The sequence below is a fragment of the Rutidosis leptorrhynchoides genome, chromosome 8, assembly GCF_046630445.1.
Source record: "Rutidosis leptorrhynchoides isolate AG116_Rl617_1_P2 chromosome 8, CSIRO_AGI_Rlap_v1, whole genome shotgun sequence".
In the NCBI taxonomy this organism is placed as follows: Eukaryota; Viridiplantae; Streptophyta; class Magnoliopsida; order Asterales; family Asteraceae; genus Rutidosis; species Rutidosis leptorrhynchoides.
Window position 1 is genome coordinate 164,973,147 of NC_092340.1, and position 72,089 is coordinate 165,045,235.

General features: G+C 34.3%; 2 protein-coding genes across 2 annotated transcripts; one reads left to right on the forward strand and one right to left on the reverse strand.

Annotated features, from left to right (window-relative positions):
• The first annotated feature begins 19,691 nt into the window (after nt 1–19,691).
• Nucleotides 19,692–20,963, forward strand: LOC139864826 (protein ALTERED XYLOGLUCAN 9-like). Its single transcript, XM_071853396.1, has one exon. It carries the CDS (start codon nt 19,777–19,779, stop codon nt 20,836–20,838), a length of 1,062 nt encoding a protein of 353 aa, XP_071709497.1. The 5' UTR covers nt 19,692–19,776; the 3' UTR covers nt 20,839–20,963.
• Nucleotides 20,964–22,734: 1,771 nt separating this feature from the next.
• LOC139863922 (expansin-A13-like) lies at nt 22,735–24,899 on the reverse strand. The gene is made up of 2 exons (XM_071852523.1): nt 24,418–24,899; nt 22,735–23,278 (listed from the first exon to the last, which is right to left on the reverse strand). Exons 1-2 carry the CDS (start codon nt 24,897–24,899, stop codon nt 22,969–22,971), a joined length of 792 nt encoding a protein of 263 aa, XP_071708624.1. The 3' UTR covers nt 22,735–22,968.
• Nucleotides 24,900–72,089: the final 47,190 nt, after the last annotated feature.

A 72,089-nucleotide genomic window follows, 5' to 3' on the forward strand; every position in this document is an offset into this window, starting at 1 on the left:
TTGTTCTTAGCATATGCTGCTAGGATGAACTTTAGAGTATTTCAGATGGATGTTAAATCTGCATTTCTGAATGGGAAGCTGCAAGAAGAAGTTTATGTCAAACAGCCTCCTGGTTTTGTAAGCAGTAAATATCCAGACCATGTCTACAAGTTAGACAAAGCTCTTTATGGCCTTAAACAGGCTCCAAGAGCATGGTATGAGACACTTCATGTGTATCTCACTGGTATAGGTTTTAAAGTTGGAACAATTGATACCACTCTATTCTCAAAAGAGATAGATGGTGATCTCTTGTTGGTACAGATATATGTGGATGATATTATTTATGGTTCTAAAAATGAAAAACATTGTCAAGATTTTTCAAAACGTATGTCAAAGGCATATGAAATGAGTTTACAAAGAGATCTGCAATACTTTTTAGGATTGCAGATCAAACAACTTGATGATGGGATATTTATAAGTCAAGATAAATATATCAAAGATATGTTAAAGAAATTTGGTCTGACCTGTTTAAAAGACATAGGGACTCCAATGGCAGCATCCATTAAAATAGATGCTGATCCAAATGGTGAACCAGTAAATATCACTGAATATAGAGGTATGATTGGATCCCTACTTTATCTTACAGCCAGCAGACCAGATATTATGTTCGCCACATGTCTCTGTGCCAGATATCAAGCTGATCCGAAAGAGTCACACTTGTTGGCAGTAAAAAGAATATTCAGATACCTAAAAGGTACTGCTAAACGTGGTCTTTGGTATCCCAAAGACCAGGATTTTGAACTAATTAGGTATTCAGATGCTGACTTTGCAGGGTGTAAAATAGACAGGAAAAGTACTACTGGTGGTTGCCAGTTACTGGGTAGTAGGCTAGTCAGCTGGACAAGCAAAAAGCAAAATACTGTGTCTACATCTACTGCTGAGGCAGAATATGTCTCTGCTGGTAGTTGTATAGCTCAAGTACTGTGGATGCAAAGCCAGCTAAAGGACTATGGTGTTCATGTTACAAAAACTCCAATCTACTGTGACAACACCAGTGCAATTGCTATCACCAACAATCCTGTGATGCACTCAAGGACTAAGCACATCGATGTTCGGTATCATTTCATAAGGGATCATGTTCAAAAGGGTGATGTTGAGTTACATTTTATTTCTACAGACCAGCAATTAGCAGACCTATTTACAAAGCCATTAGATGAGAAACGTTTTAACTATCTCATCTCTGAGCTGGGTATGCTTGAACTTTAAATAAAAGACAACTTTTGTTGGTGTGCTGGCTCTACAACGTGTAGGGCAAACCAGTAAGTCACATTTATTTACTTACTGCCTACATGTCAAACAACCAGCACAGCAAGGTCTTTTATATTTTGGTTACTTAAATGTTTTCAATGAAATAATAAATAGCTCTCCAAATTTAATGATTCCTTAAAACTGGAAACTCATTTACTTCCAATGATTTAAATTAAATTCATGACATATTAAATGTAACAAAAGTATCTTGTATTTAATACAAAAATTATTTTTGAGGTTTTAAATCAATTTGTTTGAAATGAAATCTGATGCATTTAATGCTGAATGGGAGGAATGAGTGTTTAAGCCGTATAAATGTCATGTCAACAGTCTGTGTCCCCTTGAAAACGTGCCAGTCTGTCACATCTGCCCACGCGCCTGCAGATGACAGTAATTTTCTCTCTCCTGCACTTTTTCACCCAATCACAACGGATAAAAGTGTGTTTCATCTTACATAATAACCTTCGGTTATTCATTATTCAAAACACACACACTTTTACTCTCAAAATCTTTTCAATCTTCAATCTTCAAATCTTCATCCTACATTCATCAATGGCAGAACAACAACAACAATCACCACGTGCTGCAAGCCAGCAAGAGGAACAACAGCAACAACAACCTCAAACAGTCGAACCACAACAGCAACCACAACCTGCCCCACAACCGCAACCGGCACCGGCACCGGAGGAACCGGTGGTTCAAGAACAAGTCGTTCAAGGACCACTGTTCAATCTCCACCCCAACCTGATTAGGGCTCCCAATGCACCTGATCACTCACTTATTCGCCTATCTAGAGGCAATGCTGCACATGCCCTCTCTATCCCCAAATCGAAGGTTAACAAAGGGTATGAGGCCCTCATCGAATATATCCGTCAATCACCTCTGGCAAGAGCCATCACCGGTGTACCTTCCCGATTCTATGCTGCCTGTTTGGCACGATTTTGGTATACTGCCACTGTTGCCACCACTCCCGGCAACGTTCCATGTATTCGTGGCATGGTGACTGAAACCCTAAATTGCTCTGTCACCGTCGAAGCTATTAGACGTGCTCTTCAATTGCCCGGTGGACCATTTGTTGATTCACCTACTAGTGACGAATTCAGAAGGGAGGTGTTGGAGACCATTGGGTTTTCTGGACCAGTGGCACATACACCGTTGAGAAAGCATATGCCACCACTGTGGTACTACTTCTTTGGGTTGATGACTCAGTGCATGAGTCAAAAGTCAGGAAGCTTTGACCAATGCTCAGATTTTGAGCTCAAGCTTGGTCATGGGTTATTGTTCAACAGGAACATCGATTACGCCCTTGAAATTTATTTGAGGCTAAGGGAAATGGTGACTGCTAGAGTAAGAACCAACTTGATTCCATTTCCACGATTCTTAAGCCTGGTATTTGAAAGTGAACTGGGTGAAGCTTATCAGCAAATTGCTGATCAATCATTTGAGGTCCCAGTAAAACAAGGGGGCATGCCAAAGGATGTACCTGCTGCTCCATATGCTGAGTTGACACCAGCAATGAACGAGTATCTTGCTGCTCGTCGTGGAGCCACCCAATCGACTGCCTCTGGTTCTGCACCAGCTGAGGGGGAGGGTCCTCATCGAAAGCCAGCAACGCGAAGGAAGCAGCCAGCTACCTCAACTAGTACAGCCACCGTCTCATAAACTGGTAAAGCAGTAGTTGTATTAGAATCTAGTGCTCTCTGATCATAAAGAACAGCCCTAGTCTTATATACTGACTACCCAATTCTAGTGTTAGAATCCGTTGCTCATCTATTTCTTGGTAACAGGCAAACCTAAGCGTGCTAAAGCTGGCTCCAAGTGAACCACAGGGGAGATTGCACCAGTCTCAGCTGCTGCTCCTGCAAAGGATGTAGCTATGGAACCTGGTGCGTTTCTAGACCAAACAGCAGAACAATCTAACTTAATTGAAAATTTTTTAACTGCTGACTTGAAAAATGTTGAGGGAGTTAAAGGTATAACCCTGGCTCCCAAGCTGACTGGTTTTAAAACAGGTGTCAAGAAGAGTAGCAACCCATACTCTTCTAACCAGGCACTTCCATATTTTTCTGAAATGAACTTAATGCAATACTCTCTGCTGACAGTACAACCAGCAGAGAACATAACTGACCCCCAAAGTAGGCTTGAGCTGGGTCTTCATCATGTTGAACCAGCTCAGGTGACTGCACAGCCAGTATGTTACTCGGATACTGATAAGAGTCACACTCCTACATCATTACCAGCCAGATCTCTTACACTATCTGGGTCAACATGTGTTGCCAATGAGTCAGCAGAGTCACCGCTGTACTTACAGACACCTTCTTCTGTCTCATTTGAAGGGCTGACCAAATCACAAGTCTGTCCTCAGAGACCAAAAACAGATGCAATTGTTGAGTCAAATTTATTTGGTTCTACAGTTGCTAACATAACTTGTTCTATTGTTTCAGTTCTTAGCAGGGTAGATGAACAGGCAGAGGGGGAGCAAAATAAAGATGTTGTTATTCCTACTGGTGATATTGCTGCCTCTGCTACTGGTGTTGGTGCCACTGATTCTGTTACTGGTGGTGCTGATGCTGGTACTGTTGATTCTGCTGCTGCTGGTGTTACTGAGGAGTTGGCCACTACTACTGTTCCTCCTCAAACTCTCAGTACCACTACTTCCACTACTGAGCATGATGTGGAAGATGTTATCATAGAAGAACCTCCTGTTCTTGAGAAGGTTATTGACAATATTGTCAAGGATGTTCTTCTTGATGAACCTGTCACCCAGCCAAGAGTGGACTCTGCATTAATGTCTGATGAGCCTGCTGATTCTTCTGATTCTTCTACTATGGAATGTCAAGTTCTTATAGAATCTGCAGTTCGTCATCCTATTGGTCCAATTTTGGTTGCTACTGAACCAACTGTTGAGATGGAGTTTGAAACCATTCAGCCGAATGCAGCTAATGTTATTGTCATTCCTGGTTCTGATTCTGGTATTGTTACAGCTGATGCTAGTGCTAGTGCTACGTTTCCATCTGATTCTGCTATGGATGCTGGTACTAGTGCTACTTTTCCTTCTGATACTGGTGTACAGGTTGCTGATGTTAAGGATGCTGGTACCTCTGCTGACACAACTACAGATTCGACTAAGGCTCCTGTTACTGAGAAAAAAAAGCCATATGTTGTGCAGGTACCAGATCCAGATGAAGTTGTTCCTAACTTCATTTTCAAGGGAGCTTCAATCTCTCCCAAGATTGCTATGCTGGTCGATCAGCTGACCATTGATCCCGGATCTACAATAGTCTCAGCCAGCAGATTACCTCGTGAAGAGATGGTTGAGCTATTATCTCAGCTTGATAGACCAGCTAGAGAAGAAATTTATGAGAGGATAGCCCTGCTGGAGCAAATCAATGAACAGCCTTACTATCATGTTTTTGGTATGGCTCCAGCTGCTTCGCCATTTCCTGGTACATGGAGGCCTCTCAAGTTCGTCATCGATCCTACTACTGGTAAGTGTGTTATGCAAAATGTCCCTGATTCGCCAGTACCTTCTTCTTCCTCAGCTTCTTCCTCATCATCTTCTTCTGATGGGGATGCTGATGAAGGTACTGGTAAGGGCGAACCAGTCATTCTTGATAACGTGACTGGTTCCAAAGACAAACCAGTGGATCATATTGATGACAATGCTGATAATAATGCTGACAAGGATATCAGTGGTTCTAAGCCTTCGGGCGAAGGTAAAAACGATGGTGATCATGGTGATGTGTCAGCTCCTGAACTTCCACCTCCACCACCCCACGGTGATACTCCTCTGTTAGCTGGTGCTGACCAACCTTCAACCTCTGCATACTTAAAGTTCAATGCAGATGAGGTTGCTGATATTTCCACCTTTGCTGTCTATAAGACACTGCAAGGGATCACACCAAATTTGGAGGAAACTATTCGCAGAGCTATTGTTGATAGTGTCTCTGCTGCTGTCAGATCTGCTGGAGAGGCTGTTACAACTCCTATTGATCTTAAACTCCAGCAGGTGTGTGCTTTTGCTGATGTGGCAGTCGAAGCAATCACAAAGCATCACGAAGATGAAGAGGAGCTTGAAAGGCGAATTATCTCTCACAATGAGTACTGTGAAAATATCACCCGACTCCAAGCTGATTTGGATGCTGCTAACCGCAGAAATACTTTCTTAAATGAGGAGAACAGGGTGTTACATGAGAGACTGGAATCGCAGGAAGCTCAAATGGCTAACATGATTCCTGCTGCTGCCTATGTTCAGATGGTTGAAAACATGCAATGAATGGCTGCTTTGCAAGGTGATGTTCGAGCCATCGTTGAACAAATGGCTATGGGTGTAGCCAGGAATGAAGTTAGATCCTCTAATCTTCTGCTAAGATAATTTGGTGTGGATCCTGGTGCCCATCTTACTCCAGAGGTTGCTGAGTGGAACAATTTTGCCTTCTCTGCTCCTCAGTCAGACAGTGATCTTGATGCTACTGTCTCCCCTACTATTCACCCTACTGCCCGTGCTGATGACAAAAAGGGGGAGAAAAAGTCCAAAAAGAAATCTAAAAAGAGAAAACAGTCTGAGGGGGAGCATGAACATGAAAAGGCTCCTAAACATCCCAGGAGAGATGGAGATGGTGATGGTGATGGTCAAGACACTGGCCCTAAGCCCAGCAACGCTCATACTGAAGCTGGTGGTGCACAGGCAACTAGTGGTACTCAACCCAGTGTGTCTGCCACACCAGTGGATGATATTGGTTCTGGCAGTAAGCCCAGTGATGTTTCTGGTATGGCTGTAGCTGAAGCTTTTGTGCTGTCTCAATCTATTGAACGTAAAATGAAGAGGAAGTTAGAGAGACATCAAAAGCGACAGCAGGAACTAGATGATGCCTTCAATGCCAAGTTTGAGGCCTTTGCTGAACTTAAACGTCGTAAGATTATGCACAGAAGATGGCTGAGTCCAAAAGCAATGGCAATCGATGATGACCTGACTGCCTTTGATAAACACAGAAAAGAGGCAAGAAAAAGAAATGCCAAGTTCATGGTCAAATACGACAAACAGAGGGCAAAGCTGTATGCACAGAGAGCAGAAAGAATCAGGAACATGACTCCTGCTGAGATGAAGGATTACCTTGATTCTACTGAGTCAACTGGTGGAGTTAGAGCTGATATTTTCATGAAATGGTTTGATGCTATGTTAGAAGCCAGCTCTACTCCTCAACCAGCATCTGCTGCTCAGCCAGCTACACAACAAACACAGCCAACAGAAACAATCATCCTTGATGATGATGATGTTATTAGTCAGGGGGAGCATCTTGCTATTGTTCCTTACCTGCCTCCTATTCAACCAGTATCGACACAAGAACCATCAGCTGAACCCAGGCCTATTGACAAACACAGGGTGAAATCTGCTCCTAGGGACAATCAGCCCCTGAGGAAAGGACCCCTATTCGAGGCAGCTGATGAAGGTACTGAAGTGGTTGAGCCAGCTGATACTAATCAGTCAGCTGGCGTTGAAGACACAGCAAGGAGTGCTGTGATAGAAGACCCAGCCAGAAGTGTGCTGCTGGGTAGTACAAGTGTTGAAGACCCAGCAAAGTCGGTTGAGCTGGGTGCTAAACAAGTAGATGATGAAACGGTTGATCCTGCTAACTTCACAGTCTGGGGAAGAGACGGCCAAACATTTGTTCTATCTCCTCCTCCTCCCCAGATTCAAGCTTACTTTGACAGAACACGGGATAACCGGGTCAATCAGCATCCAGTTAGTTCATCTGGCAGCTATGAATCATCTATGTATCCTCCATCTTCCCCAAGGGTTCATGACAAACATATCACTTGGGAAGATGACTCAGTAACCCATGGTGAGCCGAACATCAGAAAAATGAACCCAGATGAAAGAGAAGCCTACAGACTTCAGATCACTGTTCCAGAGCTGCTTGAACAAAGACAAATTGAGCTTAATGAAAGAATTCGTCAAGTCAGGCTGCTGCATCATCCTCTTGATCAGCCACACTATATTGCTGCACTAACCCATGGCATTGAAATTAGGGTGTACTTGAATAACAGTGGTCTCAGGCTCTCCACTACTGATGAAAGAATTCATTTTGAAGATGCTCTCCAGCTGGGTATGGATATAAGGGAGTATTGTGCTGCCCTTAGTACTGAAGAGGGTAGAAAGATGGTTGAAGCAGTAAGATCCCTGAACATTTCTTATGATGATTATCTGTTGGGTTTAGCTGCTGAAAGGGAAGCCAGAGAAGCTGCTGATGCTGAACTTGCTGAACGATCAAGGCTTCAGGATATTGAAGACAGATTGGCTGCTGACAGAAAGCAACAGGCTGAGTCCCTTAAACTAGCCAAAGCCATTGTCAAAGAACAGGATAAGGTTTTTGATAAGATAGAAGCTGCTGAGAAAGTACCTACCACTGCTCCTATAGTACCTGATCACAATATTGAGTTTCCTGATACTTATTATAAGAGCAGGTATGGTAATGTGATGAATAGAAGATCTAATCCCTGCAGAATTATCAAGGTAAACAGAGGGACAAAAAGGGCTTTCAATGTTGTCAGGGATAACAATGTTCAAGAAAGGATTAGTTTTGATGACTTAAGAACTCTTGGATTCAGTGAATGGATAGAAATCTTGGAGTATTTCATTGGTAAAGGTGAGAGTGCTATCAAGAGTGCTCTTAAGACTGAACTCCAACAGCTGTTCAAGAAGGCAACTAAGTTTGGGAATGCACCAGTAGTTGATGTTGATGAATTTCTTGCTCAAAAGCCTAAAGGGAAGCAACCTACTGGTGAAGGACCAACTGGGAGAAGCCGAATTGTTCTACCTCCTTTCATCCCTGTTTATGACCCTGCTGAATTACCTCTCCTGTTCCCTGAAGCCTGGAAGATTAAACAAGAGGAGCTATCTGATGAAGAAAGAGAAAGAGAAAGGGATAAAGATAGATAGTCTCCTATGTGCTTAACTTGTATCTTTTGTAATTTACTTTTCATTACGAATTATCTTGTAATTATTGTATATATCTGATGTAATGAAAGTAAAGTGAGTTTATCATATCAAATTATAAGATATAGATAACTTAGCAAAAGATCCCAAAACAAACTTAAAGGGACGAATTTACTGTCTACTCTCACTAGGTCCCTAAGTGCTGGCTTTAGTGTTTTCTCTTCAAGTCATAGGTTTTGTCATCATCAAATAGGGGGAGATTGTTGAGTCCCCAAAATAATTAAGGATTTAATTATGACAAAACAATATTTATTTGCACTAAAGTGTTATGTGCAGCCAGCACAAGTTTGTTTATGTATAGTCAGCTAATATAGCTGTGTCGAGTGTTTACTATGCTGCCTAGTCTATCAGCACAAGGTAGAAATGTATTCTTCGAATCAGCACAGGATGTGCACCCAGCAAATCAAGAATATCAAGTGACTCATCATATGAAGGACCAGTAAGTCTGGATATCAGCATACAACACAAGACAGCCATGCTCCATTACAAGCATGATAAGTTTCCCTGAGTGGTCTACAACAAATATACTATTCAACAGAAGTCGAAGACAAAGTTGAACAGAGAAGGACAAGCGTCGGCGGCTGACAAGTGACCTTACAAGACCGCATGGGAATGCAGAAGTTTAACTTATGTGCAGACATAAGTTATCCGTTGTCAACACCTAGGGAACACAATATTCTATTTGTTTAATCAAATAGTGGTGCCAAACCGAATTGGGGTGTTCCTGCAAATAGCTACTAAAGAGGAAAGAAAGGGAGCACGCCTCCTTACACAATTGTCCCCTCAAGTACAGACATCCTATGTACTAGTGGACAATAGATCAATTACACGGTTAATAGAACTACTATATATATTGTTGTATCCACTATTGTAAAAACTAGTGGTGTGGGTTTATCTGTTAGAGTCCAAACCGTGTAATAGCTTTAGTTTATCTCTTAGCTATAATCTAGGTAATCTGTATCAACCAACTATCATTTCTGCCAAGGATAGTTGTGATTCTTTCTGATTTAATCAATAAAGAATAACCGTTGAAAATTACCTGTGACTCTATCTTATTTACTACAGAATACTAAACGTGTTTAACTGACTAGTTAATTAAGAAAAGAATTGTATTCACCCCCCCTCTACAATACTCCTGTTGTTATTAAGGGACCAACACTAAGTTTTCAAAGTGTGCATTTTGGTTGGAAGAAGTTCAATTCCTCGGTCACATAGTGAACAAAGAAGGTATCCAGGTGGACCCGGCAAAGATCGAAACCGTTGAAAAGTGGGAAACCCCAAAAACTCCGAAGCATATACGTCAATTTTTAGGATTGGCTGGTTACTACAGAAGATTCATCCAAGATTTCTCCAAAATAGCAAAACCCTTAACTGCATTAACGCATAAAGGGAAGAAATTTGAATGGAAGGATGAACAAGAGAAGGCGTTTCAGTTATTGAAGAAAAAGCTAACTACGGCACCTATATTGTCATTGCCTGATGAGAATGATGATTTTGTGATTTATTGTGACGCATCAAAACAAGGTCTCAGTTGTGTATTAATGCAATGAACGAAGGTGATTGCTTATGCGTCTAGACAATTGAAGATTCACGAGCAAAATTATTCAACTCACGATTTGGAATTGGGTGCTATTGTTTTTGCATTAAAGACTTGGAGGCATTATTTATATGGGGTCAAAAGTATTATATATACCGACTACAAAAGTCTCCAACATATATTTAATCAGAAGCAACTGAATATGAGACAACGCATGTGGATTGAACTATTGAATGACTATGATTTTGAGATTCGATACCACCCTGGGAAGGCGAATGTGGTAGCCGACGCTTTGAGTAGAAAGGACGGAGAACCTATACGGGTAAAAGCTATGAATATAATTATTCATACTAACCTTACTACTCAAATAAAGGAGGCGCAACAGGGGGTTGTAAAAGAAGGAAAGTTGAAGAATGAGATACCTAAAGGATCAGAGAAACATCTTAATATTCGGGAAGACGGAACCCGATATAGGGCTGATAGAATTTGGGTACCAAGGTTTAGAGATGTGAGAGAAATGGTACTTAAAGAAGCACATAAAACCAGATATTCAATACATCCCAGAGCGGGGAAGATGTATAAAGATCTCAAGAAACACTTTTGGTGGCCGGGTATGAAAACCGATATTGCTAAATATGTAGGAGAATGTTTGATGTGTTCTAAGGTCAAAGCTGAACATCAGAAACCATCAGGTCTACTACAACAACCTGAAATCCCGGAATGGAAATGGGAAAATATTACCATGGATTTCATTACTAAATTGCCAAGGACTGCAAGTGGTTATGATACTATTTGGGTAACAGTTAATCGTCTCACCAAGTCAGCACACTTCTTGCCAATGATAGAAGATGACAAAATGGAGAAGTTGGCGTGATTGTATTTGAAGGAGGTTGTCTCCAGACATTGAATACCTGTCTCTATTATCTCAGATAGGGATGGTAGATTTGTTTCAAGGTTATGGCAGACGTTGCAACAAGCATTGGGGACTCGTCTAGACATGAGTACTGCCTATCATCCACAAACTGATGGGCAGAGTAAAAGGACGATACAAACGCTTGAAGACATGCTACGAGCATGTGTTATTAATTTCGGAAACAGTTGGGATCGACACCTACCGTTAGCAGAATTTTCCTACAACAACAGTTATCATTCTAGTATTGAGATGGCGCCGTTTGAGGCACTTTATGGTAGAAAGTGCAGGTCTCCGATTTGTTGGAATGAAGTGGGGGATAGACAGATTACGGGTCCGGAGATAATACAAGAAACTACCGAGAAAATCATCCAAATTCAACAACGATTGAAAACAGCCCAGAGTCGACAAAAGAGCTACGCGGACAATAAAAGAAAAGATATAGAGTTTGAAATTGGAGAAATGGTCATGCTTAAGGTTTCACCTTGGAAAGGCGTTGTTCGATTTGGTAAACGGGGGAAACTAAATCCAAGGTACATTGGACCATTCAAGATTATAGATCGTGTTGGACCAGTTGCTTACCAACTGGAGCTACCTCAACAACTCGTAGCTGTACATAACACTTTCTACGTCTCGAATTTGAAGAAATGTTTTGCTAAAGAAGATCTCACTATTCTGTTAGACGAAATCCAAATCAATGAAAAACTTCAATTCATTGAAGAACATGTCGAAATAATGGATCGTGAGGTTAAGTGACTTAAGCAAAACAAGATACCGATTGTTAAGGTTCGATGGAATGCTCGTAGAGGACCCGAGTTCACCTGGGAACAAGAAGATCAGATGAAGAAGAAACACCCGCATTTATTTCCAGAAGATACGTCAACACCTCCAACTGCTTAAAATTTCGGGACGAAATTTATTTAACGGGTAGGTACTGTAGTGACCCGAACTTTTCCATGTTTATATATATTAAATGAAATTGATATTTATATGATTAAGTGTTTCCAACATGTTAAGCAATCAAACTTGTTAAGACTTGATTAATTGAAATAGGTTTTATATAGACAATTGACCACCCAAGTTGACCGGTGATTCACGAACGTTAAAATTTGTAAAAACTATATGATGTCATATATATGGATATATATATAGTTAACATGGTATTATGATAAGTAAACATATCATTAAGTATATTAACAATGAACTACATATGTAAAAATAAGACTACTAACTTAATGATTTCGAAACGAGACATATATGTAACAATTATCGTTGTAACGACATTTAACTGTATATATATCATACTAAGATATATTATATATCATAATATCATGATAATGTAACAATTTAAAATCTCATTTGATATAATAAACAATGGGTTAACAACATTTAACAAGATCGTTAACCTAAAGGTTTCAAAACAACATTTACATGTAACGACTAACGATGACTTAACGACTCAGTTAAAATGTATATACATGTAGTGTTTTAATATGTATTCATACACTTTTGAAAGACTTCAAGACACTTATCAAAATACTTCTACTTAACAAAAATACTTACAATTACATCCTCGTTCAGTTTCATCAACAATTCTACTCGTATGCACCCGTATTCGTACTCGAACAATACACAGCTTTTAGATGTATGTACTATTGGTATATACACTCTAATTATTAGCTCTTAGCAGCCTATGTGAGTCACCTAACACATGTGGGAACCATCATTTGGCAACTAGCATGAAATATCTCATAAAATTACAAAAATATGAGTAATCATTCATGACTTATTTACATGAAAACAAAATTACATATCCTTTATATCTAATCCATATACCAACGACCAAAAACACCTACAAACACTTTCATTCTTTAATTTTCTTCATCTAATTGATCTCTCTCAAGTTCCATCTTCAAGTTCTAAGTGTTCTTCATAAATTCCATAAGTATTTCATAAAAATCAAGAATACTTCCAAGTTTGCAAGTCTACTTCCAAGCTTTCTAATCCATTCCAAGTAATCATCTAAGATCAAGGAATCTTTGTTATTTATAGTAGTTTATCTTTCTAATTCAAGGTAATATTCATATTCAAACTTTGATTCAGTTTCTACAACTATAACAATCTTATTTCGAGTGAAAATCTTACTTGAACTGTTTTCGTGTCATGATTCTGCTTCAAGAACTTTCAAGCCATCCAAGGATCCTTTGAAGCTAGATCTATTTTTTTCATTTCCAGTAGTTTTATCCAGAAAACTTGAGGTAGTAATGATGCTCATAACATCATTCGATTCATACATATAAAGCTATCTTATTCGAAGGTTTAAACTTGTAATCACTAGAACATAGTTTAGTTAATTCTAAACTTGTTTGAAAACAAAAGTTAATCCTTCTAACTTGACTTTTAAAATCAACTAAATGCATGTTCTATATCTATATGATATGCTAACTTAATGATTTAAAACCTAAAAACACGATGAACACCATAAAATCGGATATACGCCATCGTAGTGAAACCGGGGGCTGTTTTGGTTTGGATAATTAAAAACTATGATAAACTTTGATTTAAAAGTTGATCTTTTGGGAAAATGATTTTTCATATGAACATGAAACTATATCCAAAAATCAAGGTTAAACTCAAAGTGGAAGTATGTTTTCTAAAATGGTCATCTAGACGTCGTTCTTTCGACCGAAATGACTACCTTTACAAAAACGACTTGTAACTTATATTTCCGACTATAAACCTATACTTTTTCTGTTTAGATTCATAAAATAGAGTTCAATATGAAACCATAGCAATTTTATTCACTCAAAACGGATTTAAAATGAAGAAGTTATGGGTAAAACAAGATTGGATATTTTTAATCTTTTTAGCTACGGGAAATGTTTAACAAATCTATACAAATCATATCCTAGCTAACTTATATTGTTTTATACATGTATTCTAATATATTATGTAATCTTGGGATACCATAGACACGTATGCAAATATTTTGACATATCATATCGACCCATGTATATATATTATTCGGAACAATCATAGACACTCTATATGCAGTAATGTTGGAGTTAGCTATACAGGGTTGAGGTTGATTCCAAAAATATATATACTTTGAGTTGTGATCTAGCCTGAGACGTGTATACACTGGGTCATGGATTGATTCAAGATAATATATATATCGATTTATTTCTGTACATCTAACTGTGGACAACTAGTTGTAGGTTACTAACGAGGACAGCTGACTTAATACACTCAAATCTTTAAAACATAATAAAAATGGTTGTAATTATATTTTGATCATACTTTGATATATATGTACATATTTGTATAGGTTCGTGAATCGATCCGTGGCCAAGTCTTATTTCCGAGGAAGGAAATATCTGCGAAAGTGAGTTATAGTCCCACTTTTAAAATCTAATATTTTTGGGATGAGAATACATGCAGGTTTTATAAATGATTTACAAAATAGACACAAGTACGTGAAACTACATTCTGTGGTTGAATTATCGAAATCGAATATGCCCCTTTTTATTAAGTCTGGTAATCTAAGAATTAGGGAACAGACACCCTAATTGACGCGAATCCTAAAGATAGATCTATTGGGCCTAACATGAAATGCCCCGTCCTAACCCATCTGGACGAAGTCTTCAACAGTTGGTCCCATTGCGAGGTTCTGACCTCTATATGCCATGAACGACTCCATGTAATATGAGCAAACGCACAGCGAAAGATTTCTTTCATACCTGAGAATAAACATGCTTTCAAGTGTCAACCAAAAGGTTGGTGAGTTCATAGGTTTATCTTAAAACAATAAAATTCATCATTTTGATAGACCACAAAATTTAAAAGCTGCATGGTACAAATGGGCCCGAATCCTATACCCACCTGTAATGTACATGCTATATCTTTTAAATACAGTACATCTTTCTCGTGTACGAAACCATTTTCATAAATCATAGTAACCGTACACATATTTTGTGCACAAAAATAACATACACATAACCTGTGTATAAAATCATTCTCTCGATATATAACATTCATATCAATTGGTGGCAATTATCATGTCCACATAATTCAATGGTGGCAATTATCTTGTCCACATAATTCAATGGTGGCAATTATCATGTCCACATAATTCAATGGTGGCAATTATCATGTCCACATAATTCAATAATAATTCACAGAACTTCTGTCTGCATAATAATTCATTCGAGGAATGTTTTGCTTGTGTCTATCTCGTCAAACATTTATAAAAGCATTTCATGTATTCGTAGTTCAAAATATATTTCAAAATCATTTAATAAAGCAGTTGTAAAAACAGCGCATGTATTCTCAGTCCCAAAAATGTAAAGAGTAAAAGGGAGCAAATGAAACTCACCATTCTGTATTTTGTAGTAAAAATACATATAACGATATTGAACAAAAGTAGGATTGACCTCGGATTCACGAACCTATATCATGTATATATATTAACACATTATAATTCAACTAAGTTTATATATATTCTGTTATGTATTAAGATTAATTTTCTTATATATGATTTCATTAATACTTATATTATTTTGTAATATTTATTTGATATAAAATTTAGTTAACGTGATAATATTATATAAGTTAAAACATAATATTATGTGATATTAGTATACTTAGGTAATAAATATATTTTTTATATATTTTCTCCTGTTTGCGATATGTTAATTATAATCATACTAAAATAAGGCTAATAATAGTTATAACATTAATGATAACAATAATGATAGTAATAATAATAATTTTAATAAAAATGATAAGTTTTCTAATAATGATAATAATAGTAAAAAAATACTTTTAATAAAATGGTACTAATAATAATATTAATAATAATTATGATAATAATAATAATGATAATAATTAACAATAATAATAATAATGATAATGAACAAGTAACTACCTCAAAGAATTAGGCTCCTAAAAAGTAATGCCTCAGTCAAGACTCGAACCCGCGACCTCTAGCTTAAACCACAACACTCCTAACCATTCTTCCGTCTGTTTTCTTTCTGATTAATATCTTAAACTAAATCTTCATAACTCGTTTCAGTTTCTACTTCTTCATAACGTTTGGCCCAACAGAAAACAATTAAGGCCCAACATGGAAAACGTAATATAAGCCCACAGTCAAATCACAAGAACTCAGAAAAAAAATATAAATTCAGTTGCCTATGTCCAGTTTCGAACTTGGGACCTCTTGAATAACACAAACATCCCAAACCACCTCTCTACTCTATCATATCTGTTTTATATTCACTGAAATAAAAATATAACTTATGTATTAAACTGCATCTTCGTCAACCATCATCATAAATCATGTAATTCTTGATCGTGATTGATTATCTATTTATATCACCGAGTAATCATCATCAATACCATATCAAATTATAATCATCTTCATACGTTCGTATACATACTGTAATTCATCATCATCATTCTCACATAAAATCATAAACGAAACCTTCTTCTTTATAATGTGTCATGATACCATCATCATCCAATATCATCTCGTTCGGCCAGGAGTAGGAAACAGAAAAGTATAGCTGCAACAGCAGTGGTTCGACAGGTAGCAAAGGCTAGTGCTATTTTAAAAAAAAATCTTGAATTGAGTGTTAAATGGGCTTCGAGCAACAATAGACTATCCGGTATAGCAGCAGCCCAATTAACAGGAAATCGGATCACAACCTAGTTAAATATCACGGCCCAACCTAATTATGAATTTAGTATCGTAAATTAATTAGGGTGGATATAAGTCTATGGTTTTCAAAAGAACAGACACGTAGCAGGAAACAAAACAAATCGCGATTTAATCAAGCAGCTGGAGGGTTTCTTTAATCACAAGTGGGATTGCTTGTGGGGTATTTGTCGGCTGTAATGGAAAAAGAAGATATGAGAAAAGAATACGCCAACGAATCCTCTTCCTGCTTTATCATATTTTATTATACACCTCACCCTCATCATTCATATCACTTTAATACTGAACGCCACTTTCTTAAAGATTAAATTTGTCGGCCATCATATAAGAAAAGGAATTTAAATACGCCAGCTAGTGTTCCCATTATGAGTATTGTTATCAAAATTTGGTGAGTAAATTCCATATCTCCTTCACGGCATTGTTGTCATAAGAAACAGAAATAAAATTTACAGTAATTCGTTTTGTGTTTGAGGAGAGAGAGATAAGGTGGACGATGGCGGTTGTGCTGCAAAAATATGATTTGTTAAGGTGGTTCGTGGTGGTTCTTCTCAACGGTTGTGATGGTGTAGTTTGAGGTGTGATTTTAGAGTGAAGCAAGAAACAAGAGTTATATATACATCACTGTAAGAAAAATATTGGAAGAGAGAAAGAAGAAAGAGTATGTGGCGGTTTGATCAAATAACAATGGATGATAGATGGATGGGTGTTTGGAACGAATCGTGTATATGTAATGAATCATGTACATGTGGGTTAATGGTTGGGTTTTGTTTTGAGGTACGCAATGGTAACAGCAAACATGAAATATCGAATGAGGTGGTGTTCGATTGTACAAAGTAATGAAGAAAAGAAATATTAAGAAAGGTATGTACGAAAATTTGGTTGGTGGGTTTGGGTTGTTTTAAGTTTGTTTTTCTTTATATCTATAAGTGTATATGTAATTGTATAGATAGATTGCAAGAGTAATAATCACTTTAAGTGAGATGCGATGTCAACAGAGATATTCGAGTCAAGGAGAAACAAACAAGAAATGAAATAATGCAGATAGTGAAGTGTATCCGATTCGTACGATTGCTATTGATATCGAACGACTTAATTTGATCGAGTTTGTATTGTTGTTTAGTGATGGACAGGATAGTTGCAGTAGTTTTTGGTCTTCTTTCATGAGTTGCAGTCGAAGATATATATAAAGTGAATGAAGAATTGATGTAATAATGTATTTGATCACAATTGATTGTGTTTGGTAATTGAAATCGACCTGTAATCTATTGGCGACATATATAATCAAAATCAGAAGAAAGAACCAAAAATTTAGAATATAAAAAGGTAGATTAGGACTGGGACGTACAACAGATTTTGGTTGTATGTGTTGAGTGGATTCGAATGGTAATAAGTTTAGAGACAGAAACAAGAATCACCAACAGTTATGATTGAGATGGACATGATTGAGATGGACAACGGAATTAATACTAGTAGTAATTAAAAAATTGTAATTATATTAACAATCATCTAAATTAGTAATAATAATAGAAATAATAATAATATTAATAATAATATCATTAATACTAATAATAACAATAATTATATTAATAATAGATATAATAATAATGGTAATAAAAATAATATGATAACATTAACAATATTGGTATAATAATAATACTAATAATAATGTTATTATTAGTTTAGTAAATCACATGTTTCAAATTTTATATTAAGATTTAATATTAATAATTATATTAATAATAGAATAATAATGATATTATATATCAACTATATTTTAACTTGTTATTAAAATTGATATTACATATTATTATATATATTAATACATTTAAACATATACGTATCTATTTACAACTTGTGGTTCGTGAATCGTCGGAAATAGTCTAAGGGTAATTAACTACATGAATATAGTTTCAAAATTTTCGAGGCTCAACATTACATACTTTGCTTATCGTGTCGAAGTCATATAAAGATTAAGTTTAAATTTGGTCGAAAATCTCCGGGTCGTCACATAACAAACCCCATCCAAAGTACCGGATGCTTTAGTACTTCGAAATTTATATCATATCCGAAGGGTGTCCCGGAATGATGGGGATATTCTTATATATGCATCTTGTTAATGTCGATTACCAGGTGTTCACCATATGAATGATTTTTATCTCTATGTATGGGATGTGTATTGAAATATGAAATCTTGGGGTCTATTGTTACGATTTGATATATATAGGTTAAACCTATAACTCACCAACATTTTTGTTGACGTTTAAAGCATGTTTATTCTCAGGTGAATATTAAGAGCTTCCGCTGTTGCATACTAAAATAAGGACAAGATTTGGAGTCCATGTTTGTATGATATTGTGTAAAAACTGCATTCAAGAAACATATGTCGATGTAATATATTTCTATTGTAAACCATTATGTAATGGTTGTGTGTAAACAGTATATTTTAGATTATCATTATTTGATAATCTACGTAATGTTTTTTTTTAAAAACCTTTATTGATAAAATAAAGGTTATGGTTGTTTTAAAAATGAATGCAGTTTTTGAAAAACGTCTCATATAGAGGTCAAAACCTCGCAACGAAATCAATTAATATGGAACGTTTATAATCAATATGAACGGGACATTTCACATACTCACTTGTAAATTACTTCATCTGTTTGAAATAACAGATACATAATCTTAATCATATTCAAAATCGTTTAAATCATTTGAAAACAGGGTTTATAGTGTTCCTTATAACTAACTGCTATTAACTTATCTCCGTTTGTTTGAATTACAGGAGGGCAGATTGATTATTCTATGTTGATCAATATTAATGTGTTAAACCTAACTGTTGCATAATACAAAGACAGACACACATCTCATACACAAAACTCAATTCACGTATAGTCTTCCATATTAAACAAATTTTAACATCTTTAATCCAATATGAATCGACTCACTGATGTTCCTACGTACACTATATGGACTGAATATGCAAGCGTGGAAACACCTACTTTGGTGATTTTGCCTTTTGTGGTTTTGCCTTTTGGTGATTTTCAAACCGATACCCGGCCTGCTCTTGTTGGACTGTCGGTTTCCGCGGTTTGAAGGTTTTGTTACCACAAACTACATACAAGATACGAGTACGAGTAAATAACAAAAAGCATAGTCGGTGATCGCCAAGGTAAAACCCATCTTCGTCTTTGCTGTTTGAACATACCAATCACATAGCATCCCTTCACTCTTAATCCAACACCAACAACATCATCTAACCCTAAAACACATCATAATTTCAACCAAAAAGTATGCCCTTTTTTTAAATTCAAATCACCCCCAAAAAAGAATGTTTTTTGGGGCCGTTCAATTAGGATTAATGGCAGCTTGTGTAGTCTTGTTTGTTCCAATGGGTATGGCAGGTTGGCATCTCAGCCGTAATAAAGTTTTATTCTTTAGTGGTGCCCTCTTTATATCTCTTGCTGTATGTATACATCTAATTCCTTACTTCCCTTCATTTTTCCCCCAAACCCCATCTGTTATATCTATCAATCAAGATCTTACTACTACTAATTCATGCATTTCTACTGTAAATGATGTAACTTTTTACTCTAATTTTGATGGGTTTTCATGGAATTGGGATAATAGTTCAAGATCTTCAGGATTAAATGATTGTGATTTCCAGAAACTGGGTCGGGTTGATGTTTTGGATCTGTTAAATGGGTCATGGGTTGTTGTGACTGGTGATTCACAAGCTAGGTTGTTTGTTGTGTCTTTATTGGATTTGGTTTTAGGTTCTGATGAAATGGAAAAAATTCATGAGGATTTGTTTAAAAGGCATAGTGATCATCATATTGTTGTTATTGAAATTGGATTAAAGTTGGATTTCATTTGGTCACCATATGTTACGAATTTGACCGATCTTGTTATCGAATTTAAGCGAAATAATACTTACCCTGATGTGTTAGTGATGGGTTCAGGGTTATGGCATATGTTACATTTTACGAATTATTCGAATTACGGTTCTTCATTACGAGTGTTGAGGGATTCTTTGGTTCAGTTACTTCCGGTTTCTAATTCGGACGATGATGACGTGGGACAGGATCCAGCTCGGGTGATGCATATGTTTTGGTTAGGTATGCCAACGTTGATTAACAGGTTGTTGAATACAGAAGAGAAACAGGTCAAAATGACCCGTGAGATGTGTAATGCGTATGATCAAGAGCTTTATAAAAGCAAACTCTTGAAGCAAAATGGCGGGTCGTTTTTCTTGTTGGATGTTGAGATGTTAAGTAATAGATGCGGAGTTGAGTGTTCATTAGACGGAATGCATTATAATGATGTGGTTTATGAAGCTACGGTTCATGTTATGCTTAATGCATTGCTTATTGAGTCTCATCAAAAGCTATGATATTGGATCAGTGGATAATTGTTGGTCCCATGTTGATGCAGAAAACTCTTGTTTTGGGTTAGTTTTTGTAGAGTAGAAATGTTTTGAAATTTTCAGATGCGTATAGAGTTTTATATTTCTTTAGTAAGCATCGATACTGTAGGTTCGCACCAATTGTATTTTTGTATAACATATTTTAATTTCCAAAAGTAATGAAATTTTGCTTCTACATATCTATGAATTTTTTACTTTACTGTTATAGAAATCTATATCTATATATCTTTTTATGTAAGACCATCCTAGAAGGAATCTAAATTTGATTTGAAGTGCAATATATATTTTGGTCCTGAATCAATACATTTTATAGATTTCGAGCATCTGCAGGCCATCGGTAGTAAGGTAATACTATTTTCTTTCTTATAACGGCCCCGTTTGGCTCACAGAATTCAATGGGATTCCGTGAGCCAAACAGGCCTTAATGTTTTCATTAATACTTTAAGGATGACACATATTCAAGTTGCTCAACAATTTCTTGTGTTACATATATGTCTATGTATTCAGCAAGATCAGGCCATTACTTCACTCTTTTGCCCTGCTCTTTTGTTATCAACATCATCATCTGCTTTTGGTTATTAACATCATCATCATCATCAATGAGAAATTTGCTTTCGGGACTTCATATGAGTTTGCTGCATTAGAGTGTCATGAAGTTAAAATTGTTGCTTCATTCATTCAGTCTAATATACGTAGTATCTATTATCAATACATGTATGCATCTGTTTGAGTATAAGCATATTTCATTCAGTCTTATCCACTAGGTTATTCACTGGTTACGGGCATAGTTTAATAAGGATGCTAATGCTAATTTGGCACTTTATGTCTCTTGTCAAATTTAAAGTTGATGGCTTAATGCAATTTCATTTTTCTTTTTCATTACATTACATCGAAGAAGATTATACATGATAACCTTGTGCAAACACTTGACTAGTTCGTATGTGAGCCAAGGTTGTAAAAGCCGCTAATTGGGGATTAATCTGCCAAGACTTTGTAGGTATTAATCGATCAAACAACAATAACAAAACTCAATCCCACAAAAGTGAGGTATGAGAAATGTAAGATGTATACAATTCTTCTCCTATTTTAGAATAAAGTGGAGTTTAATTGGATACTACTTTTTTACCTGTAAATAATAAAGTTCAAAATTATATGTGTAAATGAGTTGTAATCTCTTGAATCCAATAATTTACTTGAAATTCAACGGACCAATCAGAGCGCGACATGTGGCGCGACAATCACATGTGTTTGAAAAAAAAAAAATTAAAAAAAAATTATTTTTGAATCTCAACTTAGAAGTTGAATTCATTTGAAAATTCCTTATGTGTAAATATAAAAGATAAATATTCATTTTTAGATTTTCTTTTAATCACATGTAATTGTCGCGTCACATGTCGCATTCTGATTGGTCCCTTTAATCTTAACTTAAAAGTTAAATTCATTTGAATATTTATTATGTGTAAATATAAAAGATAAAGGTAAACATTGGCATAGTTGTGTATAAACATAAACTAATTGGAAAGAGGCTGGAATAATTTTGTTTGTAATCGTGTATGTTGGTTTTGCTATGCGTGCGTTTAGTGAAAATAGTGACCCAATAATAGACTCAAAACCCTAGTTTTAAGTCGGTGAATTGTTGATAAAGTTTTACTTTGACCAATGTTGACTTGACCGATTAATCCCAATTATTGGAGAAAAATTTGCATCGGGAATCTTAATTCCGATTTTTACAATACTCATGTGAGCCATGAAAAGACTTGAAACCTGTCAAAATTATACCCCAAATAGCTCTAACAATAAAATAGCATGGTTCCTCCTGTTATCATCAGACAGAATGGATCATGTAACTGTGTACAAGCCATATTTGCATTTTGCGGTAACACCAAACTTACGCCAGTACCGACAAAACAGGTCAATCTAAAGATTAATTTATACAAATAAGGATATTGTAAATCTGGTAAAAACCAGATGTCTCAAGACGCATTTTCGACCTTCCAGTGTCACACCATTTTAAATCTTAACAAGTGTCGAAAACGCATCCTGCAAAAAAGACTACTCTCTCTATGCTTGAAGTAGCGTATACGTAATTAGCTGTTATCATGATTGAAACTGCTTGCCCTCAAAGCTCTGTCCATAACTCCAATCATTAGGAGCAACATTATAAGATGTAACAGTTAACCCATCACTACTTGTGACTTCAAAAGAAATCGGTTGACTTTTGAGGTCAGCGTTTATATGCCAATTTTGTCCCCAATTTCTGTTCATAGGAAGCCACCCAGTTCTCGAACCTTTAATCTTGACGGCCAATACATCCCCTGCACCAGCAACATTGTTGATCAACACTGATATAAATACGCCAGCTCCGTCGATAGTGAAACGAATCCCTCCTTCCTTTCTGCATTTTATCCTGTCAACAAAGAATCACCATTTTAGAAAAAAATTATAAAATATTGAAAACCAACATCCACCTACATGAGCATAATCACTAATCAAGTCCCAACATAAATTGAATCAAACAATTTAGTTACAATGGCATACTAGCACTAAATTCTGCTAGTGACATCAAACCAGTGAACAAGCCTTTAAATACTTGAGAGGCAAATTTTAGCTATGGTTTTTAGCAAGGTTTCAAAATTCGCTATTCGAGGATTAATCGGGGTGGACCTTGGAAAGAGTAATCACCAATTCGGGATTAACCGGGGATTAATCGGAATGTACTTTATTATACACTTAAATATTAAATTTTAAAAATTATGTGTAAATATAGAAGAAAACCATAAACATAAATATAAATAAATATAAACTTAAAAATAATTCTTTAAAATTGTTCATTTTGTTCAAAAACTCTAAAGTTTTAGTTTAAATTTATATTTATATTAAAAATTAAAATGTTGACCAATTTTGACTTACTGGATTTGATTACCAAATTCGACTTTGACCCATCAATCGACGTTGACCAATTAATTAAACGGATTTTGGAAAATCGGAACGGAATACGCTTAAAAATGAGTAATCGGGGATTAATCGGGTTTACAAGGTATCCAACTCGCTTTGCGAACCAGTTGATCTCTCACATGTGCATCAAAACCTTAAATCTCAATCACATTCAATTTCAATTTAAATTCAAAGTTCAATTCAAAGATACATTAAAACGCAATGATAATACACATCTTCTAAAAAAATAGCATCAAAACCTTATATCTCGATCAAATTCTAATTCAAATTCAAAGATACATTAAAACGCAATGATAATACACCATTTTTCTACAATCATAAATTTGTTCCACCAAAATTAAATTAAGGGTGGTGTTTTGTATACCACTAAAAATTAGTCTTACACCACTAAAACCACTAACAATACTTCAAGTACATTACAACTCTCTAATGCATAATTAGTAAAATGTGCGAGGTTTTCCACCTCAACTCAGACCTTATCTTGTGATTGTTCTAAATGCATGGTAGATTTTTGATTCCGTACAACTCAAACAAATCACCACCCATAAATCAAGCTAGTAATAAAACTAGTAGTATAAGATATAATAGTACCTGCGGTATTGAATGGGCATATTAGAAGCCTTCCAAATCGCAATCTTTTCAAAAATTTCAATCGGCAAAACAAAATGAGCATTGGGTGGATTACATTTACCACCACCATCACTCAAAAACCCATAATTGGGAGCACAAAAATTAGTCGCCGTCACAATAATCGAAGTTCCCGGAATACACCACCGGAGATCCTCAACACACCTCACCTCAAAACACGCGCCACAGATCTGTCCTTTCTCAAACAACACTGTGCTCAAACCAGCTGTTGCTTTCCCATACCCTGCTTTCTCTAAATCGCCGTACCCACACGCGCCGCCAACTACGTCGCGTGGGTCAGCCGCCGCGTAGTACGTTGCTCTTGCGGATCTCCATTCGGATACAAGCTCCGGTGAAGATGATTGATAGGGAGAGTGGGATGATACTACAAATGTGGTAGTGAAGAATGAGAGTATTAATGTTGGTGTGAATTTGAGTAATGACATTTTTGAGGTGCGTTTGCGTAAACTGTGAATTTGTATTGATTTTTTTTTTTCTTTTTTAAAGTGACGAGTGTTTTGATGCTTGCAACTTAGCTTTAGTTGTCAGGTTTATTGTTGTTATGCACCGATTTTAGACCAATCCCATGACTGTTTTTTATTACAGGCCACATCAGTTTTCTTTCTCCTCCTTCCTCACCACTTTCTCCACTCTCATAACACACCATTGTTAACTATGACATACTTTCTCACATTTTATTATTTATTTATTTGTATTTATTATTATTATTATTAAATTATAAATTGAAAATTCAAACTAAATAAATTTCAAATTAACTAATGATTAATGAATTAAAAACAACAACAATAACACCCAATCCCACAATGTGTAGGATATGGGAGAGGTGAGACATAAATCAATATGCATACATAGCCACATAATTTTAGTGAGTCCCACATAAAATAAATAAAATCCATCCAACTTTATCTTCTTCCTCTCCAACCCATCTCCTTCCATTGTTAACGGTTCCTCAACACTTACATTGTTAAAGAACTCCTATTTTTATAGTTAAAATAAAATAGAAATTAATTAAAAAACCAAAAAGTAAAAAAAAAAAAAAAACTCATCCTTGATTATGCTTGGGGAAGAAATTTTGAGGGTGAATTCGGTTTAAGTGCTCGAGGTCGGCCCAGGGAGAGGGGATTGCCATCGGCGCCCTCGAATGACATCTCAGATGGCGGCTGTGAGGGCTTGCCGATGGAATTGGTCTTATCATACATTTGAAATGATGCATTTGTATTTGTACTTCCTCCTATATTCCCACCATATAAATAGTCTACTATTCTATTTTAGACTGTCTTAAATTAATAGTTCATTTCAATATATCGATAAGAATTACAAGTTAAAGTTCTATTATGCCCTTAATGCATGTGAATATGATTAAAATATAAATAAAAAATAAAGGTAGAACTGAAAAATAAACAGAAATTACAATACTTTTATGACATATTTTTAAATTGTGTATTTTTTGTCTGTAGACTATTAATATGAGACGGGAGAAATATTTGTTATGGAGTATAAATAAAGTAAAAAAAGTAGACTTGGACTGATAATATTCTGGTATACTCCGTAACTAATGTTTATGTAGAAAAAATTACACGACTAGTTTACATTTTTCTCATACTACATACTACATACGGAGTATTTGAGATCTATCTTCTTTATCGACTCGGTTCATCATAGTGTTTATTATTATCCACGAACGCAGTGGACATAAGTCAGTCAAACTCATAACACCGCTGAGTTTGATGGATATATAGTAAGTCACCTAATTATCAATTGAAATCAAAGAGATTTCAATTGATTGTTTTGGCTATTTAACGATTAGCCGAATCAAAGAGATTTAAACTTAAAAACAATATTATTAGTATTTTATGTTAATAAAATGAGGTAAGATAGATTCAAATAGATAAATGAGAAATATGTCCACCTAGTTTTTATTCACTAGTGTTGGATGTTTAAAATTAAACCCTAATCAATTATCACACATTTGCGATATGACTAACCAGTTCACCAAGAGTTCCCCTGAGTAAACACAACACTCCAGATTATACAAGTGCATGGTTCCAGATTATACAAGTGCATGGTTCCCTGTCACTGTAGACCTCTAGACTGTGGTTAACCATATTGACTGACTATTAAACTAAAACTGTGACCCAGGGTGCTGTAGTCAACAACCACAGTATGATCAACCCCTGTATCAACTAATCAATTTCAGCTTCAATACCGTCTCTAGTTAATGCACAAGTGTTTAAACAATTTAATCAATCTATCAATTGTGACAGACTCCGGTAAAGATCACTAAATTAGGCAACCATAACAATCAATTAATCAAAATCTTTAATATATATGAAAAATTATAATAGACTTCAATGAATTCTCATTCTATTGAACAATCACAATTATCAATAACTTTCATCAATAAGTTTTAACAAGAATTCAACTGTCCAAGCTAATAATCGTCAAACATGCTATAATCAATCATAAAATTACATCCAACACAAGTATTTAGTCACGATGAACATAAATGGTTTAGCCTACAACCATGATAAACAATACATTTAAATCAAAATAAATATATGAAATCATTATAAGAGAATAAAAGATCAAACTAGTAGCAATTGTGTTCTTGAATGATGTAGAAATCAAAGCTTGTTAATTGAATGATTAGATGCTTTAGGTGATCTTGGAATTCGCAAAAATTCATTTTTTCGTCCTTCCAAACCCCAAAAATGGTTGCCCAAAAGATATCCCACTAATATGACCTAAAAACTGATTTAAGAAAAAAAAATCCCGTTCAGCTGCTGCCTTTCTCGCGATCGCGAGTTTTATGAGCCTGCTGAGTCGTGATCGCGAGCTACCCTAGGTTGGTGATTCGCGTTTTGTCTTTGCTGATTCGCGTCTGGAGATTATGCTCGAAGTGAGGTTCGCGAATGAAAGTAAAAAATTCGTGAAGGGGAACTGAAATAACCCAACCCGTATTTAACACGAGTAAAATTTTTTTTTTTTAAATAAATAAACCATTAGCGCCCAAAATAACGGTTACATACAACTCATTCAAACAATGACACAAGTTTAATGTTTACAAAAGGCACGAAGGCCATTAATCGAATGTAATACAAGTTCGACCCCTTTAAAATGATAGTTTTAATCCAAACTACACCCGAGCATGGTTTGGGGCTAAACTACCCAAAATGCTTGCTCGACTTCAAAAACTTCGACAAGAATCCAACATGGGAACTAGTATCCAGCAACCCTCTTTCCCTTCTCCGCACCTGCATCTAAAAACATAAACAACGAGAGGGGTAAGCTAACGCTTAGTGAGTGCAATAATTATACACATGCATATATAACCTACTTACTTGCAATCACAAACACATTACCGCATACAAGCTAGCAATTCGACAACCATGCAAGCATCATGCATAAACTACTATCCGTAATTCACAATAAGCTAGCAATAACAATAGCATATGGGTCACAATTTAATATGCTAAATACAAATTCACACAACCATGGTTAACCAATCGAACAAGGGAACGGTACTTGAAAGGCCGTCGGAGTTCATAACATCCATTAGTGTACATTACTCCGCGTATTCACTAATCCCCCGGGTGATGTCTTGAACACCGCGACTAACTCACCCCCATGACAATGTGGTGTCTTGAACACCAAGACAATTCCACATGTCAATCAAACCAATGAGTGGTGTCTTGAACACCGCGACAATTCCACTCCCATGACAATGTGGTGTCTTGAACACCGCGACAATTCCACATGTCAATCAAACCAATGAGTGGTGTCTTGAACACCGCGACAATTCCACTCCCATGACACTGTGGTGTCTTGAACACTGCGACAATTCCACATGTCAATCAAACCAATGAGTGGTGTCTTGAACACCGCGACAATTCCACTCCCTTGACAATGTGGTGTCTTGAACACCGCAATAATTCCACGTGTCAATCAAACCAATGAGTGGTGTCTTGAACACCGCGACAATTCCACTCCCATGACAATGTGGTGTCTTTAACACCGCGACAATTCCACATGTCAATCAAACCAATGAGTGGTGTCTTGAACACCGCGACAATTCCACTCGTTACATAGAATGTGGGGTCTTAAACACCGCGACAATTCCACATTCCACGCTACAAAAATAAATACATTATATACGTACACGCATAATTATTCCACTCACCTTAACACCAAGATGATGATTATGCACTTCTGAAACTTCAAAGCAACGTACCTAATACATTAAGTACACATTCAATACACAACTTGTGGAACCAACCACAATACTTACACTTGAGCATTTAATGACCTAATTGCATTAAATAACTCAACTACACCAAAACCGCCCATAAATGGCCAAGACTCATCTTTAATCATTAAACCTAGTGATTTAAAGTCTACTAACTCTAACTAACACAAACTTAGGGTACTTCATACCCATTTCACCCAATTAGGTCAACATTACCCATTTGACCCATTTTAACACTTAGACTTACAAATTTGGTCAAACTTAACTCATTTACAATCTTTCAACATTTAACAAGTGTATTAGTGCCTAACAACACAATTAACACTTACAAATCTCAATTTACATGACCAAACCCTAGATTATAGCCATTTGGGTTTCCTTTCATCAATATAACCCAAATTTACCCATTTAACCCCCAAATGGGTCATACAAGACTCAAGTAAACAAAACCCTAACCATAAACCAATTAAAACTCAAAACATAGAGTTAAGACTTACCAATACAACCACAACGTAGCTAGTGACGTAGGGAACAACTTTAAAGCTTGGGTTCGGGTGAGATTTGGCCTTCTTCACCAAAGTGAGCTCTCTCACTCTAAAACCTTATCTCTTTCTCTAGATTTAATTTGGGTAGATGAGAAAGTGATAATTGAGGATGGGATAAGGTTAAACCAGTTTTAGACTCCCCAAAACCGGCCATAAGTGAAAAGACTAATATGCCCCCAAAAGATGTCATTTAAAATGGCTAAAAAATCATTTCAGCGACATTTATCGCGTTTCGCGACACAGTGTCACGTTCCGCGACAACCAAACACGACAAACATGTTTCAAACGCGATAACCTTGATAGAAGTGGGGTTTTGGAGCTGCCGCATCCCACACAGCTTTGTCGCAGTTCGCGACCAACCAGAACGCGATGGGACACACTAAAACGCGACAGATCGTCTGATCAACCCATTTTTCAATGTTTTCTACATTTAAACCATGCACACTCATTCGCGGTTAATATTAAACGTTTACAAGGTAAAAATACGTACCTTTTAACCATGTATGGGGAAACGGGGTGTTACAGGAACCTTGAAAAACTCGTTTTGGCATGGAAAATGTCTTGAACTTTTATTTTAACCCCAAATCGAACCAAAACCCATTTTCTCACTCTTTTGGCTTCAAAACATCATCAAATCACCAACCAAAATTCCAAAACACCTTATGAACTAAAAAGGTGTTAAACTTCATAAATACCTTCATTAATGTGCAAGAACTAACCGAAACGGACCCGATATTGCGATAGAAAACATGTGTGATTTTAGCAATATTAATGTTTCTATCCTCAAATCTCTCTTTAATAAAAAAAACTTCGTAGACAACACAAAAAGGCCCCAAATTTAAGGAGATAAATCTTATCTTTTGATTATCTATTTCCTGTTTGTCGATCGGACAAAAAAAAGTATTCTTCGTTCATTCATTTCTTTTCGTCATGTGTGATAATTTAAGATCACTATCTCTATTTTCTTTACTCTTATACTATTGGCTATTATCATCATGATCGACGGCAACAACCGTCGTCATCGTGGTTACAGGGAATAATTATCTTTAATCACCACCAATTGGTCAATATGGATTGATTTATATCCCCCCGCGAAAGATGCGGAGGCCGTCATTGATAATAGATGCTTTTTACGTTCCCAACAACTAGTCAAACAAATTGGGCTGCTACTACCGGTCCTTTTAATAATTTTTCTTTTGGCCCACAAACCTAGATCATTTCACAAAACGATTTTGTACCATGATGTCGGCTGAAAGTAATGTTTTTATCCCCAAATTTAAGGCCTAAAACAATAAAGTTATAAACTTTATCGTCAATTATTTACTTTATTTGATAGATCAAGTGATTACAAAGGCGATGCAAGAAGAATCGAAGAAAACGGGCTTAAAACGAAGAATCTAGAGGAAAAACGATGAAACTCAAGTTACGACCCCGGAAACCAAGTTACGATCCAGGGAATCAACAAAAATAAGCAAGGAAAAGAAGCCACACGGCCTACTCAAAATGGCTGGCACACGGCTGGGATCAAGACCACACGGCCTAGCCTGACTTTTGTCACACGGCCAGTGTGCCCGGGCAAGGCTAGCACACGGCTGCCTCACCACGGCCAGGGCACACGGCCTGCCCACAAAAAGCATGATTGTGCACATGGCTCACCCATTTATAAAATTAGTATAAATAGGTCAAATTGTATCACATTTCAACAAATTTCTCAATTCTCTCTCTTAGACCATTTTTAACAATGTATGGCGTGCTGGCGTGTTGGTAGGTAGGGGTGGGGTACTTAATGGGCGTGCTGATAAACTGATGGCTAATGGGTGAGGTGTTGAGTAGCGTGTTGCTGGGTAGGGGTGGGGTATTTTTAATTTCTTTTTCACTTTCCTTTCATTTTTCTTGATTTTAATTTATTTTGTTTAATTAATTATATTAATATTTTGTAAGTATTAAAAGAAATAAATTTTTATAAAACACACTACAATTAATATTAGTAATACGATTACATTATAAAAAGTCCTAAATTACCTTATTTTTATAAAGTACTAGAAATAAAAGATTACAATAATTAAAAACTCCTAAAAATAAAAAATTACAATCATAAAAAAACTAGTTAGTGCGTCGGAAATTTGGTGGAAGATTTCATATATACTCGGTTAAGTCATGACGAAGTGCATTGTGCACATCTTTGTCGCGTATTTCCCTAGCTCGTGTTGCACGATCACTATTTTGAATCCTAACATAAGCCGGTTGGTTTTCTGGCGCTCTTAGATACTCTTCATCGAGTGAAGTTATAGCAAAACCGTTATCCTCTTGGATCATATTGTGCAATAGAACACAAGCATATAATATGCGAGACATTTTTTTTTCTGGCTTTCCAAGCTCGTCTAGGCACACATAATATATTGAATCTACCTTGAAGAACACCGAATGTGCGCTCGACATCCTTTTGTGCACTTTCTTGAAATCGTGTAAACTTGAAGCTAGCACGTCTGTTGGGGATGAAAATGCCTTAATTAGTGTAGCCCAATCGATGCTTCCAAACATTCCTATAAAAATGCGTTTTGCTTCGTGATGTTCATATATTCGTTGAATATCATGTGCAGTTGGTTTTCATAGATATTCTTGTTGGTACAAATCAGTAACACACAAACAAAAGTTGTCTAAACACATTAATGAGGTTTGCTTACTCATTTTTAAATATTCATTGAACATACCCCCTGCTGTACCGTATGCCATTTGGCGTAAAGTCGATGTGCACTTTTGGTATATATTAAAACCTTGACGACCAGTAGCGTCGGATCTTTATTTAAAAAAATCAAAGTGCGCGGGCAAATGATTAAGAGAGCTATACCCTGTATGATACGTAGAAATAATTGCGAGCGCATTCGAAATCTTCTCTTAAATTTGTGAGGAGGATACGTAGGAGTTTCACAAAAATAGTCTTTCCATATATTACTTCCAGCTCCTTCACGATCTCTAGGAAGATACATACAGGGTGCTCGTAGGGGTCTTTCACTTGTGCCTTCATCAGCTTCTCGACCTAGCTCTTCGGCATAGACACCCATAACTTTTATTAACAAATCATCGTCGTCCGAAGATTCATCGACAATAGTTAAATAAGCATCCATTTTTTTTATCTTTTGTTTTGAAAATTGATTAAGAGTATGTTGAATTGGTGACTTGTGTATTTGTATATGTAATGGGATATGTATATGAAATGAGAGAAATTATATATATATATATATATATATATATATATATATATATATATATATATATATATATATATATATATATATGAATTATTGTATCCTTTGGAAAAATAAATATACATTGCAAAAATGTATATCCGTTGCTTGAGTTGCTGCTATATCATGCTTCCACGTCAACGATTAACTCCACACGCCTAGATGATGTCTCGTGCCGGCACACAACACGCCTGCGAAGAAACCCACCAACAGGCCTTGTTAACGGCATGTTAGTCAGGTGTTGGTGGCACCAAGGTAGCAACACGTTACCGTTAATTATGGTCTTAATACAACACTTTATCTCTCTAGCTTTCTCTTACTAGAAAGCTAGACACTTTCAAGGCCTTCTCACCTCCGTACGGGAAATTTAGTAGCCAGAGACTAACATCAAAGATTGTGCTAGGAGTGGTCTAGAGAATTTCACGTTTGTAACAGTCAGAACCTCCTCTGTATATGATGAACGTCTTCCTTAATTTAAACGATATGTTTAGTTATCTTTCATTTGCTTTCATCTTATGCTTTCGTCTATCTGTTATAATCATTATATATGTTGATATTTATCTACTACTTATGCCATTGTTACGCTGAAACCTTGTCGGGTTTAGAAGTCTAATTCACGGACCACCCTTTCCAATTACTCACGTGGCTATAACTTAGTGCTAGGGCCTAATTAATCCTAGAATACAGGGTAAGTAGTTTTTTTTTTTACTTAACGTTACAACAAGGGTTAGTACCTACGTATAGGTAGTAACACATCTGTCAGAGAAGAGCTGCCCAATTAGAGGTTGTGATTAGTGTAGTGCTATAGTATTCAGAGAATGCTGGACTATCAAAAAGCAAGATGTTTTAGATGTTGTAAGATGATCTGGGGTTGAGTAATTGATCGCAAATGAGAGATTTCTTATCCAATTAGCAGTTATAATATCTAAGATTACACATTTGTTAATGTTGAGGAATAGCTAAGCATTAAGTGTAAGATTTAGATAAAAGTTAAACTAACTAAGGTTAAGAAAAAGCCAACACCCTTCTTAATTATATTACTTTATACATGAACCTAGGATATCATTCAAAAAGGTCGTTTAAATCTGCAAAGATTAACGTTGGGAGTAAGTATACTTGTATTGGCCATAATATTCAAAACCTAGACTCTTAGTGACAAGTCAAATAGGTTACCTCGGTTTGATTGAGGTCTAGTGTTTATCTTAGGAAGTGAGACTTTGTCTACAATCTGCCAACAGCTCTGAATATTGCATATCTTTACTTTATCTGTTGTTTACCGTAATTCCTATATATATATATATATATAACTTAGTTTATCCTAATTGCGTTACGGGTTATCTAGAAGACATACTTTAATCCCACGTTGTAGGCAAAGGTACAAAAAATATGAACCCAGATTATACTTATCACTTACTCGTTATAAGAAAGAAGCAAGTAGGTGATTTATAGCTAGAAACCCCAACTAAATATAAATAAAAAAAAAAACCTAGTCTCCCTCTTACTAGCCTCGACAGATGGTTGGTGATCTAACGACACCTCCGCAAAATAAACCGTTCATTTTGGCCATATCATACCTCTAGCCCAATCCAAGAATAATTAACAAAATATTTATGGAAATGTACATTATGCCTATCAAACCTACCCCATTAATTTTGGCACACACTTTGGGCCTACTACTGGACAACCCAATCCTTTTCTTTATTCATTTAATACAATGGTTTTGCAAAAACCCGACAGTTCAGGATGGATCATGGATACGGGAGCTACGGATCATGTTCATTCGGATGCATGTATACTTAAGTTCATTTCTGATAAACATGATACTCATTCTATTTATGTTTGCGATCATTCCTCAACTCATGTCTTGACCACCGGGCACACCTACCAAACCTATATCGTCCACTTCACTTAAATAATGTCCTTCTTACTCCCACAATTATCAAAACCCTTATTTATGTTAGAAAATTTACCACTAATAATAGATGCTCTATTGACTTTGATCCTTATGGATTTACTATAAGGGGTTATCGTACACATCGACCCCTAATCCGATGTGACAGCATTGGACCTCTCTGATAGTGCTCCAAATGAACATATATTTAGGCACAATATCCTTCCAATATGTAAAGCTTTTAGTTGTAATTGTTTTATTTTTATGTAATATTCGTTTAAATAAATAAGTGCGAAGACAAAAGAAGAAAATGACGATTTGAAGACGCAAATGACCAAAAAGCTAAAAAGTACAAAGTACAATCCAAGTGGTTCAATTTATTGATGAGAAACGTCCAAAAATGATAAGAGTACAAGCCGCAAAACGGAAAGTACAAGATATTAAATTATACGAAAGGACATTCGAAAAACCGGAACCTGAACCTGAGCCAACTATCAACGCCCGACTCAACGGACCAAAAATTACAAGTCTACTATGCACAAGAATATAATATAATATTTAAATAATTATATAAATTATTTATATATTATATATTATATGAAATAACGTCGACAAAGAAGAAAACAAAGCAATGTGGCTGGATTCAGCTGGCCATGCGATCGCATGACCTGAAAGAGCAAATTCCATGCGATCGCATGGCTTCAGAAATCATGCCACATCTATAAAAGGCAACGAGTTTGGCCAGTTTAAACACACCAATTTTTATCATACTCCCTCTGTAATATAATAAATATATATATATATATATATATATATATATATATATATATATATATATATATATATATATATATATATATATATATAGTATAGGTTAGTTTTATATTAGATTAGTTTCGGTTATGTAAAGGTTATTTTACGGGTTTTGAAGTCGAAGCTCTGTCCATGTAACACTACGCGATAAATAATCAATGTAAGCTATGTTCTCCTTTTTAAATTAATGTCTCGTACTTAAGTTATTATTATACTTATTTGAGCCGAAGTAATCGTGATGTTAGGCTAAATATTAAGATGGGGTAATTGGGCTTTGGACCATAATTGGGGTTTGGACAAAAGAACGACACTTGTGGAAATTAGACTATGGGCTATTAATGGGCTTTATATTAAATTAACGATACCTCGTTAATTTAATATAAAGGTTACAATTTGACGTATCTATATATAACCACATACGCTTAATCGGATACGATGGGTGGAATATTTATAAATACAAATTATTGTTCATTTGACCAGACACGGGGATGGATTAATAGTCAATGGACTCATTAAAACAGGGGTGAATTACATTCAAGGGTAATTGGTGTAATTGTTAACAAAGTATTAAAACCTTGGTTTACAAAGTCGATAACCTGGTGTATTCATTAAACAAAGTATTAAGACCTTGTTACAGTTCGAATCCCCAATTAGTTGGAATATTTGACTTCGGGTATAAGGTTAAATTTGCCGAGCATTTTATAATTATGACCGATGAACTATTATAAGTGTTGTAGCAAGGTTTAGGTATATCCCATCCGTAAATTAATAAAAAAATTGTATCGTATTTAATAGTATTTCCTTGTAAAAATTACTACTATTTTGTATACACCTCGCATAACATCAAGTTTTTGGCGCCGCTGCCGGGGACTCGGCGAAACGCTATATTTTTAATATATATTTGTGTAAATATATTTATATATAATTTTTAGAAAAACAATATAAAATTAAAAAAAAAAAAACTGAAACCCAGGCCCATGCGGTCGCATGAGCTGGGTGCCTTAAAACCATGCGGTCGCATGGCCTGATCTGACACGCCAGAAACCCTTATTCAGCATTTATTACGGGGTATTATTTATTATTATTATTATTATTATTTAGGGTTATTTATTTTAATATTTAGTTTTAGTTTTAATTTAATTTGTAATTTAGTTTTAATTAGTTTTATAATTATAAAAAAATTAATACTTTTATAAAATATATAATATAAAAATAATATTTTTATAAAATTTATATTTTTATCATTTTAATTACAATTTGTATTTTTATCGTTTATTCGTAATATTTGTATTTTTCGCTCGTAATTAGTTTTAAGTCATAGTTTTTGCCATAGTTATTTTTATTTCTAGATTTTTAGGCTTTGCCGTAAAATCCCTTAAGTGCTTTTTCTTTAGACTAAGATTTAGGTGCTTTAGAATTTTGCGATGCCGTTTTAATATTTTAGTACCCTTTTAAGTAATTGCGGTTTTGGATATAGAATTTCTTTTAAGCTTTAATACCTTTAGACGCAACCTTTAATTCTTAGTTTTAGACTTTTAAGTTTCGACGCGCTACGTTCTTTTTATTATTTTTCGACCTTTTATTTTTCGGCGTTTTCCGACGCGATCTTTTTCTTTCTTATTTCTCGCCGCTCTAGTTTTTAGGACATAGAATTTTCTATTTCTTCTCTAAAATTTCTTTAAACTCCAAACGAAAAATTATTTTAAGCGGTTAAATTGATAGACATCCAAATTTTCTGGTTCGTAGTAATAATTGGATTTGTTAGTGGCGAGTTGTGGGCTTCCGATTTAAAGGGTCCTGGCTACCTGCTGCATCTATTGGCTATTCAAAACGTGGAAAAAATCAGAAAAGTCTATTAATTTGATAACTTATATAATTTTTAGTTTTATAACTAATAGGATAATTAGTAAATGGACCACATTGTAGTTAAAATTTGGTATAAGAGCATTATGGAAAATCTCGAGAATATTTTGGAAACTCTTTATCACATCCGAAATCAATTTAATCAATACTCTCAAACGGGTGTTGATGACAATTCGTTCGGTCAATCTTGGATCATGAATGACGAAACAATAACTGGTTGTGAAATCTGTGGAGATTATCACTCAACATGGAAATGTTATTATTACGTTCCTATGGAAAATTATGCACCCATGGAACCTGAATGGAATGATTATGAGGAATATAATTCTAATTGGGATTATTCCCAAGAATATATCCAAACTCAACAACCAGAAGACGAGAAAAATTATGTGTCTGAAAATTCTTTAGATTATATGAAAATCAAACTCGAAGAACTTGATGCTCAAAATGAACAAATGAGAGAGTTTGTAAATAGGCAAGCTGAAACTCTATCAGATTACACACCTGTTGATCTGAGGAATATTGTGCAAGAAAATCTCATATCATCGGATTTTGATGAATTCGAGAGCTCCGAAATCACCAACTATCCCGATGATACTTTTTATTCAGCTTTACGAATTTCACAACATATCGACACATTAGCCTCTACCGACGAAATCATCGATCCATCAATGGATGTAGAAGAAGTAAGGATGACAAATTGGTACTATTGGGAAAACGATAACATTGAAAATTTTACCCCCGAGACCAAAGTGGTGGGACCGATAAGTACCGTTAATGAAAAAGAATCTACTTCGATCCCGAAATTCACCATTCCACAACCTTCCATACCAATATTCTCAATAGACGAATCGTCTACCGAAGATGAACTACGAGCTGTAATAGATAATGACACCTCGGATTTCACCCAATTGGGTAATAGAGGTGAAAACTTTGATCCAAAGAATAAACGGAAGGAAATGTTAGGAATTGTCCACCCTATAGAAATATGTATATCGGTGTATATCGATCCATTTGACCAAGAACCAGAAAAGAGACATTTCCATTTACTAAAAGCTACCCTTAAAAAAGAATTAAGTAGTGACGATCGGGTGGTTCTAAACTTTAAACCCATTGATATATTATACACCACCCGAGATGTAAATAAGTGGCTCACTATTATAATTCGTGGAACTTATTCTACCGACTTCACATGTCGTCAGCTAAGTGTGGGGAAGTCTAACCCCACTTAATGTTAAAATAGGGGTTCGGGTTAGTGCATAACACGTTAATAAAAATGCATGATGAGTAAGGGTAAAAGATGCATTTTCAAAGATTAGCAAACAGTTCAGAAAAGCAACCGTTTTTGAAGAAAAACATGGGGGATAAAACAAGAAGGAATGAACGATGAGGTGCACCATCTATCATTCGACGAGCTTTGTAATTACAAACTGGGTATCTTTAACTACTTTTTTACACTAATCACCCTCATGAATTTATAATTAGAGTCTGATTTCATGCAAATGAGGGCATTGCATGATCTCAAGTGTGGAGAAGGGTTATAAATTCTCTCAGGTTTACACTTGGTTTAATTGCCAAATTTTGTGAAAATTTGAAAAATTTTCAACTAAATGAACTCAAAATCATGTTTATACATATTTATGAATGATAAAACTAGGTGATAATACCGAAATTATTGTACTTTGGAAAGGACATAATTTGAGAAACAACCCAAAATGCTTGAATTCATTTAAAATGGAATAGAAGAGAATAAAAAGGCAAAGAAAAATAAAATAAAAGCTAAGTGTGGGGAGAATGTACCAAGTTATTCAATTAAAAACTATCTATCACATGTTTCTGTAAAGTTATTGCAGGTGCTTTTGTTTTGGACTAAATTAACCGCTTTACCGGGTTTATCTGAAAGAATAGATGGATCTACACGATGAATCAATTTCATCATTAAAAGGAAGTAAAGTCTTCCAAAAAAGACACGCGCTTCTTGATTTAGGTCAGGAAGTTGTCATCCAGACCAGCTGTAGGTTGACGAAAAATCTAGAAAAGTCATCTCTAAAATCAGCAGGAAATCCACGGACCTCAGCATCAAACAGGGTCGCCAAGTGGTCAGACTTATCCTAACCATGAGAGGATCTGTCTCATAAAATGGGGAGGACGCCGTGTAAATTAGTTTGATAAGACTAATGAATCAGACCCCCAGAAAGGATAATCTCCTTAAAGATTAAAAATCAGCTTTTAAGCCTGATATTACTCAATCCTTGAGATTGACCTTAAAGGTTGAGAATTACAAACTCATGGAATTCAATGATATCTAAACTCGAGCTTGAACGAGAAAATATTTTGATCAAATTAAAACCGATTTGTTTTCTGAAAACCTATTTTCAATGCGTTCATTACCATTGAACGTAAAATCCTAAGAATTCACCTGGAATTCATTAGGTCACCTGAATCAAATCGGGTGTCAACCGTAAGAACGGTGATTGCATAGCATGGTCGAAGATAGGACCTTGTGCCAGACCGAAAAATTATAGGGTGATCTTTACTATTGCTTCTACAAAGGATAGTAATTGCATCCGACACGTTTTAGACCATGAACATCTGCATGTCATTAGATATTACCTTAACAGTTGCTTGTTCAACGCTTTCCTTTACAACTGGACGGTAGTTTACCGAAAGGTAATATACGGAGCAAGTATACTGGACGTGTGCTTTCCTAATACAAGGTTAGCAAGTGGTTGACACAAAACCGTAAGTTTTGAGCTAAAATTTAAAAATATGAAACCCACGCAACCCACAAAAATATTTTACAAACACCGGTGAAAGGTTATTTCGAAAAACTTATCTAGGGTAAAATCTAGATTGAATTTTCAAAAAGATCAAATGTTTTCATAAAGATCCAATTTCCTTAAAGGATCTAAATTTTTAATAGTCATGTGGGACTGTAAACCACATCGTTACTATCATTGTTTATACTGCCGTATCAAAATCACTGATGTATAAAGTGTGAGAATAAAAAAAGTGATTCGAGTGAAGTGTGATTTTATTTCAAAGTTATGTATTGCTTGAGGACAAGCAACGCTCAAGTGTGAGGATATTTGATAGTGTTCCAAATGAATATATATTTAGGCACAATATCCTTCCAATATGTAAAGCTTTTAGTTGTAATTATTTTATTTTTATGTAATATTCGTTTAAATAAATAAGTGCGAAGACAAAAGAAGAAAACGACGATTTGAAGATGCAAATGACCAAAAAGCTAAAAAGTACAAAGTACAATCCAAGTGGTTCAATTTATTGATGAGAAACGTCCAAAAATGATAAGAGTACAAGCCACAAAACGCAAAGTACAAGATATTAAATTATACGAAAGGACGTTCGAAAAACCGGAACCGGGACCGGAGCCAACTATCAACGCCTGACTCAACGGACCAAAAATTACAAGTCTACTATGCACAAGAATATAATATAATATTTAAATAATTATATAAATTATTTATATATTATATATTATATTAAATAACGTCGACAAAGAAGAAAACAAAGCAATGTGGCTGGATTCAGCTGGCCATGCGATCAGAGCAAATTCCATGCGATTGCATGGCTTCAGAAATCAGGCCACATCTATAAAAGGCAACGAGTTTGGCCAGTTTAAACACACCAATTTTTATCATACTCCCTCTGTAATATAATATATATATATATATATATATATATATATATATATATATATATATATATATATATAATATTTATATATATATATATATATATATATATATATATATATATATATATATATATATATATATATAGTATTGGTTAGTTTTATATTAGATTAGTTTGGGTTATGTAAAGGTTATTTTACGGGTTTTGAAGTCGAAGCTCTGTCCATGTAACACTACGCGATAAATAATCAATGTAAGACACTACGCGATAAATAATCAATGTAAGCTATGTTCTCCTTTTTAAATTAATGTCTCGTACTTAAGTTATTATTATGCTTATTTGAGCCGAAGTAATCGTGATGTTAGGCTAAATATTAAGATGGGGTAATTGGGCTTTGGACCAAAATTGGGGTTTGGACAAAAGAACGACACTTGTGGAAATTAGACTATGGGCTATTAATGGGCTTTATATTAAATTAACGATACCTCGTTAATTTAATATAAAGGTTACAATTTGACGTATCTATATATAACCACATACACTTAATCGGATACGATGGGCGAGATATTTATAAATACAAATTATTGTTCATTTGACCAGACACGGGGATGGATTAATAGTCAATGGACTCATTAAAACAGGGGTGGATTACATTCAAGGGTAATTGATGTAAGTATTAACAAAGTATTAAAACCTTGGTTTACACACAGTCGATAACCTGGTGTATTCATTAAACAAAGTATTAAGACCTTGTTACAGTTCGAATCCCCAATTAGTTGGAATATTTGACTTCGGGTATAAGGTTAAATTTGCCGAGCATTTTATAATTATGACCGATGAACTATTATGGACAAAAACCAGATAGGTTTCAAATACATCCAGGACAAAGGACAATTAACCCAGGGTAATAAATAATCAAAACGTCAAACATCATGGTTACGGAAGTTTAAATAAGCATAATTATTATATTGTTATTTATTTTACGCACTTTAATTATTGTCATTTATATTTACGCTTAAGTTTTAAAATCGACAAACCGGTCATTAAACGGTAAACCCTCTTTTATATATTATTACTATATATAATATATTTTGTACAAATATAATTGTTTAAAAATATAGTGTAAAATAAGTCGTCTCCCTATGGAACGAACCGGACTTACTAAAAACTATACTACTCTACGATTAGGTACACTGCCTATAAGTGTTGTAGCAAGGTTTAGGTATATCCCATCCGTAAATTAATAAAAAAATTATATCGTATTTAATAGTATTTCCTTGTAAAAATTACTACTATTTTGTATACACCTCGCATAACATCACTCTCTATCCTATGACTCAGTCCACACCATAAGTCTTTACTGCATATATTTCATCACTTTGACACCAACATCTTGGTCATCCTGGTGACCAAGTGGTTCAACACTTAGTTTCTCGTCAATATATTTCATGTAATAAGGAGAAGTCTCGTGTTTGTTGTCAACCATGTCAACTTGGAAAATACGTCCGAATTCCGTTACATACTTTTGAGTCCATTGTGAGTTCTCCGTTTAATATTATTCGCTCAGATATTTGGACTTCACCGGGTGCTAGCTTGAGTGGTTTAAAATACTACGTCATTTTCCTCGATCATTTTACTCATTACTTGTGGGTCTATCCATTACGACGCAAACCTGAATTTTTTCAAACGTATCTATATTTCAAGGCTTATGTTCAAACTAAATTTTATGATGATTCGGAAATTTTCGACCAAATTTAAACTTAATTTCATATGATATCGACACGATAAGCAAAGTCTGTAATGTCGAGTCCTAAAATTTTGGAACTGTTTACATTGATTCATTTAACCTTTGACTATTCTCGACGATTCACGAACAATTGTATGTAAATAAAAATTTAAATATATGTATATAAATATAAATATAAATGTACATGTAATATTTTTGAATAAATAAAAGTACACTTTAATCAATTAGAATATAAATAAAAGTATATATAATAATTTGAAATAATAAAATATAATTTAAACATTAGAATTAAATATGTAAAATAAGATACAAAATAATTAAGTGTAATATAAAATGAATTTATATATAAATATATATGATTTCTATAAATAATTATTATGGCATATATATTGGAATATATATATAAAAAGTATAAATATTATATATATGTATATATAATTATTTAAATATACATAATTAATAATATGTAATATTAATATATTAAATTTAAATGCAAGTTACAATATAAGTTGTTATTATTACTTTCATTATTATTATTATAAGTAGTAGTAAAATTATGATTCTAGTTATTATTATGATTATTATTATTATTATTTTTACTATTATCATAAAAACATTATTTTATTTATCATTAGATTTAATTATTATTGAACCTATTTTTTTAAGGAAATTATTATTTTTATATTATTATTATTTATCTTTATCAATAATGTTATTATTATTATTAATAAAAAAATTATTTTATTTATCCTTAGATTTAATTATTATTGAACCTATTTTTTTAAGGAAATTATTATTGTTATATTATTATTATTATTATTTATCTTTATCAATAATGTTATTATTGTTATTAATAATAAATATGATTTATTATTATTATTAACATATTTATAAATCATTAAAAATAAATATACAGACAGATATTAAGCATAATTATTGTTACAAGTCGTTATCTGTTTTTTCTTATTTTCTTTATCAGCTGTTATGCTCGTGATACTAGTCGACATACATATTTCTGTATAAATCGATCATCTCATCTATGTGTGTTAAATCAGTGGACTTCCAATATCATTATCAATTACCCAAATTTCTCTATTTCTTGATTAATTTTTTTTTCTCTCTTACAACAAATATATCTCTGTATCGTCTTTCAGAAATCAAAATCTCGAAATCAAATCAAATTCCAAAATGTATAAATGTAGATCAGTTAGGATTTTCATTTTAGAACTATCTGCAAAGTTTGGATTTAATTCTTCATATTGAATTCGAATTTTTGAGTCAAAGGTTAATTTTCAAAAGTCAAACTTTCGGTTCATCAAGAAATTCGAAACGATTTTAAGGTTTCCAGTTAAATTGATGGTTTAAAAGTTTCTAGGAAAGTTTTGAAACATAATTCGTATTATAAACTTTGTCCAAAACGTTCTCAAACTCAAAAACCAATTTTTTTTAAAAGGACAGTCGCGACAGCAACAGTGGTGTTCTTATATAATTTTTTTTTTCTCTTCTTTATTTTCGTTTTCAGTTGATTTAAACATTTGATATTGGTTAATTCTAAATAGTTTGAAGTATTTAAATCATAATTGTAGTAAGTTGAATTGTTTTGGTTTGATTTAATTTTGATGATGATGATGAAGAAGATAGAAACGAATCTGGTTAAAAAATACAAGTTAGATAATATTTCAGAAAGACAGACTTAGAGTAATGGTTAAGAGTGTTGTTGTGTGAGCGGGAGGTCTCGGGTTCGATCCTAACTTGGTGCAGTTTTTTTAAAGGGTTTATAAAGGTAGATTTTTTTTAAATTATTATTATTTTATTATTATTATTATTATTATTATTATTATTATTATTAGTATTATTATTATTATTATTATTATTATTATTATTATTATTATTATTATTATTATTAGTATTATTATTATTATTATTATTATTATTATTGTTGATATTGTAATTATCATAATTACTAATTTAAGTAGTAAGTAATATTATTATTATTTTGATTTTAGTTACAATTATGGTTATTAATATTATTATTGTTATTATTATTAGTATTATAATTATTAAGGTTATTATTACAGATACAAATATGAGTTGTATTATTATTAATGTTATTATTAATATCACATTTATATTACAAGTATTAAAGACGTTATTATCATTAGCATTTTTATAAGTATTATTAATGTTATTATTAATCTTATCATTTAAGCATTATTTTTTTTTATGATTATGATTATTAATGTCATTATTATTTTTAGTATCATTTATAAATATTAGTATTGATTAATCTATTTATAATTAATATTATTACTAAACTTTTCATTTAAAAACTATTTTATCGTTATTATAAGATTTATTATTAAAACTATCATTAATATTATTATTAAAAGAATCATTAATACTATTATCATTATTATTAATACCAGTATTATCATTATTATCGCTACTAATATTACATTAGTATTATTATAATTACTATTTTTAACAAACAAATGACATATATATATATATATATATATATATATATATATATATATATATATATATATATATATATATATATATATATATATATATATATATTATTAATATAAAAATGATATAACTAATAAATTTATATATATATATATATATATATATATATATATATATATATATATATATATTTGTTCAATTACAATTATATGTATTAATGAATATATAAATGATATAGGTTCGTGAATTCGAGGCCGACCTTGCATTGTTCAGTTTCGTCGTATGAATATTTTTACTACAAAATATTGTATCGTGAGTTCATTTGATTCCCTTTCACTCTTTACATTTTTGGGACTGAGAATACATGCGCTGTTTTTACAACTGCTTTATTAAATGCTTTTGAAATATATTTTTGAACTGTGAATACATGAAATGCTTTTATAAATGTTTGACAAGATAGACACAAGCAAAACATTCCTCGAATGAATTATTATGTAGACAGAAGTTATGTGAATTATTATTGAATTATGTGGACATGATAATTGCCACCAATTGATGTGAATATTTTCCCCTTGATTATTATTGCTTGGTAACCTATGAATTAGAATCGGGTATGACCCTAATTCACGCGAATCCTAAAGGTAGCTACCGGGTTTAACACCCCCACCCAGAATGTTCACTAGACGGAAGAGCTAGTGGGCGTGGTGTTTAGTACTTCGAAGTTTATATATTATACAGACGAGATGTTCTGTTTTGGGGATATTATTTATGCGCATTATATGTTAAGGTCGGTTACCAAGTCAAGCAATGAATGAAAAGTAAATGTTATGAATCGAGAGAATAATTTCTATACACAGATTATGTGTATTACTTTTGTGCACAAGATATGTGTACGGTTATTTAAAAATCGCGAGGCAACCTATGAGGGAGAAAAGGATACGAACCTACTCTGCTAAGCATTATGAAAAATGGTTTTGTACACGAGATAGGTGTACTGTGTTTAAATCTTGTGGTCTATCAAAATGATGAATTTTATTGTTTATGATAAACTTATGAACTCACCAACCTTTTGGTTGACACTTGAAAGCATGTTTATTCTCAGGTATGAAAGAAATCTTTCGCTGTGCATTTGCTCATTTTAGAGATATTACTTGGAGTCATTCATGACATATTTCAAAAGACGTTGCATTCGAGTCGTTGAGTTCATCAAGATTATTATTAAGACATTTATAGTTGGATATATTATGAAATGGTATGCATGCCTGTCAACTTTCAAAGTTATGAAAGTTTGTCTTTTAAAAACGAATGCAATGTTTGTAAAATGTATCATATAGAGGTCAGAACCTCGCAATGAGATCAAATGTAATGTATTCATCCTGGTGGATTAGGACGGGTCGTCTCATGTGGTATCAGAGCGGTGGTCTTAGCGAACAAGGTCTGCATTAGTGTGTCTAACTGATAGTCATTAGGATGCATTAGTGAGTCTGAACTTTGACCTTAGCTGCATGTCAAAAGTTTTGCTTATCATTTTCTATCGAAAATTACCTGCTTATCACTCTTAGTCTAGACACATCTTACTACATTGATTGCATGAATAGTGTATAGACAAAATTCATATCTTAGCGTATCTGCTAATATCTTAGCGTATCTGTTACTGTAAACTTTGTCTGGCATATTCCGTAAATCCCTCCGTAATCTACAGAATCGTTTGTTCTATATATATAGATATTCTTTGTAATTAGAATACCATCTGATAGCCAGAAATCATTTCATATCGAAAAATTCTTTATTCAATTGTATAAAATGGAACTCTCCACTAGTTCAAGTCCCTCGAATTCTGAAATGGAATCCCACTCAAGCTCCGAAAGCAGTGTGACTGGAATGGATCAACCAATCAGCGATAATCTATTCTGGATAAATTGGGGATGGGTTCGTAGCCTTCTCAATCATTGGAGACAAGAAGAAGGTGATCCATTCCATCCACCACATTGCCCTCTTGGCGAAGAACCTGAAGCACTTACCGGCGAACCTGTTCGAGACACCATTTTCTCTCTTATTTCCAGAGTATCTCGGCACGATTATATACTATCTCAAATTCTAGATCTTATTCACCTGCTCGTCCAAACCACTGATCATTCCGGTGTAATAGAATAAGTCAACGAGCTCCGCGCTCAGATAGTGGCTTTGGAGAATATGGTGCAAAGGTTACAAGCACCAGCAGCATCATCGACAACAGTACCACCAATAATACAAGCCTCAACATCCACATCCCACACCTCAACATCACAATCTGTACCTCGAACATCAACGACATACGCACCATAGATACCAAGGAGTACCAACAACAATAACCGATGAAGTATTAATCTATAACTTCATTGGAGAATCATTCTGTGGCAATTATGTAATCTCTAAAATCTTAGAGATTATTTATTCTAGCTCAAACCGAAAAGAAAATGAGATTAATATCATATTAACTCATTAAATCCATGATTTCATCTGAAGAAAATATATATCTAATATGTTTTCATAAAGATTGTAATTAAAAATTCTTTTGTACAAACTGTTAATGGTGAAAATATTTTAACGGGTAGGTAATACCCGAGAAATATTTAGATTTCACATTAATAAGTTACATTGTACATTCTTCGAATCTGATTCAACAGTTATTTACTATCCTACTTACATTCACAGATATACGAATCCATTCACCATAGAATAACCATTTTCATTAAATTTCATATTTGGATTTTGAGTTATCAGAATCCAACAATTTTCATAACGAAGAAAACATTGGACAAAATAAAATTTGTTAGAAACAAAAAAATTAACTATGAGAAATTCTGTTAAGAAACCGCGCTAACAAAATCCTAGCTAAAGGTTCCTAGCTAACTGTTAATTCTGTATTACATTTTATTTATCGCAATTTATTTATCACAATTTTAATTCTCGCAATTTTATTTATCGTCATTTAATTTCTGTTATTTATTTTACGCACTTTAAATATCGTCGTATAAATCGGGACACATATACAATGTTTTGACATATCATATTGACGTCATCTATATATATGATTTGGAATAACCATATACACTCTATATGCTGTAATGCTTGAGTTCGCTATACAGGGTTGAGGTTGACTCTAAATAATATATATACTTTGAGTTGTGATCGAGTCTGAGACATGTATATAATGGGTCACGACACGTATTAATTAATTCAAATATTATATATTAAACTATTATGAATTGTTGAACTACTAATTGTGGACTACTAACTGTGGACCAATAACATTGGACAATTAAAATGAATTAAAATATTAATTATAACATATGAAACTAAACATTTCTTCAAGTTTTCCACTTGATTTCATCTTAAAACTCATTTATATCTTGACGATTACAATCTGCGTTCAAAACTTTCATGATCCTTGAAAACGCCTCAATCGAGAGGATGAACCAACCGCACTTCATCTACAGAAGGAAAGATTTATGCATATAGTTATGCACCTGAAAAATTCTCGGAAACTGAGTAAACGTTAACAAGTATCTGTAATAGCTCCTTTGGCGTTGTTATTACCGAAAATAATTTTACAATCCCTCTCCAAATTAGTCAATTTTGTCATAGCACCAGCAAATCAACTCTGACTTTTCGTTCGAAACAACCTTATTATAAATTTGATATATATGCGTGCTCTTTTATTGTTACCGGGGAACCTTTAATATTCCACCATATTACCATTAGCGTTTAATCATCTAAAAACACAATTCTCTTGAAACCACCTCGGATTGATAACCGATAATTCAGATATGGTAGCATTAAATACAGAGGAAACAGCAAAATTGTAGATGGTCTATACGGCCAAAAGTTTGATAATAAAGAATGGAATGTTGAGAACGCTCGATAGAAAATTTGGTACTGAAAAACAGATTGAGCTAACCATGAAGGAGACCAAGGATAAATACAAGGACCAAATCCTATATTCAAAGAATCCAGGTAATTCTGGATCCGATGAAATCTTTAGAGAACATCCTGCTCCGAACTCATGTTAAAATCTTGCAGAAAATTTTTCCTTATCAACTTTTGAACTTAGAAATTCCAAAATATCATCATAAATATCTTCGATACTTCTGAAGATATTTTCATAAATATTCTCATCTGAAATTATATACCTCTTCGTGCTATCTGTAATACATTATATTAGAAATTTCTGTAAAATCTAAATATAAACTATGAATGAATCCTGAAGTAGTGTTGGGAACTGAAGCATGAGTTAGTATAATATAATGACACTTGATCAACGTGATTATATTTACAGTAAGTCATGCTGAGTTTCTAAATAGAACGTAATGATTCACTGATCATAACGTCATCATGTGCCATGTTACACGACTCTTGTATTCTACTTAATCTCTAAACATATCAAGAAAATATTTTCTTGACGATTCGGTCTTTTCCGGGATATTCTGGTAATTTGACAAATCAAGATCGCGCCATTACGATTTCCTTTTTAGAACATTAACTATGTCCATTCCGAATTTAATATCTACAAATTCTGGATCATTATTCGCTTGACTTAGAGTCGAGAAGAGAATAAAAAGACAAAGAGCCCCGAAATATAAGGGAGAATATAAAGCCCGATAACAACACATAAATTACAAACCGTGTATATCAATATTTATCGCAAAATAAAAACACGAGAGAATTAAAAACACTATAACCCCAAGGGCGAAGTAGAAGAAAACAGATTCCTCCGGTGGAAGTTGAAAAAGGAGAATGATTGTTGTGATAGTAAGGATAAGGTCAAGGATTAGAACTGGATTGAGCATTTTCACAATCTTTTAAATTTGAAAATTGAGTATAGGAGTGATAAAAGTAATGGAACGGATGTAACACCCCGTTTTCCCGTGCACGTCTAAAGGTACAAACTTAATTATTAGCACGTTTGTAAATGAGCCTAGTGTTAGTTAATGAGTATATATATATATATATATATATATATATATATATATATATATATATATATATATATATATATATACATATGTATGTGTGTCACATTGGTATTGAGTCGTATGAGGCATAAGGTCGAAGCTTAGATGAGCATAAGAAGAGTGAACGAGGTGTGTTAGTGGTTTGAGCCATCATTTTATGCTAACTTGTCGAAGGGATCAGGATCAGGCCACTGCCGCGCCGCGAGAAATGGGTCCGTGACGCGACAAGCAAAGCAAATCTGGATCAGAACATGAGTTAAGAGTGGTGGTTTTTCCTTTGTAACGTCGCGCCGCGACATTTAGCGCCGCGCCGTGGCAATTCTGCAGTTCTGATTCCGGTTTTAGCTTAAATTAAATGACTTTAAGGGACAAAATGGTAATTTGACATGTAAATCTGATGGGGGCATTAACTCACCACCACACATCCATTTATTTCATTTCCTTTTCCTTTTCCTTTCCTATTTCTCTCCCAAAGCACAAAACCACCTAGTTTAATCTTGAGATTTGGAGTTGGAGATTTATGAATCAAACCTAGGAGCGAGATTTAAAGTTGTTCCTTGTATCTCTAGCTACGCGTTGATAGTCTCGGTAAGTTCTAACTCTAAGTTTTGAGTTTTAATTGGTTAATGATTAGGGTTTTGGGTACTAGAGAGTTGTAAGACCCATTTGGTGGTAAAATGGGTGAGTTTGGGTTATGTTGTTGTAATGAAACCCTAATAGCCACAATCTAGGGTTTTGGCCTTGTGATTTGGAGTTGTAAGTGCCAAATGGTGTTGTTAGTCACTAATGCACTTTAAGATTTATGAAAGAAGTGTAAATGGGTAAGTTTGACTTGATTGTGAATCTAAGAAATATAAAATGGGTCAAAATGTACTAGTTGACCTAATTAGATGAAATGGGTATGGATTACCCTAAGTTTTGTGTTAATTGAAGTTAATAGACTTTAATTCACTAGTCTTAGTGATTAAAGTCGAGTCTTGGCCATTTATGGGCGGTTGTGAGTAGTTGAGTCATTTAATGCAAATTGGGTCATCAAATGCTCAAGTGGGAGTATTGTGGTTAATCTCACTAGTTGTGAAATTGAATGTGCACTTAATGATTTAGGTACATTGCGTTGAAGCTCGGAAGTGCTAAATCATCATCCTCGTGACAAGGTGAGTGGAATAATTATATATGCATGTATATGATTTATTTGCTTGTGGGGTATGGGTTAAAGTTCGATGTTGATGATACCATACCCTAGTGTATATTTGTGTTGTTGATGAGGGTTTAAAGTTCATTGTTGACGATACCTCACACGTATGGAATTAAAGTTCGATGTTGACGATGCCATACGATTATTGTAGTGACGTTGATGAGGGTTTAAAGTTCGTTGTTGACGATACCTCATATGTGGGTTTAAAGTTCGGTGTTGACGATACCACATTAAAATAGGCGAATAGGATTTAAGTTCGATGTTGACGATACCATTCGTTGGGCTAGCCTTGAGATCTTGAGCACTTTGGATGTTGTGAACATCATCGTTATACTTGTATTTTAGCATGATGTATCGTTGTGTTATATGCTATTGTTATACTAGTCTTGTTATCGTGGTACTTAGCGTTATACATGTGAAAGGTATGCTAATTATGTAACTAGTATGTATGCGGATTTGGTAAGTGTTTGCAAGTAAGTAGGTTATATATATGTATGTATAATTGTTGCACTCACTAAGCCTTGCTTACCCTCTCGTTGTTTACCATTTTATAGGTTCCGTCTTGGACAAGGGTAAGGGCATACGGTTGGATTAGTTGTCTCCCGTTTGTGTTGACAGGGGATGCTTTTGGGATAGCTTTTGAAGTGGCCGAACGTTTTGGGTAGTTTAGCCCTAAACCATGCTCGAGTGTCGTTTGGATTATAAACTATCATTTGTTGTTGGTCAAACTTGTATCACATTCGTTAATAGGCCTTTGTGCCTTTTTGTAAACATTAAACTCGTAATATGTTTTGACGAATCGTGTAGAATGGGTTACATATTTAATTGGCGCGTAAATGTGTATTATATTTTAAATAAAAAAAAATTTATCGTACGGAGTACGGGTTGGGTTGTTTCAAGTGGTATCAGAGCATCGTCTAAGGGATTTAGGCCACTTGAGATAGGTGTCTAGACTTGGGCTTTATTGTGTGAGCGCTTTATGCGGGGCTTGTAGGACTTTGGGTCTAATCGGGAATTGTAAGTGCTTTGGTTTATGTGAGCTAACCTTGTGCTAATTGTTTTGTGTTATGTTTAGCAATCATCAAGCAAGACGGACGTTGTACTAGCGAGTTAATGCGACGTGCTCGCGTAACAACGATTAGCTACCGTTGTTACGGGTGCAAATCGTGTCAAACAAGTAATGTACGACGATTGTCGAGCGAGATGGAGTAGTGTGGTGTACATGTATATACCTACATGTTATGTCTTTTCGTTCTTTGTTTAATCCTTTCTGTTTTATAGAATGAAGACGAGAAACGGACACGATAATGATAACGGTGGTACGAGTGAGGATGTTGAACTCACGGCCACGGTTGAGGCCATCTTTAAAAAGTTAAAGAAGGATTTTCTTGATGATGTCCGGAAGGTCTTCCAAGAGTCGGTCGATGGACAAGTGATTGAAATGATCAACGATCGAATGAAAGCCGCAATAGAGGAGGCTTTAGAGGCTAGAAACATTTATCCTCGAGGCGAAGGGGGTGAAGGTAATGGTGGGGGTGGAAGGTGGGACTTCCACTACAAGAATTTCAAGGATACTCAACCTCCGATGTTTAATGGGGTGAGGGATCCATTGAAAAGCACTTGTTGGATTTCCGATATCGAGGGAGCTTTCCGTACCGCGGAATGTCCTCCCGAGAAGAAGACGAGATATGGGTCTAGCATGTTACGTGAAGAAGGCAAGTTGTGGTAGGACGATAAAATCAATTTGTATGGTGAAGAGCAATGCATGAGCTTGACATGGGAGGAGTTTAAGAAGGAATTCTTCCAAGAGTACCGAACTTCTTCTGACCTTGATAGAATCCGGGACGAGTTGCATCATTTGCAACAAGGTTCGATGGACTTGGTTACTCTCAAGTCTACCTTTTTGGCAAAGACTCGCTTTTGCCCGGAATATGTTGGTGACGATCACAAGCTAATGAAAGATTTCTACCGTACCTTGAACGATGAGTTAAAGAGTAAGATTAGTCGGGGAATGTCTAAGACTTTTGAAGAGCTATTCGAGTTGGCTCGGGGTTTTGAACCGGAGGTTCCGAGGAAGAGTGATTTCACTTTTTCAAAAAGAAAGTTTGAAGGTTCGAGTTATTCGAATTTTTGAAGTAAAAAGAACAAGAACAAAAAGGGTTCTGAAAGTGTCAATAGTGTGAAAAAGGGCGCTACCGGTGGTTTTGGGAACTTTGTCCCTACTTGCTACAATTGTGGGGTACGTGGACATATGGCTCGAGATTGCCCGAAGCAAAATTCAACAAACAAGCTCACTTGTTTTAATTGCAACAAAGAAGGACACCGAAAGTCAGAGTGTCCCGATTTGAACAACGATAATGTTAAAAGGCTAGAGAAGGCGGCGGGTACGGCTCGAGGTCGCAACTATTTGATGACCAATGACGAAGCCAAACAATCAAACAAAGTAGTCTCATGTACTTTCATGGATAATTCTAATCTGGCAAGGATTTTATTTGATAGCGGTGCAAATTTGTCGTTTGTGTCTCCAAAATTTGTGCCTAAACTTGATAGACCGTTAGCTAAGTTAAGTCGTCCGGTAGAAGTCGAAATAGCTGATGGCAAGACGGTGCTAGTGGTTGATGTGTGTAAGAACTGTGATGTCGTTTTTGGTGCCGAAAACTTTAAAATTGATCTCATCCCTATGACTTTGGGTGATTTTGATATCGTTGTTGGTATGGATTGGCTCGATCGAAATAGAGCCGATATTGCATGCCATGAAAAGTTTATACGTGTGAAGACCCCAAGTGGGGGAGAGTTGATTATTCATGGCGATAGACGAAGAAGACTTGTGCCGATATGTTCTTTTGCACGGGCACGTCGTTTTCTTGTTAGTGGTGGCATGGCTTTTCTTGCCCATGTTGTTGATACTCGTGATGAGCCGCCACCTATTCATGAAATTCCGGTGGTTAGGAAATTCGAAGACATTTTTCCGGACGAGTTACCGGGTGTTCCGGCGGAAAGACAAGTTGAATTTTGCATTGAGTTGGTTCCGGGAGCTACTCCCATTGCTAAAACTCCTTATCATTTAGCACCAACGGAAATGCAAGAGTTGTTAAATCAAACCCAAGAGTTGCTCGAGAAGGGTTTTATTAGACCGAGTGCTTCACCGTGGGGCGCTCCAGTTTTATTTGTGAAGAAGAAGGATGGTAGTATGCGGATGTGCATCGACTACAGGGAGTTGAATAAAGTGACAATCAAGAATCGTTATCCACTGCCTAGGATCGACGATTTGTTTGATCAACTCCAAGGTGCGACGTATTTCTCTAAGATCGACCTACGGTCCGGCTATCACCAAATGCGGGTCCGTGAGGAAGATATTGAAAAAACGGCTTTTCGAACGTGTTATGGGCATTTTGAGTTCGTAGTTATGCCTTTTGGTCTTACGAATGCACCTGCGGCATTCATGGATCTTATGAACCGAGTGTGCCAACCTATGTTGGACAAGTCGGTAATTATGTTCAATGACGACATACTTGTTTATTCAAAGAGTATGAACGAACATGAACGTCATTTGCGTGAAGTATTGAAGACATTACGAAAGGAGAAGTTGTATGCTAAGTTCTCCAAATGTGAATTTTGGCTAAGGGAAGTTCAATTCCTTGGTCATATTGTGAACAAGGAGGGTATTCAAGTGGATCCGGGGAAGATAGAGATGGTGAAGAGTTGGAGACAACCGACTACGCCTACGGAGGTTCGAAGTTTTCTCGGATTGACCGGTTATTATCGTCGGTTTATCCAAGACTTTTCTAAGATCGCTTCTTCATTGACGAAATTGACAAGGAAGAATGCGAGATTTAATTGGGAGAACGAGCAAGAAATTGCTTTTCAATTATTAAAGGAGAAGTTGTGTCAAGCTCCGGTGTTAGTTTTACCGGAAGGGGTGGAAGACATGACTGTTTATTGTGATGCCTCGTTAAATGGACTCGGATGTGTTCTAATGCAAAGAGGTAAAGTCATCGCTTATGCCTCTCGACAATTAAAAGAACACGAGACGAGATATCTGACTCATGATCTTAAGTTGGCGGCGGTTGTGCATGTGTTGAAAATTTGGCGCCATTACTTGTATGGTGTCAAGTGTACGATTCATTCGGATCATAAGAGTTTGAAACACCTCTTTAATCAACGAGATTTGAATTATCGTCAACGTAGGTGGATGGATGTGGTGAAAGATTATGATTGTGAAATACTTTATCATCCGGGCAAGGCGAATGTGGTCGCGGATGCGTTAAGTCGAAAGAGTCATCACTCGGCGTTACGATTGGGATTGTTACGTATGATTATTACTAATGATTTTCTTGAAAAACTCAGTGTGATTCAAATAGAGGCTTACGTTCACAACAAGCATGCGGAGCAAATTGTGGGATAATCGGAGTTCATTACTATGGGCTCGCGTGGTTTGTTGTCTTTTCAAGGAAGAGTGTGGGTGCCTAAGATGGGTGATTACCGACAAGTGCTATTTGATGAAGCACATAAGTCAAAGTATTCCATTCATCCGGGCGCGACGAAAATGTATCTTGATTTAAGGAAAGATTATTGGTAGCCGGGCATGAAACGTGATGTTATGAAGTATGTTGAGCAATGTGTCACGTGTTTGCAAGTTAAGGCCGAACACCAAAAGCCGTTCGTAAGTTACAACCGTTAGAAATCCCTAAATGGAAATGGGAGCACATTACCATGGATTTCATCACAAAGTTACCTAAAATGGCGAGAACCCAGTTTGATTCGATTTGGGTTATAGTTGATCGACTGACAAAGAGTGCTTTGTTTCTTCCCATTAAGGAACCGATATCGTCAGAGACCTTGGCTAAGTTGTTTATCAAGGAAGTCATCTCTCGACACGGCGTTCCTATATCGATTGTTTCGGATCGAGATACTCGTTTTACATCTCGATTTTGGGAAAAGTTTCATGAGGATATGGGTACACAATTGAAATTGAGCACGGCGTATCATTCTCAAACGGACAGTCAAACCGAACGTACGAATCAAACTTTGGAAGATATGTTACGTGCGTGCATTATCGATTTTGGTGGTAGTTGGGACGAGCACTTACCTTTGGTGAAATTCTCGTACAATAATAGTTATCATACTAGTATTGGGATGCCACCTTATGAGATGCTTTATGAGCGTAGGTGTCGAACCCCGATTTGTTGGGGTGAAGTGGGACAAAAGGAAATCGGGAGTACCGATTTGGTTTTAGAGACGAATAGCAAGATTGATGTGATTCGAGAGCATTTGAAAAAGGCTTAAGATAGGCAAGAATCTTATGACAATAAACGTAGACGAACGATCGAATTTCAAGAAGGTGACATGGTGATGCTCAAAGTTTCGCCATGGAAGGGCATTATTCGGTTTCGGAAATGAGGAAAGTTAGCTCCTCGGTTTATTGGACCATTTAAGGTTTTAGCTCGTGTTGGTGAAGTCGCGTATCGTGTGGAATTACCTGAAGAGCTTGCCGGGATCCATAATACATTTCATGTTTCCCACCTCCGTAAGTGTCTTGCGGATGATTCATCTTGGGTGCCATTAGACGAGATTGAGCTAAATAATAAGTTAGAGTAAATCGAGGAACCGATTGCCATACTTGATGAGAAGGTCAAAAGGTTGAGACATAAAGAGGTTAGGACTTTTAAAGTTCAATGGCGTCGTAGTAAGGATTCCGAGTTTACTTAGGAGTCCGAAGAGTTTGTGTTGGTTTATCTTCCTTCTTGTCATGCAGCTTCGATCGCGAGGACGCGCTCTGATTTAAGTGGGGGAGAGTTGTAACACCCCGTTTTCCCGTGCACGTCTAAAGGTACAAACTTAATTATTAGCACGTTTGTAAATGAGCCTAGTGTTAGTTAATGAGTATATATATATATATATATATATATATATATATATATATATATATATATATATATATATATATATATATATATATATATATATATATATATATGTATATATATATGTATATACATATGTATGTGTGTCACATTGGTATTGAGTCGTATGAGGCTTAAGGTCGAAGCTTAGACGAGCATAAGAAGAGTGAACGAGGTATGTTAGTGGTTTGAGCCATCATTTTATGCTAACTTGTCGAAGGGATCAGGATCAGGCCACTGCCGCGCCGCGAGAAATGGGTCCGCGACGCGACAAGCATAGCAAATCTGGATCAGAACATGAGTTAAGAGTGGTGGTTTTTCCTTTGTAACATCGCGCCGCCACATTTAGCGCCGCGCCGCGACAATTCTGCAGTTCTGATTCCGGTTTTAGCTTAAATTAAATGACTTTAAGGGACAAAATGGTAATTTGACATGTAAATCTGATGGGGGCATTAACTCACCACCACACATCCATTTATTTCATTTCCTTTTCCTTTTTCTTTCCTATTTCTCTCCCAAAGCACAAAACCCACCTAGTTTAATCTTGAGATTTGGAGTTGGAGATTTGTGAATCAAACCTAGGAGCGAGATTTAAAGTTGTTCCTTGTGTCTTTAGCTACGCGTTGATAGTCTCGGTAAGTTCTAACTCTAAGTTTTGAGTTTTAATTGGTTAATGACTAGGGTTTTGGGTACTAGAGAGTTGTAAGACCCATTTGGTGGTAAAATGGGTGAGTTTGGGTTATGTTGTTGTAATGAAACCCTAATAGCCACAATCTAGGGTTTTGGCCTTGTGATTTGGAGTTGGAAGTGCCAAATGGTGTTGTTAGTCACTAATGCACTTTAAGATTTATGAAAGAAGTGTAAATGGGTAAGTTTGACTTGATTGTGAATCTAAGAAATATAAAATGGGTCAAAATGTTCTAGTTGACCTAATTAGATGAAATGGGTATGGATTACCCTAAGTTTTGTATTAATTGAAGTTAATAGACTTTAATTCACTAGTCTTAGTGATTAAAGTCGAGTCTTGGCCATTTATGGGCGATTGTGTGTAGTTGAGTCATTTAATGCAAATTGGGTCATTAAATGCTCAAGTGGGAGTATTGTTGTTAATCCCACTAGTTGTGAAATTGAATGTGCACTTAATGATTTAGGTACATTGCGTTGAAGCTCGGAAGTTCTAAATCATCATCCTTGTGACAAGGTGAGTGGAATAATTATATATGCATGTATATGATTTATTTTCTTGTGGGGTATGGGTTAAAGTTCGATGTTGACGATACCATACCCTAGTGTATATTTGTATTGTTGATGAGGGTTTAAAGTTCGTTGTTGACGATACCTCACACGTATGGAATTAAAGTTCGATGTTGACGATGCCATACGATTATTTTAGTGACGTTGATGAGGTTTTAAAGTTCGTTGTTGACGATACCTCATATGTGGTTTTAAAGTTCGGTGTTGACGATACCACATTAAAATAGGCGAATGAGATTTAAGTTCGATGTTGACGATACCATTCGTTGGGCTAGCCTTGAGATCTTGAGCACTTTGGATGTTGTGAACATCATCGTTATACTTGTATTTTAGCATGATGTATCGTTGTGTTATATGCTATTGTTATACTAGTCTTGTTATCGTGGTACTTAGCGTTATACATGTGAAAGGTATGCTAATTATGTAACTAGTATGTATGCGGATTTGGTAAGTGTTTGCAAGTAAGTAGGTTATATATATGTATGTATAATTGTTGCACTCACTAAGCCTTGCTTACCCTCTCGTTGTTTACCATTTTATAGGTTCCGTCTTGGACAAGGGTAAGGGCATACGGTTGGATTAGTTGTCTCCCGTTTGTGTTGACAGGGGATGCTTTTGGGATAGCTTTTGAAGTGGTCGAACGTTTTGGGTAGTTTAGCCCCAAACCATGCTCGAGTGTCGTTTGGATTATAAACTATCATTTGTTGTTGGTCAAACTTGTATCACATTCGTTAATAGGCCTTTGTGCATTTTTGTAAATATTAAACTCGTAATATGTTTTGACGAATCGTGTAGAATGGGTTACATATTTAATTGGCGCGTAAATGTGTATTATATTTTAAATAAAAAAAAATTTATCGTATGGAGTACGGGTTGGGTTGTTTCAACGGAAGAAGTTAATTTATAGTGAAATACCTGATAAAGAAATCAAGGCAGATAATCGCATTTAATTAAAGAGATTTTATTCACCAAAGAATCAAATCTTTCTGATCTCAACGATTTTCTCTAAATCCCTTGAATTCTGGAAATCAACCATATCTACGTCAAAAGATTTGATGAAACACTATTTACTCATCTCACTCTTTTGTGATAACTTCACTCGTACTCTTCACATAAACGAATTGTTTTATCCAACTACGCACTGATGATAAAACTTTAAATTTCAACTCATATGAGTCATGAAAACATATTTATTATCAGCCATGACCATTCCAATCAAATTTCGAGAAGAAATTTCTTTAACGGGTAGGTACTGTGACGACCCGAAAATTTTCGACCAAATTTAAACTTAATTTCATATGATCTCGACACGATAAGCAAAGTCTGTAATATTGAGTCCTAAAATTTTGGAACTGTTTACATTGATTCATTTAACCTTTGATTATTCTCGACGATTCACGAACAATTGTGTGTAAATAAAAATTTAAATATATGTATATAAATATAAATATAAATGTACATGTAATATTTTTGAATAAATAAAAGTACACTTTAATCAATTAGAATATAAATAAAAGTATATATAATAATTTGAAATAATAAAATATAATTTAAACATTAGAATTAAATATGTAAAATATGATACAAAATAATTAATTGTAATATAAAATGAATTTATATATAAATATATATGATTTCTATAAATAATTATTATGGCATGTATATTGGAATATTTATATAAAAAGTATAAATATTATATATATGTATATATAATTATTTAAATATGCATAAGTAATAATATGTAATATTAATATATTAAATTTAAATGCAAGTTACAATATAAGTTGTTATTATTACTTTCATTATTATTATAAGTAGTAGTAAAATTATTATTCTAGTTATTATTATGATGATTATTATTATTTTTACTATTATCATAAAAAAAATTATTTTATTTATCATTAGATTTAATTATTATTGAACCTATTTTTTTAAGGAAATTATTATTGTTATATTATTATTATTATTATTTATCTTTATCAATAATGTTATTATTGTTATTAATAATAAATTTGATTTATTATTATTTTTAACATATTTATAAATCATTAAAAATAAATATACAGACAGATATTAAGCATAATTATTGTTACAAGTCATTATCTGTTTTTTCTTATTTTCTTTATCTGCTGTTATGCTCGTGATACTAGTCGACATACATCTTTCTGTATAAATCGATCATCTCATCTATGTGTGTTAAATCAGTGGACTTCCAATATCATTATCAATTACCCAAATTTCTCTATTTCTTGATTAAATTTTTTTTTTCTCTCTTACAGCAAATATATCTCTGTATCGTCTTTCATAAATCAAAATCTCGAAATCAAATCAAATTCCAAAATGTATAAATGTAGATCAGTTAGGATTTTCATTTTAGAACTATCTGCAAAGTTTGGATTTCCAATTCTTCATATTGAATTCGAATTTTTGAGTCAAAGGTTAATTTTCAAAAGTCAAACTTTCGGTTCATCAAGAAATTCGAAACGATTTTGAGGTTTCCAGTTAAATTGATGGTTTGAAAAGTTTCTAGGAAAGTTTTGAAACATAATTCATATTATAAACTTTGTCCAAAACGTTCTCAAACTCAAAAACCAATTTTTTTAAAAAGGACAGTCGCGACAGCAACCGTGGTGTTGTTATATAATTTTTTTTTCTCTTCTTTATTTTCGTTTTCAGTTTATTTAAACATTTGATATTGGTTAATTCTAAATAGTTTGAAGTATTTAAATCATAATTGTAGTAAGTTGAATTGTTTTGGTTTGATTTAATTTTGATGATGATGATGATGAAGAAGATAGAAACGAATTTGGGTTAAAAAAATACAAGTTAGATAATATTTCAGAAAGACAGACTTGGAGTAATGGTTAAGAGTGTTGTTGTGTGAGCGGGAGGTCTCGGGTTCGATCCCAACTTGGTGCAGTTTTTTTTAAAGGGTTTATAAAGGTAGATTTTATTTTTTTAGATTATTATTATTATTATCATTATTATTATTTTTATTATTATTTTTATTATTATTATTATTATTATTATTATTATTATTATTATTATTATTATTATTATTATTATTATTATTATTATTATTATTATTATTATTATTATTATTATTATTATTATTGTTGTTGTTGTTGTTGTTGTTGTTGATATTGAAATTATCATAATTATTAATTTAAGTAGTAAGTATTATTATTATTATTTTGATTTTAGTTACAATAATGGTTATTAATATTATTATTGTTATTATTATTAGTATTATAATAATTATTAAGATTATTATTACAGATACAAATATGAGTTGCATTATTATTAATGTTATTATTAATATCACATTTATATTACAAGTATTAAAGACGTTATTATCATTAGCATTTTTATAAGTATTATTAATGTTATTATTAATCTTATCATTTAAGCATTATTTTTATTATGATTATGATTATTAATGTCATTATTATTTTTAGTATCATTTATAAATATTAGTATTGATTAATCTATTTATAATTAATATTATTATTATTACTAAACTTTTCATTTAAAAACTATTTTTATCGTTATTATAAGATTTATTATTAAAACTATCATTAATATTATTATTAAAAGAATCATTAATACTATTATCATTATTATTAATACCAGTATTATCATTATTATCACTACTAATATTACATTAGTATTATTATAATTACTATTTTTAACAAACAAATGACATATATATATATATATATATATATATATATATATATATATATATATATATATATATATATATATATATATATATATATATATAAAGTATATAACTAATAAATTTATATATATATATTTGTTCGATTACAATTATGTGTATTATTGAATATATAAATGATATAGGTTCGTGAATCCGAGGCCAATCTTGCATTGTTCAGTTTCGTCGTATGAATATTTTTACTACAAAATATTGTATCGTGAGTTCATTTGATTCCCTTTTACTCTTTACATTTTTGGGACTGAGAATACATGCGCTGTTTTTACAACTGCTTTATTAAATGCTTTTGAAATATATTTTTGAACTGCGAATACATGAAATGTTTTTATAAATGTTTGACGAGATAGACACAAGCAAAACATTCCTCGAATGAACTATTATGCAGACAGAAGTTCTGTGGATTATTATTGAATTATGTGGACATGATAATTGCCACCAATTGATGTGAAAATTTTCCCCTGATTATTATTGCTTGATAACCTAAGAATTAGAATCGGGTATGGCCCTAATTTACGCGAATCCTAAAGGTAGCTACCGGATTTAACACCCCCACCCAGAATGTTCACTAGACGGAAGAGCTAGTGGGCGTGGTGTTTAGTACTTCGAAGTTTATATATTATACAGACGAGATGTTCTGTTTTGGGGATATTATTTATGCGCATTATATGTTAAGGTCGGTTACCAAGCCAAGCAATGAATGAAAAGTGAATGTTATGAATCGAGAGAATGATTTTTATACACAGGTTATGTGTATTACTTTTGTGCACAAGATATGTGTACGGTTATTTAAAAATCGCGAGGCAACCTACGGGGGAGAAAAGGATACGAAACTACTCTGCTAAGCATTATGAAAAATAGTTTTGTACACGAGATAGGTGTACTGTGTTTAAATCTTGTGGTCTATCAAAATAATGAATTTTATTGTTTATGATAAACTTATGAACTCACCAACCTTTTGGTTGACACTTGAAAGCATGTTTATTCTCAGGTATGAAACAAATCTTTCGCTGTGCATTTGCTCATTTTAGAGATATTACTTGGAGTCATTCATGACATATTTCAAAAGACGTTGCATTCGAGTCGTTGAGTTCATCATGATTATTATTAAGTCATTTGTAGTTGGATATATTATGAAATGGTATGCATGCCTGTCAACTTTCGAAGTTATGGAAGTTTATCTTTTAAAAACGAATGCAATGTTTGTAAAATGTATCATATAGAGGTCAGAACCTCGCAATGAGATCAAATGTAATGTATTCGTCCTGGTGGATTAGGACGGGTCGTCTCAAATTTAAATCCACAATAAAATATTTTCATTGTGACAATGGCTTCGATAATAAGTAATTTCATGACTTTTTTTGCCAACAATGGCATTTGTTTTCGCTTTTCTTGCCCATACACGTCACAACAAAATGGAAAGTCCAAAAGAATGATTCGCACTAGCAACAACACTATTCAACACTGTTATTTCATGCACGTCTTCCTCCTACATAATGGGTAGAAGCCCTTCATATGGACACACATGTCCACAACATTCTACCCTCGTCAGCCATTCAAAACGATACACCTCACTTTCTCCTTTTCAAGAAACACCCTACCTACACCCATTTACTTGTTTTTGGTTGTTTATGTTTTCCTCATCTAATTACCCCTCATAAACTTGACCTTTCTACATATAAAATTATCATCTCACGTCATTTTGTCTTTGACGAAACCGTCTTCCCGTTTGGATCTGTTACTCCCACACAAAATCCATCATATGACTTCCTTTCTATGTCTCCGTCCTTCCATATATCCTTCCAAACCACCTCTCCATTGTTATCCTCGGATGTTGACAACCCATCACTGGGTGATTCACCTACACCTACTATTCCACCTTTCGCAACCTCAACAACTGACACAATCACTACCACCCCAACCATATCTCCATCACCTCCCCTAACACACCCCATAATGACTCTTAGAAAACATGGCATTACCAAAATAGTCACTCGCCTTAATTTACACGCTACTTCAACTACTAATTCACCCGTGCCCCGGTCATATTTACAGGATTTTGAGGATCCTCATTGGCGTAAAGCCATAGGTGAGGAATATCATGATCTTATTTCTAATGGCACTTGGGTAATTGTTTCATGCACTCCCGGGGCTAATATGGCTCGTTCTATGTCGTTATTTAAGCAGTAGTTTCATGTTGATGGATCTTTGGCTACGTACAAAGCCATGTTGATTGCTAATGGTAAGAGCCAGCAGATTGTCATTGATTGTAATGAGACTTTCAGTCCGGTTATCAAATTAACCACTATTCGCACTATCCCGAGTCTGGCAGACTCCTGTCATTTGCCCATTCATCAGCTTGACGTGAAGAACGCCCTTCTTTACGGTGACTTACAGGAGATTGTTTACATGCATAAGCTACCTGGATACTGAGATACTAGATTTCCTGACTATATTTGCCGCTTATAGCGCTCTTTATATGGCCTGAAACAGGCAATGCACGCTTGGTACTGGCGGTTTGCAAATTTTGTTCTGACACAGGGATTTCATCGTAGTCGATGTGACTCTTATTTATTTGTATATCATTATGGGTCCTCTACAACATATGATAATGCTAAAACGAACATATATTTCATAGCATTATCCCTCAAGAAAGATAAGCTTTTAGTTGCAATTGTTCTATTTACAAGTGATATTCGTTTAAATAATAAAAGATGAAAACAAAAGTCAGATTCGACGAATTGAAGACGCAAACGACCAAAAAACTCAAAAGTACAAAGTACAATCAAAGAGGTTCCAATTATTGATAAGAAACGTCTCAAAATTACAAGAGTACAAGATTCAAAACGCAAAATACAAGATATTAAATTGTACGCAAGGACGTTCGAAAATCCGGAACCGGGACCAGAGTCACTCTCAACGCTCGACGCAACGGACTAAAAATTACAAGTCAACTATGCACATAAATATAATATAATATTTAAATAATTCTTATAAAGCTGGCCATGCGATCACATGGCCCTGAAGGGCAAAGTCCATGCGATCGCATGAGGCTCTTTTCCAGTTCACATTCCTATAAAAATCGAGCTTTGGTGCACCATATATCATATATCAATCTCTCTATCATAAACGTATATATATATATATATATATATATATATATATATATATATATATATATATATATATATATATATATATTTTAATTTTAATTTTAATTTCTAATAATAAGGGTATGTTAGCGCATGTTGTAAGGGTGTAAGTCGAAATTCTGTCCGTGTAACGCTACGCTATTTTTAATCATTGTAAGTTATGTTCAACCTTTTTAATTTAATGTCTCGTAGCTAAGTTATTATTATGCTTATTTAAATCGAAGTAATCATGATATTGGGGTAATTACTAAAATTGGGTAATTGGGCTTTGTACCATAATTGAGGTTTGGACAAAAGAACGACACTTGTGGAAATTAGACTATGGGCTATTAATGGGCTTTATATTTGTTTAACTAAATGATAGTTTGTTAATTTTAATATAAAGATTTACAATTGGACGTCCCTATAAATAACCATATACACTCGATCGGACACGATAGGCGGGGTATTTATATGTACGAATAATCGTTCATTTAACCGGATACGAAAATGGATTAATAGTCTATGGAATTATTAAAATAGGGGTAAAATTATGTACAAGGATACTTGGCATAATTGATAACAAAGTATTAAAACCTTGGGTTACATGCAGTCGATAACCTGGTGTAATTATTAAACAAAGTATTAAAACCTTGTTACAGTTTAAGTCCCCAATTAGTTGGAATATTTAACTTCGGGTATAAGGATAATTTGACGAGGACACTCGCACTTTATATTTATGACTGATGGACTGTTATGGACAAAACCAGACGGACATATTAAATAATCCAGGACAAAGGACAATTAACCCATGGGCATAAAACTAAAATCAACACGTCAAACATCATGATTACGGAAGTTTAAATAGGCATAATTCTTTTATTTCATATTTAATTTCCTTTATTTTACATTTATTTTCACTTCTAATTATCGCACTTTTATTTATTGTCATTGTATTTAATTGCACTTTTAATTATCGTACTTTTTAATTATCGCAATTTTATTTTATCGCACTTTTATTTATCGCAATTTCCTTATCATTATTTACTTTACGCTTTAAATTAAGTTATATTTATTTTTATTATTTTACATTAGGTTTTAACTGCGACTAAAGTTTTTTTAAAATCGACAAACCGGTCATTAAACGGTAAAAAAACCCCCTTTTTATAATAATAATATTACTTATATATATTTGTATTTTTATAAATTAAAACTAATATAGCGTTAAGCTTTGGTTAAAGATTTTTCCCTGTGGAACGAACCGGACTTACTAAAAACTACACTACTGTACGGTTAGGTACACTGCCTATAAGTGTTGTAGCAAGGTTTAAGTATATCCATTCTTTAAATAAAATAACTATCTTGTGTAAAATTGTATCGTATTTAATAGTATTTCCTAGTAAAATATACACTATTTCATATACGCCTCGCATAACATCAAGTATTTTTGGCGCCGCTGCCGGGGATTCGAAATCTAGCTTAAAAGCCGGAAGCGCAACGCTAAATAAAAAAAAGATTTTTATTTTTAGTTTACTTTTATAAAAAATACGCTTTTGTAAAAATACGTTTTAAATATTCAAAAATATAAAAAGAAAAACAAAAATATAAATATTTTTAAGAGTTTGTTAAATATATAAGTTTTATAAAGTTTCTTTATTTTTATTTTAGTTTGTAAAAATATAAATTTTATTTAAATATTTTGTAATTATATAAATATTTAAAACAGAATTTAAAACAAAAAAAATAATAATAATAAATACTCGAGCCTGGTACTGTTACAGCCCGTAAACTGGCCCAAAACCTCAGCTCATGCGATCGCATGAGCCCGAAGGCAAAATCTCATGCGATCGCATGAGAGTGTCTGACACGCCAACTGCAACCCTAATTCAGCATTTATTACGGGGTATTATTTATTATTATTACTTTAAAACCCTAATTAGGTTTTTAATATTTAATTAGTTAGTTTAGATTTTAATTATTTGTATTATTTAGTTAAATTAGTTTAATTAATTTATAAAATTAATAGTTTTATAAAATAAATAATATAAAAATAATATTTTTATAAAAAGTGTACTTTTTACAACTTTTAGTATATTTTTATATTTTGTCTCCTTTTATTTGTTTATTCGTAATATTTGTATTTTTCGCTCGTAATTAGTTTTAAGTTATAGTTTTTGCCATAATTATTTTTACTTCTAGATTTTTAGGCTTTGCCGTAAATTCCTTAAGTGCTTTTTCTTTAGGCTAAGATTTAGGTGCTTTAGAATTTTGTGACGTTTTTTTTTTTTTAAGTTTTAGTACCTTTTTAAGTTATTGCCATTTGGGATATAGTTTTACTTGTAAGCTTTAATATTTTTTTTTAGACGCAACTTTTAATTTTTAAGTTTTTAGTTCCTTTTTAAGTTTCGACGCGCTACTTTCTTATTTTTATTTTTCGACGCCTTTTACCTATGTATCAATTATCACTCCAATTAGTAATCTCAATTTGCAATTTTAATTTTAAGTTAGGGATAATAATAAGGTTGGGTTAGTCGAATGTTTTAAAGTTTTATAAGTCACTCTTTTTATTTCTTATTTCTCCAATTTTAATACCGACGCGCTCTTTTTCTTTCTTATTTCTCGACATTCTAGTTTTAGGACATAGATTTTTTTTTCTACTTCTTCTCTAAATTTCTTAAAATTACGAAAATTTATTTTAAGTGGTTAAATTGATAGACATCAAAATTTTCTGGTTCGTAGTAATAGTTGGATTTGTACGTGGATCGAGTTATTGGAGCCAAACAGTACTCAATTATATTGAGACCAAACGAATCCTGCCCCTCTGCTGCATCTTTTGGCTATTCGAAACGTGGGCAAAATCAGAAAAGTCTATTAATTGGATAACTTATATAATTTTTCTTTCCTTTTAAAAACTAATAGGATATTCAGTGAATGCACCGAGCAAGACGTTCACCACCTTTTATACGTTCACCACCTGTAACTCGATCAAGACATCTAGCTAATATTGTCGCCGTTGATTTTTCTTTAGAATCGTCATCCAGTCGACCAAGTACTCCAATTCAAATTTCCGATAATCCATTTTTTGAACCCAACCTCACAATTGAGAATTCGGAGAATATTCAGGGACAATTCATAGATCCTGAACCATTAATTTTTCCTCCGGAACCACCAATCATTCAAACAGAGATTGTTGAGGAACGAACCATTAAATCAGAATCCTCTAGTGATTCAGATTCAACAAATTCAATCATGGAAAATCTAAAACCTTTAAGTATGGAAGACCGAATGAAAGCTAAACGCACTGGCCAAGGTCACGCAATTACGCATCCAGACATTAATGCGCCAGATTATGAAATCAAAGGACAAATTCTACACATGGTGATTAATCAATGCCAATTTGGTGGTGCGCCGAAGGAAGATCCAAATGAACATCTTCGTACCTTTAATAGAATCTGCACACTATTTAAAATCCGAGAAGTTGAGGATGAACAGATATATCTCATGTTATTTCCCTGGACTTTAAAGGGAGAAGCCAAAGATTGGTTGGAATCGTTACCAGAAGGGGCGATTGATACATGGGATGTTTTAGTTGAAAATTTTCTTAAACAATTCTTTCTGGCATCTAAAGCCGTAAGACTTCAAGGAGAAATTGTTACGCTTATTTACATGGTGAATCTGAATTACCTGTAATAATATCGTCTTCTCTTACTAAAAATGAAAAATCTCAACTCATTTCTGTGTTGAAAGCTCATAAACCAGCCATTGCATGGAAGATTCATGATATTAAAGGAATAAGTCCTTCGTATTGCACACATAAAATCCTTATGGAAGAAGGTCATAAAACGTATGTGCAACGCCAACGAAGACTAAATCCTAATATGCAAGATGTAGTTAAGAAAGAAATTATTAAACTGTTAGATGCAGGTTTAATTTATCCAATTTCTGATAGTCCATGGGTAAGCCCAGTTCAATGCGTGCCTAAGAAGGGTGGCATGACTGTCATTACAAATGAGAAAAATGAGCTTATTCCGACTAGGACTGTAACAGGATGGCGTGTGTGTATTGATTATAGAAAATTAAATGACGCCACCAGAAAAGATCACTTTCCCTTACCTTTTATTGATCAAATGTTGGAAAGATTAGCCGGAAACAGTTACTATTATTTTCTTGATGGATTTTTCGGATATTTTCAAATTCCAATAGCACCCGAAGACCAAGAGAAAACCACATTCACGTGCCCTTATGGTACTTTTGCTTACAAACGCATGCCATTTGGACTTTGTAACGCCCCTGCAACCTTTCAAAGGTGCATGATGGCGATTTTTCACGACATGATAGAAGAATGCATGAAAGTTTTCATGGATGACTTTTCAGTCTTCGGTGATACATTTGAATCATGTCTAGTTAATCTGGAACGAATGATTATTAGATGCGAACAATCAAATCTAGATCTTAATTGGGAGAAATGCCATTTCATGGTTAAAGAAGGCATCGTTCTTGGTCATAAAATTTCAAAGGAAGGAATTGAAGTGGATAGAGCTAAAGTAGATGTAATTGCTAAACTTCCACATCCCACCAATGTTAGAGGAGTTAGGAGTTTTCTAGGGCATGCCGGTTTTTACCGACGTTTCATAAAAGATTTTTCTAAAATTGCCACTCCTATGAATAAACTCCTAGAAAAGGATGCTCCATTCATCTTTTCAGATGAATGCATCAAATCTTTTAATATTCTTAAAGAGAAACTCACTAATGCACCGATCATGATAACTCCAAATTGGAATCTACCGTTTGAACTTATGTGCGATGCAAGTGATTTTGCAATGGGAGCCGTTTTAGGACAAAGGATTGAAAAACGATTTCAACCTATATATTATGCTAGTAAGACGTTACAAGGAGCACAAACAAATTACACAACTACTGAAAAAGAACTCCTTGCTATTGTCTTTGCTTTTGACAAATTTCGATCATATCTCGTTCTAGCTAAAACGGTGGTTTATACTGACCATTCTACTCTTAGATACCTATTTTCGAAACAAGATGCTAAACCACGATTAATCCGTTGGATCTTACTCTTACAAGAGTTCGATATTGAAATCCGAGATAAAAGAGGAGCAGAAAATCTCGCCGCTGATCATCTTTCTCGTCTTGAAAATCCCGAATTAGAAGTTCTAAATGAATCGGCCATACAAGACAACTTTCCTGATGAATATCTATTGAAGATAGATTATAATGAAATTCCATGGTTTGCAGACTATGCAAACTACTTAGTATGTGGATTCCTTGAGAAAGGATTGTCGTTCCAAAAACGAAAGAAATTCTTCAGTGATATAAAACACTATTTCTGGGAAGATCCACATTTGTTTAAAAGTTGTCCCAATAGAATAATACGCCGATGTGTATTCGGTGATGAAGCCAATCAAATCTTAAACCATTGTCACACATGACCAACAGGAGGGCATTATGGGCCTCAACTCACAGCAAGAAAAGTTTATGATGTTGGATTCTATTGGCCTACAATTTACAAAGACACACACCTTCTTTGCAAATCCTGTGATGCATGTAAAAGGGCCGGAAAAATAAGTCAACGTGATGAAATGCCACAAAATGTCATTCAAGTATGTGAAGTATTTGACATTTGGGGTATTGACTTTATGGGTCCATTTCCAAAATCTCATAATAATCTCTACATTCTCGTAGCCATTGATTATGTATCTAAATGGGCGGAAGCACAAGCTCTCCCAACTAACGATGCACGAGTTGTAGTCAATTTTTTAAAACGTCTTTTTGCAAGGTTTGGAACACCGAAAGCTTTAATAAGTGATCGGGGAACTCATTTCTGTAATAATCAACTTGAGAAAGTTCTTAAAAGATATGGAGTAACTCATAAAATCTCCACCGCATATCATCCACAGACAAGTAGACAAGTTGAAAATACCAACCGAGCTTTAAAACGTATTCTAGAGAAAACCGTAGGATCAAATCTGAAGGAATGGTCCATTAAATTGGAGGATGCACTCTGGGCTTTTAGAACAGCCTACAAAACTCCAATTGGAATCACACCTTTTAAACTCGTTTATGGAAAAGCATGTCATCTTCCAGTAGAAATTGAACACAAAGCATTTTGGGCTTTGAAGACATGTAATCTTGATTTACATGAAGCTGGACGTCTACGGTTAAGTCAATTAAACGAATTAGAAGAATTAAGACATGAAGCATACGAAAATTCGTTAATCTATAAAGAAAGAACGAAGAAATGGCATGATAAAAGAATCAGAAGTTCAAAAGAATTTAAAGAAGGCGATAGAGTTCTTCTTTTCAATTCACGATTCAAGCTATTTCCTGGAAAATTGAAATCAAGATGGTCTGGACCATTCATAGTCAAAAGAGTTTTCCCATACGGAACAGTGGAATTAATAAATTCAAATGGGATTGAATTTAAGGTTAATGGTCACAGAGTTAAACACTACATAGATAGTCCGATGGAAGTTGACAACGAAGTTAATCGCAATTTCGATACCACAGCTAACTAAGTGTGGGGAGAATCAAGTCTTTAAAGGATAATATGTATTTCTGTTAGAGTTAGATTTTCTGTTTTCGTGTAGTTCTCGAAAATGGAACCCGAATGGTCTTTCCCTAGCAGACCCTAAAGAACTAGTCTTCTTCCCCCATTCTGAATTTTTATTTTTTTTTAGGTTTTTACGAAATGAAGACTTCCTGTGAACTAAACCATGGTCTAATGCTACACGATTTGATCACTAAACGTAATAATGACACACTTCCAAGTGAAATAGTATCATTAATCAGAGGTAAATTGGACGGAGTAAGAAAAGAATCCAGATGTGAAGATAATAAGTTACAATTTGGTAAAGGAAAATCAAAATCCGCAGCGAAAAGAAGAGCACGACACCTTGAAA

What these genes read in the sequence shown, in the direction of transcription:
- LOC139864826 (XM_071853396.1), top strand. Translation starts at nt 19,777, where the DNA reads ATGTTTTTTGGGGCCGTTCAATTAGGATTAATGGCAGCTTGTGTAGTC.
- LOC139863922 (XM_071852523.1), bottom strand. Translation starts at nt 24,899, where the DNA reads ATGTCATTACTCAAATTCACACCAACATTAATACTCTCATTCTTCACT. An exon ending in ATGCCCATTCAATACCGCAG is followed by an intron (nt 23,279 to 24,417) that starts GTACTATTATAT and finishes CTTTGTTGACAG; the next exon opens with GATAAAATGCAGAAAGGAAG.